Below are 72,089 nucleotides of genomic sequence, written 5' to 3' on the forward strand. Positions count from 1 at the left end.
GATGTGCACACCACTGGGTAATGTGTATCCCCTTCCCATGTTCAGACCCCAGGTTCACTCCCTCAGCTCTGCCCCCTTCCTGCTCCAATGCCACCGGATCTCGCTGGCCTCACCCATGAACTTGGCATATGGCGTGTAGAGAGCTTGGAGTCCAGCCGGATCCAGGACCACCCCAGGCCCCGGATGGACCCCACAGCCGGGAAAGCCCCGAATGAGTCTGTGCCGTCCGCCCTGCAGCTTCTCTCCCCTCCACCTTCCTCACGGTCCTCCACGCGGGACTGAGCTGCAGGACGGGACAGGTGCCCTCTCCAGGCTGTGGTGTCTGTGTGAGGAGGCGGTGAGGGACTGGGGAACTCGAACTCACCTCAGCCCGTCTCCTCAGCGGGGGCGCCGCCATTGCCCTCTGTGGGCTGAGCCGGGCGTGAGTAGAAGCCCCTGCTGGAATGGCAGTCCCTGGCCCGGCCCTGGCGTGGTTCCGGGTGGTGACTCTGAGCTTCAGTCGCACGTGGGAGCTGTGAGCACCACTGGAGGCTCCCACCATGGGCTGTGAGGCGGGGAGCACCACTCTCCGGCCTTCTCCACGGGAATGCGGACTTGGAAAAACCTCACCGCCTGAGACAAAAACCTGAGAAGGCAAAATCCCGCCACAAGGTCCACCGGTTCCGCCCTCAGAAGAGGCCAAATGGAAATGCCTTCTCTGTGCCTCCACTGGCTCAGCCTGATCCCATGCCTTGCATGGCCTTGTGGGTAATGTAGTTTCTGAGCTCCAAGGCCAGGATCCTGTATTACTCAGTGGACTTGGGGACTGGATTTAAGGGCAAATAGCCCAAGTATATGTTAATTGCTTATGACCACCTATACTCAGGGTCCTCTAGCGCCTTCAGTGGAGGTGATGTCTGGGGCAAGTTTGTTTCTCGTGCTCCTGGCCTGGCTACTTTTGCATATCTTTCTTAAAGGACCAGCTCTTTCTGAATTGCAGGCATTGTTTTCTTCATTCAGGACTTTTGGCTCCTGTCTCCTTCAGGCCAACTGCAGCTTGCAGAAGTTACTCAAGTCTCTCACTGCCTGTAACCTGCCTCCATTGAATCCATTACACAAAGTTAATGTCACAAAACAGACACTCATACTTAAGAGCATCTGCTGCTGATGCCATCCAAAGTGTCAGCTCTGCCTGGGCTGCACTGTGGATAAGATGGCCAAGAGACAAGTGAAAAAATCCTCAAAGTGACTGATCACCAGAGATCCGAATTAAAGCAAAAATTAGGTATCACCCCACCACTGATAGAATGGCTGTCATCAACAAATCAACAAATGACAAGTGCTTGGGAGGATGTGGAAAAAAGGGAACACTAGTACACAGATGGTGGGAACGCAAACTGGTACAGCCATTATGGAATCAGTGTGGAGTTCTTGCCAACAATTAAATATGGAACTGCCATTTAATTCAGTGATTCCACACCTGAAACAATCACATAGATAGTATGCACCCCTATGTTCACAGCAGCACAATTTATAAGAGCAAAGATCTGGAACTGCCCAAGTGCCCAACAATAGACAGGTGGATAGAAATCTATGGTATATTTATAGCATGGAATACTTTGTAGCAGTAAAAATTAAGACTCTCTTATCCTTTCACACAGCATGGAGGGACCTGTAGAGCATCATGCTAAGTGAAATAAGTCAGTCACAGAAAGAGAAGTATAACTCCATCTCACTCATATATGGAATCTAATTAATAAAAATACCCTGATGAATGGAATGAAGTCAGAGTGCAGAATCGCAGAAGCGAAGCCATGGGAAGGTAAAAAAAAAGAAAAAGAAAAAACAACCTTCAGTGAGGATTAAGCAAACACACACAAATAATAAAAACAAAGTCACCTGAAACTTGAGTATTTTCTTCTGTTCTCTGAAAGCAATGGGAAAGCACTAGCTTCCTGTGTTCCAAATATGCTCAAAATTTGTGTTTATAAATCTCTCTTCTGTCACTTGTGTCCCTGGAAATGCTGATGCCCCTCCATGTAACTTCCTCCTGCTTCACATGAATCTATTGCTTTTGTTGGTGTTGTAAGAAATGTCCAAACCCGTGGAGAATTGTTCTCAGTTTATTTGACCCAAGCTTAGGGCACTGCCAGGAAGCAAAATAACAACAGATTGAGTTGGGGGAATGGCAGTTTTACACCTTCTTTATACATTAGACTCAAAGGAGAAGACATAAGGGGTTTACATTAAATTCTCTGGTGATAATTTGGGGCGGGGGAGTTAAGAAGGGAAATCTCTGGGATTGGATTAAAAGTTAAAAAAAAAAAAAATAGCCCCAATCGGTTTTGCTCAGAGGATAGAGCGTCGGCCTTCGGACTAAAGGGTCCCAGGTTTGATTCTGGCTAAGATAAGGGCATGTATCTTAGTTGCAGGTACATCCCCAGTAGGGGGTGTGCAGGAGGCAGCTGAATCGATGTTTCTATCTCATGGATGTTTCTAACTCTCTATCCCTCTCCCTTCCTCTCTGTAAAAAAATCAATAAAATATATATATTCTTTTAAAGTAAAAAAAAAATAGACACAACTTCTTTTTAAATGTTATAGAATAATTAACACTTAATATTTAACACAACAAAAATAATAATTGGGGCTGTGTGGTCTTCTGTGTTGGGAGATTGTGTCGTTAGGAGTCTGTAAAATGAAAATTTTCCCGAAAATCCAATGGTATGTTATCCCATATGCAAAAAGACTATAGACAGGCTCAAAAAGATAAAAATTGACCTTTGCAAAACAGAACAAAGCAAAACAAAACCAAAGCCAAAAACAAGTCTGGGATATAATTATCCCCGTGACTCACTTTTACTTAGAAAGCTTTACATTCAAACTATCATATATGGTTACTTTTGGGTTCTGAGTTTGTAAGATTGGCCATGCCATGCAAGGCTCCCTGAGCTTGCTAAGTTTAGTATCTGCCATCATTTTCATCCATACTGGAGAGGTAGAACCTGTGGGTGGAGAAGAAAATTCAATGAGTGGTTTATTTCCTGCTGCACCCATTGTTCACATCCTCCTTAACAGAATGCTTTGTAGTGCTGGTGTCCCTTTATTTGGTCTCCTAGAAGAATTCACTCTTCAGGTGTCACTAAAGCCTTAGGTTCTAAATGTAGTGGAGATATTTGTAAGGACAAGAAAAAGGTTTCCTTTGCTGTGCTTTTCCACAATTTATGAGAAACACCTGCTAATTAAACCCCAAGATTGTTGGTTCCTCTACCTCAACAACTCCTCTGTTCAAACTGAGGAACAAGATCAGTTACTTTCAAGGCCACGTTCTTGCTACCTCTCCTCCCTGCTGTTGTTGCACCTAAGAGATAATTTGCACCAAGGAGTCTCTAGTTAGTAGAAAGTTTCTTTCCCTCCGCCCCTTCAAACAAGCCTCTTTTGAACTCTATATAACTTTGTCTCTAGTCATATTTTCTAAGCTTGGGAAAAGTACTGAGAAGTCACCTCCCTATACATCTGCCAGACTGTCTCCTGGAAAGCAAACAAACTTTAACTTTTAAAAACAGACCCTCATATCTAGTCAATTTAAGCGCAACCCAATGCCCCTCCATTCCTGGTCCCTTAACAACAGACACTGCTGAAAAGCAGAAGCCACCCTTTATCCCTGCCTTGTATTGGCTAGCCTTACTTGGCCATTTCTTCTCTTGGAAAGTAAAAGAAACTTTCGTCTTCATGTCTCTTTTAGCTCTGAGTTCTTTCAAAGCCTGCACCTTCAGCCAAACCTGAGCAATATTTCTTTACTCTGAGGCGTTCAGGAGGTCAAAATTAGGAAAACGATATTGTAGAGGCAACATAATTTTTCCTCCTTCTTTTCTACGCTCTTTGGTTGGCCTAGGAATTAAATTGATATAATATAGATTAACAGGGGGAAAATAACCAAAAGTTATTAACATGTATACCTCCACATACATGGGAATAACTCAGAAAAATGGAGTAATGCACCAAACTGGCAAATACCATCATCTGAAAAGGCACCTTCACTTATAGTCAGAAAATGTTGTGTGTGGAGAGTCAGTTAGGGTAGGTGTTCAGGAAAAGCACAGTAAAAACCTCAGTCGTGGCCCAGTGTGCTGTGCACTGGGCTTGTATTCAATAGAACTCTGTTCCATCCTAAAGAACCATGGTGCAGACACAGGAGAAAGGGAAGGAAGACTTGAGTCCAGAACATGACCTGGGCTGCAGGGAAACCATGGTGAGAGCCATGGTGTCATTTAGCCAGTAGGGAAATACAGGACAGAATCACATGGGCCTGTTGGTCCTATCCATGAATAAGAGATGAGCACCCGTCCAATGAGACCAGAATCATGTAGAAGTACAGCATCACTTCTGAAAGTTAGGTCCCAGAATTGGTGTCCAATTGCATCCACTCCTGCAAGGTGAATGTCACTGCCACATAGCAACATCATTTGAAGGTTCAAACTGAGGCATGAAATTCATCGCAGTAGATGTGATGACAGCAGGACACTCAAAATGTACATGAAGGTGAAGAGACCCAGCCCTAATTAATGGAGGTTCCCTGTGGGTCCAACTCTGTGCTGGGATCAAAGGGGAGGCAGACAAACAGCAGCTCACTCTGAAAGAAGTTTCCTCTGGAGAAACCACTGTAGCTAAGAAATGATGGCGATCCCCTGAACACAGGGAGGCCAAGGGGAAGTGCTCTGAGGTGTAAAAGGAATCGGAGGAAACGCATAACTGTAACTACGGGAACAGGAGCTGCAGCTGAGCCAATCTGGTCCTCAGACTGTAACTACTCCAATGAGGGCTGCACATCAGTGGGAGAGACTGTGTCTGACGCTGAGAAAATAATGGTTAAAATCCAGCGCCTTGAATCTGACACTTGTCTGTGCTGTAAACTTGGGGAGCTGACTTCATTTCTCAGATACTGAATTTTTTCAGCAATTTGATGTGTTTCCACTGACCCAGGTTACTGTGAGAATTACAAGAGGAAATGCTCAAAAATCTAACCCTGAGACCCTGGCAACAAGTACTCACCTTGTTACTTTTATTGATCTTGGAAGGCCAAAGTAAGCGCCATCAATCATCTGCATGTCACATTCAGCCAACTGAGATTCAGGGAGTTGTAGCGAGTCTGCTGGACATTCCCAGGTGGGGCCCACCACAATGAGACCTGACTGCCCACAGGACCTGCCTCCCTGCAGCAGAGTCAGTGGCTACTTATAGGTCCCATTTCTCACTAAAATGCACCCCCAAAAAAGGTGCTGTGGGCATCAGGGGAGTGAGAAGTGCCTGGCCTGGGAATATCCCTGTAGGGAGACGCTGGAGTTGCCTGGAGAGGGAGAGATAGAAACATCAATAATGGGAAAGAATCATTGACCAGGTGCCTCCTGCTTGCCCCACACTGGGAAAATACTTCCAGGCACAGGCATGTACCCTGACCAGGAATTGAACCGTGCCCTCCTGATTCATAGTTCCACCTGGAAGCACTGAGTCACGCAGGCTGGCCTCTCATCATTGATATTTCTATCTCTGTCTCCCTCTCCCTTGCATGATGAAATCAATAAAAAGGTTTTAAAAATCAATTAAGATATTTGTTAAAAATAAAAATATTAAAACATACTATTTTAATATGAAAAACACATTTATTTCCTAAAGTGCAAAAGACACAAAATGAGTAAAATTCCAACATTCATGTTTGCTGCTCCACTGTCTTTTTCTTAAAGAAAATTGCCAAAACTCATACCACATGAGGCAGAACATAAGATGTTTTAAGAAAGATAGACTCAACAAATGCACTTCTGAGGAAAGGGTCAACATACATTCCTACAGTGAGGTAGAACGACAAAATTACAAAATGTTTACATAAAGAATAAGTGACCAAACAAAATGTTCTCTAGAATGTGTAGAATGTGAATACCTCGCACAGTGGAGGAAAAATGGTAAAAGGTACAATCAGTTTACTTTTATTTTTAAAGAATAATTTAAACATTAAATGTTTAAATGATTTTTTAAATATATATTTATGGACTTCAGAAAGGAATGGAGAGAGAGAGAGAGAAGGTGAGAGAGAGAGAGAGAGAGAGAAGAGAGATGCACCAATGATGAGAGAGATTCATTGCCTGGCTGCCTCATGCACACCCCACACTGGCGTTTGAGCCGGCACCTGGGAAATGTGCCCTGTTCTGGATCAAACCATGACCATCTAATTCATAGGTCAAAGCTCAATGACTGAGCCATGCCAGAAAGGAAATTTTATTAATTTTTGGAGAGAGAAGAAGGGACAGGGAGAGAAACACAATGCAAGTGTGCAACATGGACAAGCCACCTCCTGCACACCCCATTCTGGGAAGGTAGCCCACAAACCAGACGCACGCCAAGCAATTCAACTGGTAACCCTTCAGTGCATGGGATCACACCCAACCAACTGAGCCACAACACCCATATTCAGTTTGGATCACAATTTGGTAATCCTTGTTAATTTAAACATTCAACTACTCAAAGACTAGGATTGTACACTGATTTTTTTTTTTTCTGCCAAGATTGAAATTCTGTCTTTTATTTTATTTATTTTTTATTTATTTTTATTTTTTTATTGCTTAAAGTATTACAAAAGGTATTACATATGTGTCCATTCCCCCCCCCCCGCCCTTGACAGTCCCCTAGCCTCCCCTATACCCCAGTGTCTTATGTCCGTTGGTTATGCTTATATGCATGCATACAAGTCCTTTGAATTTTTAACAAAGGTAAATAACACTTATATCCATATAAAGAATTATACAGAAATTAGAGGCCCAGTGCACAACATTGGTGTACAGGACGGGGGGGGGGGGGGTGTCCCTCAGCCCAGCCTGCACTCTCGCCAATCTGGAACCGCTCAGTGGGATCGAGCCTAACAGGCAGTCTGACATCCCTCTCACAATCCAGGACTGCTGGCTCCCAACAGCTCATCTGCCTGCCTGCCTGATTGCCCCTAAGCACTCCCCTGCCAGCCTGATTGATGCCTAACTGTTCCCCTGTTGGCCCAAATTCCCCTAACTGCTCCCCTGCTGGCCAAATTGCCCCTAATTGCCTCCCCTGACGTCCTGGTCACCCCCAACTGTCCTCCCTTGCCAGCCTGGTTGCCCCTAAGTGCCCTCCCCTGTCAGCTTGGTCTCCCCTAACTGCCCTCCCCTGCCAGCCTGGTCACCTCCTAAGTGCCGTCCCCTGCAGGCCTGATTGGCCCTTACTGCCCTCCTTTGCTGGCTTTGTTGGCCCTAACTGCCCTCCCCTGCCGGCCTGGTCCCCCCTCACTGCTCTCCCCTGCTGGCCTGGTCGCCCCCAAGTGCCCTCCCCTGGAGGCCTGGTCCCCCCTAACTGCTGCCCTCTGCAGGCCCGGTCACCCCCAACTGGCCTCCCGTGCTGGCCTGATTGCCCATAACTGCCCGCCCCTGACGGCTATCTTGTGGCAGCCATCTTATGTCCACATGGGGGTGAACATCTGTGTTGGAGTGATGGTCAATGTGCATATTACTCTTTTAGTAGATAGGCTGTTAGTACCCACTTTATTAGAAATGACCAAATATGAATAAAAATGGATAAGCTATTGGTGATATATTCAAAGTTATGAATATTTATCAGCAACAAAGATGAGTTACTAATATATCTGTAATAAACTACAAGGTATTTATGAAACACAAATTAAAGCAGAAAAATACTTCAAATATTCACTGTGATCTATTAAAATGGAATATAAATCATGGCTACTTGGAAAGTTATGAAGAACAGGAATGTTACGGCAAAATTTCCAAGCGGAGGGAAGACAAACACCATGCGCTGGGAAGATTTGGCAAATAACCTTTTATTGCAGGAGCACCATGGCTGTGACTCTGGGGATTTGTTTCCCAAAGCTGAGCACTGATCCCAGCGGGCACTAAGTTCTTGGTTCCCAGTTGCCTTGGTTTTTCAGCGGGCCTCGCAGCCACCCTCATGATGGTGGTAAGGGGGAGGTGAGACTACATCAAAGGGCCCCAGCTGATGCCCAGTCAGCCCTCTTATGGGAGCTGGGGGTGAATCTATGGCCCCTGTAAGACAGGCTTTCAGAGAAAATGGTTTTTCAAGGCTAGAGCAAAGCTGGAAGGGGGTTGGGGCTGCGAAACAGGTTTGTCAAGGCTATTCTTCAAGTTGGGAGGACGCTGGGGCTTATGAACATATGCCTTGGAAAGCAGGTTTGAGGCTTCTAACCTCAGTTACCTTCACAGGAACAGATTAAAAAAGATCGTGAAGCAAGTTCACAATGACAGATATGGTCAGTGTAATGAGTATATTGAAGGTTTCAGTTTCATGCACACGGCAAGATTCATGAAATACTATACTAAACACACGTGTTTTACCCATTACAGCTTTCAAAAATGATTCCAGATTTAAAGAGTGCGTATATGTTCAACTATATTGGAAAAATAGGTTTGGCAAATCTATATTTAATCCACTTTCATATGCTCTCTGGGCGAGAGTCTTGCCTCAGTAATAAATAATGCAACAAACAATGAAGAACTTTCACCCAAACCATCAAGAATGCTTGCTGTGCCCTGACCAGTTTGGCTCAGTGGCTGCAGCCGAGGGCAAACTATGGCCCGCGGGCCGGATCCGGCCCATTTGAAATGAATAAAACAAAGAAAATAAAAGTAATCATGTTTACTTTGAATTTATAGTAGTTCACACAAACACTCCATCCATGCTTTTGTTCCGTCCCTCCATTCCAGTTTAAGAACCCATTGTGGCTCTTGAGTCAAAAAGTTTGCCCACCCCTGGCCCAAATCTTTTTATAAACTACCCCACAGAATCAATAGAACACATTAAACAAGTCCTAGGAAAGAACCATTATTTTGCAAAGAAAGATCAGAGACTGGCAGTTCTCCTATTGATGACTTAGGCACGCAATAAAAAAACTCAACATTAGCATATAGGGAAAATGTGTCCCTCAAAATGGCATTTCTTCTGCAACATTATGTTTACTGGTGCCAAAACTAATCGGTCCTATGTGAAGACTCATAACAGGGAAACAAGGAAGACCTAAGGGCTCAGGTATTTTTAATTTTCTTCAACAAATTAGACGACAGAGTTAGCTTCCCTAGGCACATGAGGATGGTGATTGTGGCCATCTGTAGGGTCCTTATAGGTGAATCTGGGGCAATAGCTTCAGCAACAGAAATATGCAGTGACATAGATCTGGCAGGAAATCTCTGAATGTTAGAAAGTATATACTTCCAACATAAAAATGAACAAACAAAACAGCAGAAATAGTTGCAGAATGTTCCATAATGTAGGCGGTTAAATGTATGATATGTAATTTAGGCTAATGAGACTTCATTTATTTTTTTATACAATTGATCAATCCTTATTAAGAAAGTACATTTCTTACACATCTAAGAACCTTCTCATATCCGGACTTTGTTATGTAGAATTATTTACAAATTAGACTGAGAGATATCTCACATTAATTGCACTCATAACAGCTTTCCCCAGTGTGAGCTCTCTGATGATTTTGAAGACCATTGCTACTTGTAAAAGATTTCCCACATTCACTGCATTTATAACGCTGTTTTCCAGTGTGAACTCTCTGATGAATACGAAGGTTGGAGCTCCAGGTAAAAGATTTCCCACATTCACTGCATTTATAAGGCTTCTCTGCAGTGTGCACTCTCTGATGATTATGAAGGTTAGTACTATGGGTAAAACATTTCCCACATTCACTGCATTTATAAGGCTTTTCTCCAGAGTGAACTCTCTTATGATATCTGAGACGACTGCTACTTGTAAAAGACTTTCCACATTCACTGCATTTGTAAGGCTTTTCTCCTGTGTGAACTCTCTGATGACATTGGAGACCAGGGCGATTCGTAAAAGACTTTCCACATTCACTGCATTTATAAGGCTTTTCTCCTGTATGAACTCTCTGATGATGACGAAGGGAACTGTTCCAGGTAAAAGACTTTCCACATTCACTACATTTATAAGGCTTTTCTCCTGTATGAACCCTTTGGTGACTACGAAGTTGCGTGTTATTGTTAAAAGCTTTCTCACACACACTGCATTTATAAGGCTTTTCTCCAGTGTGAACTCTCTGATGATACTGGAGACCAACGGATCTAGTAAAAGACTTTCCACATTCCCTGCATTTATAAGGCTTTTCTCCTGTATGAACCCTTTGATGACTACGAAGGTGCGTGTTATTGATAAAAGCTTTCTCACACACACTGCATTTATAAGGCTTTTCTCCTGTGTGAACTCTCTGATGATATTGGAGACCAAGGCGACTGGTAAAAGTCTTTCCACATTCAGTGCATTTATAAGGATTTTTTCCTATGTGAACTTTCTGATGATATTGGAGACCAAGGGGTCTGGTAAAAGACTTTCCACATTCTCTGCATTTATAAGGCTTATCTCCTGTATGAACGCTCTGATGATGACGAAGGGAACTGTTCCAGGTAAAAGACTTTCCACATTCCTTGCATTTATAAGGCTTTTCTCCTGTATGAACCCTTTGATGACTACGAAGGTGCGTGTTATTGATAAAAGCTTTCTCACACACACTGCATTTATAAGGCTTTTCTCCTGCGTGAACTCTCTGATGATATTTGAGACCAAGGCGACTGGTAAAAGTCTTTCCACATTCAGTGCATTTATAAGGATTTTTTCCTATGTGAAGTTTATGATGAGAAAAGAGGGCAGCTCTAAAGATGAAAGATTTCCCAGATTGACTGCATTTGGAAGGATTTTCTACTGTATGAAGTATCTGATGACGATGAAGAGCCTTGTTCCAGGTAAAAGATTTCCCACATTCACTGCATTTATAAGGCTTTTCTCCTGTGTGAATTCTCTGATGATACTGGAGACCAAGGGGTCTGGTAAAAGACTTTCCACATTCCCTGCATTTATAAGGCTTTTCCCCTGTATGAACCCTTTGATGACTACGAAGGTGCGTGTTATTGATAAAAGCTTTCTCACACACACTGCATTTATAAGGCTTTTCTCCAGTGTGAACTCTCTGGTGATAAAGAAGGTGAGAGTTAGTTGTAAAAGATTTCCCACATTCAGAGCACACAAAACATCGATTTGTAACACCCTTTTTCTGAATAAACATGTCGGTGCAACTAATGTCTTTCTTACATTCTTTTCTGGTGTTACAAATTTCTCTCCTTTGAAACATCATCCCAGGTGTGGAAATAGCATTAGGACTGTCCCTGATCGGAGTAGCCTTTAGGTGGAGATATCCTGACCCAGTCTGGACACCCTGCCCAACCTCGACGCGGGTGGCACGATCCTCAGACACATTGAAACTGCAGCTGTTTGCAACTGAGATCCTCCTCACCCCTCTATTGAAAGTCTTCTCTCTCACATGCTGCTGGTGAAATTTTACAGTGAAATAAAATTGTTTTGCACATGCCCCACACCTCAACAGTATCTGTGGGTGTTGTGTTCCCTGCTGCTCCATCACGTGGAAAATATTTTCCAAGACTAGCCCACAACTCTCACAGGGGTGGCTCTTCTGGGAAGACAAGGCTACCTTGGGATTCCTTGCCTGTGACACTCTTACAGAAACCTTCTGTTTTGTCGGTGCCTCCACATTCTCTGCTTCACAACAGCAACCTGTATAAAAGGAAATACTGGTGAAGTACATGTTGATCTTATGAAAACAGAGTATCTTCACCATGAATGTTTATCTGTCATGACTAGGCATGATTCCATGGAAAGCTTTTCAAGGTGAGTGAGTTAGACACTGAGGAAATGCTGTTGTAAATAATGTGGCCCGAAAAGTGAGTTGATGATGGAAATCTCATCAAGAGAGGGACAGAAGTACAGGAGTACATACAAAGAAGAGAGGAAGGCTCTACTCACGGTTCTTGCACAAACGGCTTCCTCTAGGACAGTGGTTCTCAACCTTGGATGTACATTAGGATTACCTTGGAATCTTTGTAAAATCCTGATTTCTGGGCCTCATCCTCCGGAAATTCTGTTTGTTACTAATGTTGTGGACAAACCCCATCACAAAGAAACAGCATTTCTGGAGGATGAGGCTCCGAAATCAGGATGTTAAAAAGATTCCCAGGTGATTCTAATGTGCAGCCAAGGTTGAGAACCACTGCTCTAGGACCTTACATTTTGACCATGTGAGTCTGTGTGGAATAATTTCAAGCTGCTCAAAGCCATAAAAATTAATTGTATTAGAGCACAGGATATACAACATCAATATAATAACATGTGTGCTCTCCAAGGTGCTGCAGGCATGGACCAATGTTGGTTTGGAGTAAAGAGAGACCTGTGGACAGAACCTAGACACAGAACCTAGAGACAGAACCTAGCGAGAGAACCTGGCTGAAGAACCTAGACACAGAACTTGGCTACAGAACCCGGATAGAACATGGCAAGAGAACCTGACTAGAACCTGGTGACCGAACCTGGCTGGAGAACCTAGCGAGGGAACATGGCTACAGAACCTGGCTGGAGAACCTGGAGAACCTGGGTGGAGAACCTAGCAAGAGAACGTGGACACAGAACCTGGCTGCAGATCCTAACCAGAACTTGCCTAGAGATCCTGGCTAGGCTGCTGATCAACTGAACGCTGTCTCCGTGTCATTCCTTCTTCGCCGACTCCGTCCACACCTTGGGGGACCCCTGGACCTGCTGGGGTTGGACCCCAGCACCCAGGGAACTGGGCCGAGAGGTGCAGGCACCACTCTGCAGAGCCAATACAGCTCCGCCGAAACAGCGCTGCAGGAAAATACCCGTCGCTGCTTGTTCCAAACTCCACGGTCAAGCTCGCCATTCCTGGCAGGTCAGGAGGTGCTCAATGCAGGGGAGTTTAAAGACCTGGACCGTAAAGGCAGACAGAGGCCATGCCTACAAGGCTGGGGCAAGGACTCAGCTACATGTAAAAGATATGCACCATCTTTTGAGCATTTAGTACATGTCTCATGTAATATTTACAAGTTCCTAAGTCGGCTATTACTATCCCAATTTTACAGATGATCAATTTGACGCTTAAAGAGGCTAAGTCAGTTGCCTCATGTCAATCAGATCATTAGTGGAGAAGTAAAGATTAGAGTTGGAAGTCGGCGTAACTCCAAGATCATCCTCTTCATGGCCTTATTTCACCAAAGCCCCTAAAAGGCAACCATGGGCCGCACAGCTCACCTGCCTGCCAGAGCAGCCCTGTGGGGTAGTACTTTCGGCGACGCCTGGCATGTTTCCAAGCCGGGCTGTCCAGCAATAGCCACCAGCCACGTGAGGCCACCAAGCTCTGGAAGGTGGCTAACGTGACTATGATATTAAATTTATTCTTTTATTTCAAAAAAAAAAAAAAGAGAGAGAGAGACCTGTGAAAGAGGCAGAGGTACAAAGTCCAGAGAGGTTAATGTTATCTGTGAGCTGGGAATCTTAGTAGAAATAATTGAAATTAGAACTGAAGAGTTGGCAAAGTATCAACTATAAGCACAAACAAGCATAACTGGATGAGGACTGGGCAACTGAAACAAAACACTGGCTTTCTAGCTTTGAATGTAACAAAGGCCTGTCGTGAATTCCTCCCCAATGACACTTCCCCAGAGAAAAGACCACCAGGGGGTCCACTGTGTCATTCATAAAGTCATGTGCCGGGAGCCGGTCCATGCTTGCTGTTTCAAGGGAACTGGCATATATGGCATACTGTTCTTAATATGTTTGTTCACCTTCTTGGCACTATGTGTTTTAACCAAGGTCTCTGAGAAAGGTTGTTTCCCCAGGTAGGGATTTTCCCCTGAAGTTAGGGAGGGAATAAAACCTCTTAACTAAGTGCCAGGCGGGTAATTAATCACTTTAACTACGAACAATCATGCTTAAGCTACATAATCTTTACTCCCTGGAATGGAGATAAGAAACGCCCTAACCTTTGTAATAGAGATTGATAGGATTGAATCAACTGGTATAAATACAGATGTAACAACACAGCAAGAGACAGAACTTAGAAGAAGAGAGACAGAACTAAGAAGACAGAACTTAGAAGACAGAACCTACACAGAACCTAGAGACAGAAGAACTTCGCTGGAGAGAACATGGCAAAAGATCCTGGACTGAATCTGACTACAGAAATTGGCAAGAGAACCTGACTAGAACCTGGTGACTGAACCTGGCTGGAGAACCTGGACAAAACCTGGCTGGAGAACCTAGCGAGGGAACATGGCTACAGAACCTGGTTGGAGAACCTGGAGATCCTAGCAAGAGAACATGGACACAGAACCTGGCTGGAGATCCTAACCAGAACTTCGCTGGAGATCCAGAGCAGTACCTCTTGGAGATCTCCAGAACTTGGCTGGAGAACCTGGCTGGAGAACCTAGCAAGAGAACATGGACACAGAACTTCACTGGAGATCCAGACCAGAACTTGTCTGGAGATCCTGGCTAGGCTGCTGATCAACTGAACACTGTCTCCGTGTCCTTCCTTCTTCGCCGACTCCGTCCACACCTTTGGGGACCCCTGGACCTGCTGGGGTTGTACCCAGCAATCATGTTTCTTCTGTGATGCACAAATGATTCTTCCCCTTGAATCCCATTTGAACCATTGCATGAGATAAATGATGCAAATCTTCAAAAAAGAGAAAAGGTGGATGGACAACGCTGTGGTCAACAAAGGACAAATGAGATCACAGTCAAAAGACCTATGTGCCGAAACTGGTTTGGCTCAGTGGATAGAGCGTCGGTCTGTGGACTGAAAGGTCCCAGGTTCGATTCCGGTCAAGGGCGTGTACCTGGGTTGCGGGCACATCCACAGTAGGAGATGTGCAGGAGGCACCTGATCGATGTTTCTCTCTCATCGATGTTTCTAACTCTCTATCTCTCTCCCTTTCTCTCTGTAAAAAGATCAATAAAACATATTAAAAAAAAATAGAAAAGAAAAAGAAAAAAAGACCTATGTGAGTGACATCATTAAGTGGCAGGATCAAAGAGATGAGCTTCTTCCCCCTTCCCAGTGTAAGTAGACAGCTTTCCATGAACAAAAACCCATAGGAAATGGGAATAAGAGTACCATGAAGACAAACAGTAATACACACAGAAATAAAGGAGAACTGTACAGAAAGGATGACTGGAAAGACTGGGTGAACAAACATATCTGAAGATACCTACAGTCAAAAACAAGGGTCAGTGTTACCTCTAGCAGCCACTGTTCTTCTGCTATCATTGATCCTAGTGGCCTGTTCTACAAGAAAACCTGGAAATGTGTGTGTTTAAAAACCACAGAATGCCTTGGGAGTATGGCTCAATTGGTTGGAGCATCGTCCTGAGTACCAAAGGGTCGAGGATTCAATTCCCAGTCAAGGCACATAACAGTATGTGGGTTCCATTTCCAGTTAGCTTGGGTACAGAAGGCAGCCAATTGATGTTTCTCCCTGACTCTGATGTTTCTCTCTCTCTTTCTCCATCTCATCCTCTCTATCTGAAAGCAATAATAAATATATAAATAAGAATTTCAATTTTTTGGTGTGATGGTAAATGGGATTGCTTTTTCAGTCTCCCTTTCTGTAAGTTCACTATTGGTATATAGAGATGCCATAGATTCCTTGGCGTTAATTTTGTAACCTGCTACCTTGACAAATTCATTTCTTACATCTAATAGTTTTTTGATGGAGTCTTTAGGATTTTTTATCATGTACAATGTCATCTCATCTGCGCATAAGGACAGTTTTATTTCTTCTTTTCCAATTTGGATGCCTTTTATTTCTTCTTCTTGTCTAATCGCAATGGCTAATACTTCCAGTACTATGTCCTACAGGATTGGTGAGAGTGGGCATCATTGTCTCGTTCCTGTACTTAAGGGAAATGGTTTTAGTTTTTACCCATTGAGTATGATGTTGGCTGTGGGTTTGTCATATATGGCTTTTATTATGTTGAGGTATGATGCTTCTATTCCCACCTTGCTAAGAGTTTTTATTAAAAATGGGTGTTGGGATTTTTTTCTCAGGAGACTGAACCAAGATGGTGGCATAGGTTAACGCTGGAGATTGCTGCCTTGAACAACCAAATCAAAACACACCTAAAAGACGGAACGGACATCATCCAGAACCACAGGAAGGCTGGCTGAGTGGAAATTCTACAACTAGGAGGAAAGAGAATATCATACCCAGACTCAGAGGAGGCGCAGTGCTGAAGTGAAATACTCAGGTACGGAGTGCGCGCAGAGCGGGCTGGTGGCGGAGGGCGCGGTTGGTGCTTTCAATCAGGAGGGAGTCTCAGATTCTGAGCTCCAGATCTGGGCGAGTCTCTAGGGACCCAGACTCAAACGGGAGAAGCGGGACTCTCTGGCTTCAGTCGGAACTCGAAGGCAACTTTCTCTCCGAGGTTTGCAGCAGTTGCTGGGACTCTGTGAGGCAGAGCCCCTAGGGACGGAACAGAGAGTCGCCATAACTGCTCTCTCCGGCCCACCCTGTTGATCCCGAGCCCGAGAGACCCACCTGCCCTGCAGAAGCCCTGCACAGAGCCAGTTGCCAGATAGCCTCAGGCAAAGGCTAGATTAGCACCTCCCTAGAGGACAGAAGTTTTCCCACCGCAGACACAGCTGATTCTCACAGCCAGCTGGCCTGGAGGTCAAATCCCCCTAGTATTAACTACAACAATAAAGGCTTAACTACAACAAGACTGCGCACAAAGACCACTAGGGGGTGCACCAAGAAAGCATAAAAAAATGCGGAGACAAAGAAACAGGACAAAACTGTCAATGGAGGATATTCAGTTCAGAACCACACTTTTAAGGTCTCTCAAGAACTGTCTAGAAGTCGCAGATAAACTTAATGAGATCCTCAACAAATCTAATGAGACCCTCGATGTTATGATAAAGAACCAACTAGAAATTAAACATACACGGACTGAAATAACGAATATTATACAGACTCCCAACAGCAGACCAGAGGACCGCAAGAATCAAGGCAAAGATTTGAAATGCGAAGAAGCTAAAAACACCCAACTGGAAAAGCAAAATGAAAACACAATCCGAAAATACGAAGATAGTGTAAGGAGCCTCTGGGACAGCTTCAAACGTACCAACATCAGAATTATAGGGGTGCCAGAAGATGAGAGAGAGCAAGATATTGAAAACCTATTTGAAGAAATAATGACAGAAAACTTCCCCTACCTGGTGAAAGAAATAGACTTACAAGTCCAGGAAGCACAGAGAACCCCAAACAAAAGCAATCCAAAGAGGACCACACCAAGACACATCATCATTAAAATGCCAAGAGCAAAAGACAAAGAGAGACTCTTAAGAGCAGCAAGAGAAAGAAACTCAGTTACCTACAAGGGAGTACCCATACGACTGTCAGCTGATTTCTCAACAGAAACTTTGCAGGCCAGAAGGGAGTGGCAAGAAATATTCAAAGTGATGAATACCAAGAACCAACAACCAAGATTACTTTATCCAGCAAAGCTATCATTCAGAAGTGAAGGTCAGATAAAGAGCTTCACAGATAAGGAAAAGCTAAAGGAGTTCATCACCACCAAACCAGGATTATATGAAATGCTGAAAGGTATCCTTTAAGAAGAGGAAGAAGAAGAAAAAGGTAAAGATACAAATTATGAACAACAAACATGCATCTATCAACAAGTGAATCTAAGAATCAAGTGAATAAATAATCTGGTGATCATAATAGAATCAGGAACATAGAAAGGGAATGGACTGACTATTCTTGGGGGGGGGGGGGGAAGGGGTGTGGGAGATGCGGGAAGAGACTGGAAAAAAATCGTGCACCTCTGGATGAGGACAGTGGGTGGGGAGTGAGGGCAGAGGGTGGGGCGGGAACTGGGAGGAGGGGAGTTATGGGGGGAAAAAAGAGGAACAAATGTAATAATCTGAACAATAAAGATTTAATTAAGAAAAGAAAATTGAAAAAAAAATGGGTGTTGGATTTTATCAAATGCTTTTTCTGCATCAATTGATATGACTATGTGGTTTTTTCATCTCTCAATCTGTGTATGTGATGTATCCTGTTTATCAATCTGAGGATATTGTACCATCCTGCATTTCTGAGATAAATCCTATTAGTAACCGTGTATAAGGTACTGCTGGTTCCAATTTGCAAAGTCCAGGTCACTGGTGAGAGTGAGGGTCTTACCCAGGGAGGACAGAAGTTCAAAGTTCTCCAGCATCACATTCAGGTACAGCTGTCTCTGACCCTCATCAAGGAGACTCCATTCCTTCCTGGAGAAGTACAGGGCAATGTCCTCAAAGGTGACCCCAACCTGTCAAAATTGAGACAATGGAAACCAGAGCTGTTTCTCCGAGAACCAGTAATTCACTCCTTACACACCTTCCCCACCCCCCACCTCCTCCAGGGCCCCTGGTAGGTGTGGACACCAGGCCCTAATGCCAGTGCAGGCTGCTCTCTCATCACAGTCCCATTACTGACTGGGATGACCCTCAGCAGAAGTGCCTGATTGGGTGGGAATGATTAGGGGAGGGGAGGGTAGACAACAATGCCATTCAAGATCTGGGCCATGCCTGCAAGTGCCCCAACGTTCCCGCCACCAATACCACTGCATTCAAGGTCGTTCCACCAAGACAAAGCCAAGCGTCAGTTTATGCTTCACCTTTAAGTCCCCCCACCAGATCCAGGGAATCATCACCTCACACTTCCTCCAGATTTGCCACCACTGGGTAATGTTTATCCCCTTCCCATGTTCAGGCCCCAGGTTCACTCCCTCAGCTCTGCCCCCTTCCTGCTCCAATGCCACTGGAACTCGCTGGACTCACCCATGAACTTGGCATATGGCGTGTAGAGAGCTTGGAGTCCAGCCGGATCCAGGACCACCCCAGGCCCCTGATGGACCCACAGCCGGGAAAGCCCCGAATGAGCCTGTGCCGTCCTCCCCGCAGCCTCTGATCTTCCCGTCAATACTCACAGCCACATCCTCAGGGACCTTCAGATGCAAGTCACCCCCGTCCTCTCTGCCCTGCACTTGCTGTGTCCTCAGAAGACACCACACTCCTCTCTCCCCTCCGCCTTCCTCACGGTCCTCCGCGCGGGACTGAGCTGCAGGACGGGACAGGCGCCCGCACCCGGGCTGTGGTGTGTGTGTGAGGAGGCGGTGAGGGCCTGGGGGACTCGACTCACCTCAGCCCGTCTCCTCAGCGGGGACGCCGCCATTGCCCTCTGTGCGCTGAGCGGGGCGGGAGCGACGGGAGCAGAAGCCGCTGCAGGAATGGCGGTCCCTGGCCCGGCCTTGGCGTGGGTCCCGGCGGTGACTCCGAGCTTCAATCCCAAGTGTGAGCTGTGACCACCACTGGAGGCTCCGACCATGGGCTGTGGGGCGGGGAGCACCACTCTCCGGCCTTCTTCACGGGAATGCGGACTTGGAAAAACCTCACCGCCTGAGACAAAAACCTGAGAAGGCAAAATCCTGCCGCAAGTACCACCGGTTTCGCCCTACAGAAAAGGCCAAATGGAAATGCCTTCTCTGTGCCTCCATTGGCTCAGCCTGATCCCATGCCTTGCATGGCCTTGTGGGTAATGTAGTTTCTGAGCTCCAAGGCCAGGATCCTGTATTTCTCAGTGGACTTGGGGACTGGATTTAGGGGCAAATAGCCCAAGAATATGTTAATTGCTTATGACCAGCTATACTAAGGGTCCTTTAGCGCCTTCAGTGGAGGTGATGTCTGGGGCAAGTTTCTTTCTCGTGCACCTGCCCTGGCTGCTTTTGCATAACTTTCTTAAAGGACCAGCTCTTTCTGAATTGCAGGCATTGTTTCTTCATTCAGGACTTTTGGCTCCTGTCTCCTTCAGGCCAACTGTAGCTTGCAGAAGTTACTCAAGTCTCTCACTGCCTCTAACCTGCCTCCATTGAATCCATTACACAAAGTTAATGTCACAAAACAGACACTCATACTTAAGAGCATCTGCTGCTGATGCCATCCAAAGTGTCAGCTCTGCAGTGGGCTGCACTGTGGATAAGATGGCCATGAGACAAGTGAAAAAATCCTCAAAGTGACTGATCACCAGAGATCCAAATTAAAGCAAAAATTAGGTATCACTCCACCACTTTCAGAATGGTTGTCACGAACAAATCAACAAATGATAAGTGCTGGGGAGGATGTGGAAAAAAAGGGAACCCCAGTACATAGATGGTGGGAATGCTAACTGGCACAGCCATTATGGAATCAGTTTGAAGTTCATGCCCAAAATTAAATATGGAACTGCCATTTAATTCAATGATTCGACACCTGAAACAATCACATCGATAGTATGCACCCCTATGTTCACAGCAGCACAATTTATAAGAGCAAAGATCTGGAACTGCCCAAGTGCCCAACAATAGATGGGTGGATAGAAATCTATGGTATATTTATAGCATGGAATACTTTGTAGCAGTAACAATGAAGACTCTCTTATCCTTTCACACAGCATGGAGGGACCTGGAGAGCATCATGCTAAGTGAAATAAGTTAGTCACAGAAAGAGAAGTATCACTCCATCTCACTCATATATGGAATCTAATTAATAAAAATACCCTGATGAATGGAATGAAGTCAGAGTGCAGAATCGCAGAAGCGAAGCCATGGGAAGGTAAAAAAAAAAAAAAAGAAAAAAACATCCTTCAGTGAGGATTAGGCAAACACACAAATAATAAAAACAAAGTCACCTGAAACTTGAGTATTTTCTTCTGTTCTCTGAAAGCAATGGGAAAGCACTAGCTTGCTGTGTTCCAAATATGCTCAAAATTTGTGTTTATAAATCTCTCTTCTGTCAGTTGAGTCCCTGGAAATGCTGATACCCCTCCATGTAACTTCCTCATGCTTCACATGAATCTATTGCTTTTGGTGGTGTTGTAAGAAATGTCCAAACCCGTGGAGAATTTTTCTCAGTTTATTTGACCCAAGCTTAGGACACTGCCAGGATGCAAAATAACAACAGATTGAGTTGGGAGAAAGGCAGTTTTACACCATCTTTATACATTAGACTCAAAGGAGAAGACATACGGGGGTTACATTAAATTCTTTGGTGATAATTTGGGGGGTGGGGGAGAGTTAAGAAGGGAAATCCCTGGGATGGGATAAAAAGTAAAAAAAAATAGCCCTAAGGGGTTTGGCTCAGAGGATAGGGCGTGGGCCTGCAGACAAAAGGGTCCCAGGTTCGATTCTGGCCAAGGGCATGTATCTTGGTTGCGGGTACATCCCCAGTAGGGGGTGTGCAGGAGGCAGCTGAATCGATGTTTCTCTCTCATCGATGTTTCTAACTCTGTATCCCTCTGCCTTCCTCTCTGTAAAAAATCAATAAAATATATATTTTTTTAAAGTAAAAAAAATAGACACTTGTTTTTAAATGTTATAGAATAATTAACACTTGATATTTAACACAACAACAATAATAATTGGGGCTGTGTGGTGTTCTTTTTTGGGAGATTGTGTCGTTGGGAGTCCGTAAAATGAACATTTTCCTGAAAATCCAAGGTATGTTATCCCATATGCAAAAAGACTATAGACAGGCTCAAAAAGATAAAAATTGACCTTTGCAAAACAGAACAAAGCAAAACAAAACCAAAGCCAAAAACAAGTCTGGGATATAATTATCCCCGTGACCCACTTTTACTTAGAAAGCTTTACATTCAAACTATCATATATGGTTACTTTTGGCCTCTGAGTTTGTAAGATTGGCCATGCCATGCCAGGCTCCCTGAGCTTGCCAAGTTTAGTATGTGCCATCATTTTCATCCATACTGGAGAGGTAGAACCTGTGGGTTGAGAAGAAAATTCAATGAGTGGTTTATTTCCTGCTGCACCCATTGTTCACATCCTCCTTAACAGAATGCCCTTCAGTTCTGGTGTCCCTTTATTTGGTCTCCTAGAAGAATTCACTCTTCAGGTCACTAAAGCCTTAGGTTCTAAATGTAGTGGAGATATTTGTAAGGACAAGAAAAAGGTTGAGGCGAAATACCCTCAGCAAGAGTAAGACGCACTGACATACACCTGGCAAGCCATCTCTCTATTAGAAAGTGCAACACTTCGATATTAGCTTAGACTTCCCAGGGTTTTATGACAATTAAAAGAGAAAATGCTCAAGAAGCAAAGTTTGGAACTCTGGCAGAGGCAAGTACTAAGTTCAACACTTTTATTGACCCTAAGTCCTAGGTAAGTCCCGTCATCAGCTTCATGTCACATGTAGCCAACTGAGGTGCAGGGAGCTGCAGTGAATCTCCTGGAGATTCCAGTTGGAGACCCAACAGGGAGACCTTAGTGCCCACAGTACTGCCTCCCTGCAGGTGGGTCCGCGGGTTCAGAAAGGCCGCAGTTCTTTTCTTTTTCTTTTTTTTAATATATTTTATTGATTTTTTTTACAGAGAGGAAGGGAGATGGATAGAGAGTTAGAAACATCGATCAGCTGCCTCCTGCACGCCTCCCACTGGGGATGTCTCCGCAACCAAGGTAGAAGACCTTGACCGGAATCGAACCTGGGACCCTTCAGTACCCAGGCCGACCCTCTATCCACTGAGCCAAACCGGTTAGGGCCGGCCCCAGTTCTTTAAAAACAAAGGTGCTTGTAGGCATTAGGTAAGTGAAGGATTCCTGTCCTGAGAATATTTCTTAGGTTTGCTCTTCTGAAGGTGATGTGAATGTTAGTAGTGCGGGTTGTAATTAAAAGTGCTCACTGCATTGTGCATAGCATTTAAAAACTAAAAAATTCCCAGTGATTTTTTTTTTTTTGAAAGGTTACTAACATTTTTTTTTTTTTTAAAGAATGGCTTTTCTTTTTTTTTTCTTTCTTTTTTTATATTTTATTGATTTTTTACAGAGAGGAAGGGAGAGAGATAGAGAGTTAGAAACATCGATGAGAGAGAAACATCGATCAGCCGCCTCCTGCACATCTCCTACTGGGGATATGTCCGCAACCCAGGTACATGCCCTTGACCGGAATCGAACCTGGGACCTTTCAGTCCGCAGGCCGACGCTCTATCCACTGAGCCAAACCGGTTTCGGCCCAGTGATTTTTATTTATTTATTAAAATGGCTCAGTGGTTTAGCATCGACACAGCAGAAAAAGGTCCCTCATTCGATATTTGGTCATGGCACATGCCTGGGTTGAGGGCTCCATTCGCAGGAGCTGTGTGCAGGAGGTAGCCTATCAATGTCACTCTCTCGTCATTGATGCTTCTATCTCTCCTTCTCCCTTCCTCTCTGAAATCAATACAAAAATATTTTTAAAATCTCTCATCTCGCTGAAACCGGTTTGGCTCAGTGGCTAGAGCGTCGGCCTGAGGACTGAAGGGTCCCAGGTTCAATTCCGGTCAAGGGCATGTACCTGGGTTGCGGGCACATCTCCAGTGGGAAATGTGCAGGAGGCAGCTGATCGATGTTTCTCTCTCGTCGATGTTTCTAACTCTCTATCTCCCTCCCTTCTTCTCTGTAAAAAATCAATAAAATATAAACAAATAAAATAAAATAAAATCTCTCATCTCTTTTCTCTTCAAATCACATAAATCTTCCATCTTTTAAAAATACCTACAAATACTTATTTTTAAAGGTATAAAATATTTTAAAACATTATTCCAATCCAAAAAAATATTTATTCCCTAAACCAAAAAAGGCACAAAATCAGTGAAATTCCAACATCCATCTCTGTCATCCCATTGTTTGTTTGTTAAATTGCCAAAACTCATAGCACATTAGGTAGAACATAGGGTCAGAGCTTTTAACAAAGATACAGACACAGCAAATATACATCTCAGAAAGGACTCAATATAAACTTCTAGAAAGAATACAATCAAACAGTGAGGTAGCACAATAAACTAACCAAAAACAAAACCAAAAAATGTTTAAATAAACAATGATTGACCAAAATAATTATTCTCTAGGCTGTGGAGAATGTGAGTGAATCCTTCATACACTGCTGGAAAAAATACAAAAACAAAGTACAATTAGTTAAGCTTTACATTTTATTTTTAAAGGATACTTTAGTAATTTTGAGAGAGAAGGAAAAGGGAGAGAAACATTAATGGAAGAGTGGCATATCGGCCAGCCAGCCACTTCTCTGGATCTAGCCCACACCCCAGCACATATCCCCACCGGCAACCAAATCCACAATCCTGTGCTGCAGGAGATGATGCCGAAGCAATAAGCCACACCGGATCTGGTGGTACATTCAATTTACATCACTATTTGGTAATCTCAGTAAAATTAAACATTCATCTACCCAAAAACTCAGATTATGGCCTGAATTTTTAACAAAGGTAAATGACACTTATGCTATTAAATAAAAGCCTAATATGCTAAGTGTCCGGTTATCCAGTTGGCCATACAACCAATCAAAGTGTAATATGCTAATGATATGCTAAGGCAGTCCAACTGCTCACTATGGCGTGCACTGACCACCAGCAGGCGCACAGTTGGACAGTAGCTATTACATGCACTGACCACCAGAGGGCAGATACTTCAACAGGTAGGTTAGCTTGCTGCTGGGGTCTGGCCAATGGGCCAGACATGCCCTGGAGCCCTTCCGTGGTCCTTCTCTGGCTGGCTAAACTCCGGCGATCCTTTCTGGCCCCACGCAGGAGCTGCCCCTGCCCCCTCGTGGTCAGTGCACTTCAACTGGGGGAGCATCACTTAGCCAGAAGCCCGCCTCATGGCTGGCAGCTGCAGGCAGGTGGTAAGGAGAGAGGGGTCCCAGACTTCGAGAGCCCTGGACTGCAAGAGGGTTGTCTGACTGCCGGCTTAGGCTCGATTTCCAGAAGGATTGACTTAAGCTGGCAGGTGGACATTGCCCAAGGTGTCCTAAACTGGGAGAGGGAGCAGGCCAGGCTGAGGGAGCCTGCCCCCGCCCCCGCCACCCCAGTACACGATTTTCGTGCACCGAGCCTCTAGGAAACATATAAAGAATTATACAGTAATGTTGATACAAGCTTTATTAGAAATAACCAAATATTTACTAAAATGGGCATGATGGTGGTATATTCAAAGATAAGAATATCTACCAGGGCCCTAGCTGGTTTGGCTCTGGACAGAGCATAGGCCTGCAGACCAAAGCGTACCGGGTTCGATTCTGGTCAAAGGCACATACCTTGGTTGAAGACTCCTTCCAGGCCCAGGCCCTGGTCATGGCTGATGCAAGAGGCAAACGATCAATGTGTTTCCCTCATATCGATGTTTCTCTGTCTTTCCCTCTCTCTTCAATTCTCAAAAAAAAAAATTAATGGAAAAATTTCCTCCGGTGAGGATTAATGACAACAAAAAGAACATTTATCAAAATAAAAAAAGAAGAGCTACTAATATATCTTTAATAAATCTCCAAGAATTTATGAAATATCAATTACCCAGAAAATACTTTGAGAAAGCAAACTTCTCTATTAAAATGGAATGTAAATCCATGGTTACAAGGAAAGCTGTGAAAAATAGGGACAGATAAAACGAGGACATGAAGCAACTACACAGTGACAGATATGGTCAGTATTATGAGTATAATGATGGTTTCAGTTTCATATACATGTAAAGATTTATGAAACACTATACTTAATACATGTAATTTACTCATTATAGCTGTTAAAAAATGGTTCAAGAGAAAAGAAATGTATAATCACCTACTTTGGAACAATGGGTTTTTTAATTCTATATTCAATGCCCATTCTTCTGCCCTCTGGGCAAGTCTCATTTCAGTGACAGAAAATGTAACAAACAATGAAGAACTTTCACCCAAACCCATTGGAATGTTGACTGGGTCACAAAAGCCACATCTCTGGCCTAAGGACACCCTTTGGTATCCTCTTAGTTTTGCCGCCAGAGGACCAATGGCTCTGATGGGAACATCTGAGAAGCTACAGGAAGCCACAAAACCTCCTGATAATAATCAATGACAATGACTGCTGCACAGAAGATAAATAAGCCAGGAGTCCCTCAGATCTGTGTACACACGGCTCCTGTAGTCTTTTCCTCCAAAAAAAAGTTTCTGGGTGCAGGTTTAGATGAAGACCATTCCTTCTAATGGGTTGCAGTCTGGTCCAACAAGAATTAGGTCAGTGATTCCGCAGTGAAGGGGAACCCCTCGCTGCAATGGTCCTCCAACAAGTGCCCATCACCCATGCAATTGAAGGCATTAGGGCACATGGCCCTCTGCAACACCTGGGGAAAAGAATCCCTTCAAATGTCTTAGCATCCCTTGAAAACAAGAAAAAAAAAATGCACACTGCTCCCAGACATACTTGAGGTTGTCACAGCTACTCCCTCTTTGGTGAGATCTCTGTGTCTCAAAGCATCCAGCTTCAGATGAGAACTAGAGTCCACAGTATTTCCTGGGAAATTATGGGCAGCAATGTAAGTTTGGCAAAACTGCTGAGCTAATTTCTGCACCATAGTCTTCCCCCCAGGACAAAAATGTTTGAGACCCCATAAAAGTTTTTCACTTCATTGTGCTTAGAGAGCCCAGATCCGCCTTGGGCAAACTACAGCCCGCGGGCCGTATCCTCCCGTTTGAAATGAATAATACTAAAAAAAAAAAAAAAAAAAAAAAAAGACCGTGCCCTTTTATGTAATGATGTTTTGTAGTAGAGCTCAGGAAGTATGTCTCAGCACTGTGGCTGTTGCAATGGTGTGAGCACACTCCACCATGACATGCTTCCTCAGCACACCAGGAAGTAGCAATGCCCGCCTGAACTAACTCCTAGAGCCACATGCATAGTACCCCAGCCTTTCAGCCATTGGTCGCCTATAGCAACGTGTCTCCCTCTGATTGGTCACATATAGCAACGTGTCTCCCTCTGATTGGTCGCCTATAGCAACTGTCTCCCTCTGATTGGTCCCCTCATGCTATATATACCCCTGTAGTTCCTCAGTAAAACGGATCTGCATCAATGAACCTGGTCCCCGGAGTAGCGCATGCAGACACCCTAGCGCGTTGGGGCTCCATCGTCCTCACCCCCAAGAGACCCCCTGCTTCATCTGGCACCCGAACGTGGGGCCCCCCCGGAATGGCTGGACGGGTGAGCGACCCTCTACAGTAAAATGGGAAACTTTCCCCTTCGGCGAGAGCGCCACAAGCATGCGCGCTCCACGCCTTACTGCAGAGCAGGCGAGTTAAGGTCTCTGAAAAGGAACTCCAAACTCATTGGGAGTATCTATTACAGTCCAATCTGTGGTTAATCGAGGCCCCCATTTGGGACCCCTCCACTTGGGAGAAGGTCTTGAAAAGGATTCGACCCGCTGAGGTCCATGAGGAAAAACCGTTACCCCCTTCTCTGACATTCTGGCCCTGTCGCCCGGAAGCCGTGTCTCCATCCCTCCCTCCACCCTGGGCTCAGCTCCCAAACTGTCATGGTTTTGTTACTGTCAGTGGGATTCGCAAAAGGCACCACCAACTCCTCCATTCCACCGTCAACTGTCAACGGCTGCTGCAAAGGGCACCAGCTCCCGCATTCCACCTCCAACCGTCAACGGCTCCCTCAAAGGGCACCCAGTGCCTTCACTGACGTGGGGAAGCATTACTGTGCAGCAATAATAAAGTACCCTAAAACTTCCACCAACCCCACTTACCTTAGATACACTTATCAAGGCTCAGCACAAGTAGGAGAACTCAGAGCTATAATATACGCCCTTCTCTACTGTCAAAATAGTCCAGTCAATTTATTCTCAGATAGTGCTTACGCGGTGCATACGGCAAAAAATATAGGGTATTCCACCTTAAGAGTTAAAGATACCCCGCTAGATCAGAGCCTCCAACTCTTAAAGGACATCCTAGAGAACCGGAAACAGCCCTGGTATATCCAACACTTACGGTCTCATACTGGCCTACCAGGCCCACTTTCCCTAGGCAACGCAGAAGCAGACAAGCTAGTTCTTACCCTACAACCCATAGAAGAGGCCAGACTCCTACACACCAAATTTCATATGTCAGCCTCCTCTCTCCATAAGCTCTTCCCCCATCTGCCCCTAGCTCAGTGCAAGCACCTCATACGTGCTTGCCGATCCTGCGGCCCTCTACTACCCCTTGGGCCTTTACAACCCAGAGGGGCCAATCCCCGAGGACTACAGCCCAATGCCATATGGCAAGCGGATGTCACACATGTCCTAGCATTTGGCAAATTGAAATATGTCCACACAGTCATAGATACTTGCTCAGGAGCCACGTTCACCCAGGCCCAAACGGGGGAAAAAGTCAAACATAGCATTGCCACCTTCAAGGCTGCCTTTCTCATCCTTGGATTCCCGTGGGAGGTAAAAACTGACAATGGACCATGCTACACCAGCACTCTATTTCAAGACTTCTTAAAATCACATGACATCAAGCATACCATGGGCATCCCCTATAACTCCCAGGGACAGGCAATTATTGAAAGACTACACAGGGAACTCAAGGCCCAACTGATTAAAGAAAAAGGGGGAGTGATAGGGAGAAATCCTCATACACTGCTAACCCAAGCCTTAACTACCCTCAATTATTTTCATTTTGATGAGCATGGATTAACCCCTATGTATAAACACTGGGGAGGACTTCGGGACATACCAAAACCTCTTCCTTTGGTCTGGTGGAGAGACCCACTCACTGGAGCCTGGAAAGGCCCCGACCCGCTCTTAACCCAGGGGAGAGGGTTTGCTTGTATTTTTCCAGAAGGCGACAAAAGTCCCGCGTGGATCCCTGCTCGTGATGTCAAACCCTACACCACCAGCGATGAGCCGTAGATCGCCACCATCGCCCCCCGTGGAGGAAATGGAGGACCTGACCATAGAAGAGAACCAGCCCCGACGGCGGAGACGACCTAGACACCAACGAGCTCACCCCATCACCTGGGATGACATCAAGGCTCTACAAGACCAAGCCGCGTGCATGGCGCCAGAGGGGAACCCGTCGGCAGGAACGTTATTCTTATTGTGTGCTATCAACACAGCTAATAGCACGGGTGCACACAGATAAGGACTGTGGACTGTGATACCTCACCCTGGCGTTCTCATGCCAGTTGGTGTTCCCAGTTTCCAGTGGCACATGCCTCTGCTACTCCTTTTACCCGTCTATAAGGCCACCCTTCTATCTCCTTCTGAGTAGTGACAACTCTTTTGCTTTGGCGCTAATTAGAAAGGAAGGGGGAGATGTAGTAGAGCTCAGGAAGTATGTCTCAGCACTGTGGCTGTTGCAATGGTGTGAGCACACTCCACCATGACATGCTTCCTCGGCACACCAGGAAGTAGCAGTGCCCGCCTGAACTAACTCCTAGAGCCACGTGCACAGTACCCCAGCCTTTCAGCCATTGGTCGCCTATAGCAACGTGTCTCCCTCTGATTGGTCGCCTATAGCAACGTGTCTCCCTCTGATTGGTCCCCTCATGCTATATATACCCCTGTAGTTCCTCAGTAAAACGGATCTGCGTCAATGAACCTGGTCCCCGGAGTCGTGCATGCAGACGCCCTAGCGCGTTGGGGCTCCGTCGTCCTCACCCCCGAGGGATCCCCTGCTTCAATGTTTACTTTGAATTTATATTAGTTCACACAAACACTCCATCCATGCTTTTGTTCCGGCCCTCCGGTCCAGTTTAAGAACCCATTGTGGCCCTCGAGTCAAACAGTTTGCCCACCCCTGGCCCAGATCTTTTCATAAACTAACCCACAGGATCAATACAACACATTAAAGAAGTCCTAGGAAAGAACGATTATTTTGCAAAGAAAGATCTGAGACTGGCAGTTCTCCTATTGATGACTTAGGCACGCAATAATAAAACTCAACATTAGCATATAGGGAAAATGTGTCCCTCAAAATGGCATTTCTTCTGCAACATTATGTTTACTGGTGCCAAAAGTAATCGGTCCTATGTGGAGACTCATAACAGGGAAACAAGGAAGCGCTAAGGGCTCAGGTATTTTTAATATTCTTCAACAAATTAGATGACACAGTTAGCTTCCCTGGGCACATGAGGATGGTGATTGTGGCCATCTGTAGGGTCCTTACCGGTGAATCCGGGGAAATAGCTTCAGCAACAGAAATATGCAGGGACATAGATCTGGCAGGACATCTCTGTATGTTAGAAAGTGCAACATAGATACATATACTTCCAACATAAAAACAAACAAACAAAACAGCAGAAAAACCTTTTTAAGCTCCCCTGAGCCGGGGCTGCGCTCCTCTAATTGGGACTCCGAGCCCGAAGGCATCCGCATTTGCTACTAGCCGGAGTGGCGGCGGAGCCAGGCCGGTTCTCAGCGCCCAGCACCGTCGCTCTTCGCAGCTGGAGCGCGCACCACAGGCCGGTGGCCGAGCTCGCGCATCTCAGCCATCGCTGCTCCACCTGCTCCGTAGAGAAGGGAAGATGAGCAAGTCATGGAGTTCGAAGTCCAGCCAGCCCTTGGCCTCCAAGCAGGGAAAGGACGGCACTGAGAAGCGAGGGCGGGGCAGGCCGAGAAAGCAGCCTCCAAAGGAGCCCAGCAAGTGCCAACACCTAAGAGACCTCGGGGCAGACCAAAGGGGAGCCAAAACAAGGGCGCTGCCAAGACCCGGAAAACCACCACGACTCCAAGGAGGAAACCAAGGGGCAGACCCAAAAAACTGGAGAAGGAGGAAGAAGAGGGCATCTCGCAGGCGTCCTCCGAGGAGGAGCAGTGACCGGGCCACCTGCTTCCTCACTGAGGAGCCGTTTCCTTCTGGGACTGGACAGCTCCGCTCCCACTGCCCCTGCCCCCTCCCCCAGCCGCCACCACCCACCCGCGCCCACCTGCACCGCCACACTACACAGCACACCAGCCGGGCCCTGGTGGCCCGAGTGGGAAGCAGTTTTCCTTTGGACTCGGTCCCCAGCACCCCTCACCCCCATGTGCATCCCCCCGGCCTCCTGACAAAGCTGATGTCCCACTTAGCCGCACCCCATGCCTGCTGCGTCCCTGCTCCCTGGGTGGTGGGGGCATTGCTGACTGGGCTCCTGGTTTAGGGGGTCCCTTCCCCACTCTTACCTCTGGCTTCCCATTAGGGGGCCTGGGAGGGTTCCCCTGGCCTTAAAGGGGCCTGAGCCCCATCTCACTCCGACATGCCCGCTCCACTGTCCTGGCAGCAGCACCTGTGGCCATGGATAGGGTTGTTTGGCCCCAAGATGACCCAACAAACCTGTGTCTCACCAGGTGCGGCTCACACCCACTTTCCTTCCTTCCACAAGGTGCCTAGCCCTGCACTAGGTTGAACAGCGCCCCCCTGGGGCACAGGAGGGAAGGCAGGAGGGTGTGAGTCCCTGGCCCCATCTGCTTCCACTCTAGGCCTCCAGTTTCCTCCCCCTCACGCGGGGAACTAACACGGAGCTAGCCTTGCCCACTTCCACCCCCCCCAACCCCCCCTCCCCGCTCCTCCCCACCACGCAAGGTTCTGGTTCCATCTTTCCTCTGTTCACAAACTACCTCTGGACAGTTGTGTTGGTTTTTGTTCCATATTTCATTCTTAGACATCTGTCATTGCTGTTGCTACCAGCGCCAAATGTTCATCCTCACTGCCTCCTGTTCTGCCCACACTCCCCTCCAAGATGCTCTTGGGAAGGAGCCAGGGGCAAAGCAGGCTGGGAATTGACTGCCCCAGTCCCAGGGAAGTGGGGGCTCTGCCCCTAGGATGCTGCAGCTGAGTGAGCAGGGGCCTGTGTTGACAGCGGAGAGTGTAGGGCCACCTACTCACCGTTCTGCCGGGAGGAGGTAGCCATTATTTGTCCCAGCCTGGACCCCTCCCTCTGGTTTCCTACTTGCAGTTACTTGAATAAAAATATGTCCTTTTTAAACAAACAAACAAACAAACAAAAAACAGCAGAAAAAGTTGTGGAGATGTCCCATAATGTAGGCGATTAAATGTATGAGATGTAATTCAGACTAATGAGACTTCATTTATTTTCTTATACAACTGATAAATCCTTACTAAGAAACTACATTTCCTACACATCTAAGAACCTTATCATAACCGGACTTTGTTATGTAGAATTATTTACAAATTAGACTGAGAGATATCTCACATTAATTGCACTCATAACAGCTTTCTCCAGTGTGAGCTCTCTGATGATTTTGAAGACCATTGCTACTTGTAAAAGATTTCCCACATTCACTGCATTTATAAGGCTGTTTTCCAGTGTGAACTCTCTGATGAGTACGAAGGTTGGTGCTCCAGGTAAAAGATTTCCCACATTCACTGCATTTATAAGGCTTCTCTGCTGTGTGCACTCTCTGATGAGTATGAAGGTTAGTACTACAGGTAAAACATTTCCCACATTCACTGCATTTATAAGGCCTTTCTCCAGTGTGAACTCTCTGATGATATTTGAGACGAGTGCTACTTGTAAAAGACTTTCCACATTCACTGCATTTATAAGGATTTTCTCCTGTATGAACTATCTGATGACGACGAAGATCACTGTTCCAGGTAAAAGATTTCCCACAGTGACTGCATTGATAAGGCTTTTCTCCTGTATGAACTCTCTGATGACTACGAAGGTTGGTGTTAGTGGTAAAAGATTTCTCACATTCTCTGCATTTATAAGGCTTTTCTCCAGTGTGAACTCTCTGATGATGACAAAGTTTAGTGGTAGTGATAAAAGATTTCTCACATTCACTGCAGTGATAAAGCCTGTCTCCATTGTGCACTCTCTGATGACGACAAAGTTTAGTGCTACTGGTGTAAGCTTTTCCACATTCAGTACATTTATAAGGCTTTTCTCCAAGATGAATTCTCTGATGATGACAAAGGTCAGTGAATGTGGTAAAAGATTTCCCACAGTCACTGCATTTATAAGCCTTTTCTCCTGTGTGTACTCGCTGATGTCTATGAAGGTGGGTCTTAGTGATAAAGGATTTCCCGCATTCACTGCACTGATAAGGCTTCTCTCCAGTGTGAACTCTCTGATGATATTGGAGACCACTGGGACCTGTAAAAGTTTTCCCACATTCACTGCACTGATAAGGCTTTTCTCCTGTGTGAACTCTCTGATGATATTGGAGACCAGTGCTCCTTGTAAAAGACTTTCCACATTCACTGCATTTATAACGATTTCCTCCTGTATGCACTCTCTGATGACTAGGAAAGTGGGTCTTAGTGGTAAAGAATTTCCCACCGTCACTGAAATGATAAGGCCTTTCTCCAGTGTGTACTCTCTGATGACGACAAAGTTTAGTGCAACTGCAGTAAGCTTTCCCACAGTCACTACATTTATAAGGCTTTTCTCCAGTGTGAACTCTCTGATGACAATGAAGGTTACTGCTACTGGTAAAAGGTTTCCCACACTCACTGTACTCATAAGGCCTTTCTTCTGTGTGAACTCCCTGATCATCATGGGGGGCACTGCTTCTGGTAAAAGCTTTTCCACATTCACTGCTCTCATAAGGCCTTTCTCCAGTGTGCAAAGCTTGGTGGTCATCTAGGCAGTTACTACTGCTAAAAGATTTCCCATATTCACTGCACTGATAAGGCCTTTCTTCAGTGTGACCTCTCTGTTGATAATGAAAGTAAGAAAATTTGGTAAAATATTTTCCCATCCAGAGCACATAAAACATTGACTTCCAACATGGACATCCTTTTCCTGAATAAACGTGTGGGGGCAACTAATGTCTTTCTTACATTCTTTTCTGGTGTAATAATTTCTTTGCCTTTGAAACGTCAACGCAGGCGTTGAAATAGCATTAGCACTGTCCCTGGTCTGAGTAGCATTTAGAAGGAGAAGTCCTGATTCGTTAAGGACACCCTGCCCAACCTCTCCGCATGTGAAATGATTCTGGGACATATTGAAATTGCAGCTGTTTGCAAGTGAGATCCTGTCCACCCCTCTAATGAAAGTCTTCTCTCTCACATGCTGCTGGTGAAATTTCAGACTGAAATAAAACCATTTTGCACATGCCCCACATCTCAACAGTATCTGTGCGTGTTGGGTTCCCTGGCCCTCCATCACGTGGCAAATGTTTCCAAAGACAAGCTCACAACTCTCACAGGGGTGGCTCTTCTGGGAAGACAAGGCTAACTTGTGATTCCTTACCTGTAACACCCCTACAGAAATGTTCTTCCCAGTCGGTGCCTCCACATTCGCTGCTCTACAGCAGCAACCTGAACAAAAGGAAAAGCTGGTGAAATACATGTTGATCTTGTAAAAACAGAATATCTTTACCACAAATGTTTATCTGTCATGACTTGGCCTGATGCCATAGAAAGATTTTCAAGACAAGTGAAGTAAACTCTGAGGAAATGGTTGTTAATACATAACGTGGCTCCAAAAGTCAGTCGATGATGAAAATCTCACCAAGAGAGGGACAGAAGCACAGGATGGGATACAAAGAAGAGAGGAAGGCTCTACTCATTGTTCCTGCACAAACGGCTTCCTTTAGGAGCTTATATCCTGGCCATGTGAGTCTGTGTAAAAATTTAAAGCTGCTCAAAGCCACAAAAATTAATTGTATTAGAGCACATAAAGTTCAACGTCTATATAATCATACAAGTGCTCTCCAAGGTGCAGCAGGCATGGACCAAAGTTGGAGTGCAGTAAAGGGAGACCTGTGAAATAGGCAGAGGTGCAAATTACAGAAGTTAAGGTTTTCCTTGCACTGGGAATCTGAGTAGAAATGATCACTATGAGAACTGAGGAATTGGCAAAGTATCAACAATAAGCACAAACAAGCATAACTGGGTGAGGAACGGGCAACTGTAACCAAACACTGGGTTTCTAGCTATGAATGCAACAAAGGCCAGGTGTGAATTCCTCCCCAATGACCCTTCACCAAGGCAAGACCGCCTGGGGGTCCACTGTGTCATTCATAAAGTTGTGTTTCTTCTGTGATGCAGAAATGATTCTTTCCCTTCAATCCCATTGGAGCCATTGCATGGGATAAATGATGCAAATCTTAACAACAAAAAAACCCCGGAAAAGATGGATGGTCAATACCGTGGTAGAACAACAAAGGACAAATGAAATCACAGACAAAAGACCTATGTGAGTGACATCAGCAAGATGGCAGGATCAGAGATATAAGCATCTTCCCCCATCCCAGTGTAAGTAGACAGCTATCCATGAACAAAAACCCAATAGGAAATGGGAATAAGAGTGCCATGAAGGCAAACAGTATTACAGACACAAATAATGAAGAACTGTACGGAAAGAATGACTGGAAAACGCTGGGTGAATAAACATATTTGAAGATACCTAGAGTCAAAAACGAGGGTCGGCGTTACCTCCAGCAGCCACTGTACTTCCGCTATCCTTGTCTATAGTGGCCTGTTTTTTAAAAAATACTGGAAATTTTTGTGTTTAAAAACCACAGAATGCCTTGGCCAGTATGGCTCAGTTCGTTGGAGCATCGTCCTGTGTACCAAACGGTCAAGGATTCAATCCCAGTCACGGCAGGTATCAGTATGCGGGTTCCATTTCCAGTTAGCTTGTGTGCAGAAGGCAGCCGATTGATGTTTCTCCCTCACAATTATGTTTCTCCTTCTCTCCTTGTCTCTCTCTCTCTCTCCATCTCTCCTCCTCCCTTTCTGAAACCAATAATACATAAATAAGAATATCAATGTAGCCAAACACAAAACAGAACTCAAAAAAGTCTAGACACACAGTAAATAAAAAGACAATCTATCAAAAATTATGTATAAAATTCAGAAAATGTAATTCTAAGAAGAAATTTTATAGGGATAAATGCCTCCATTATGAAAAAAGATCGAAAAAAACCTAACCTGCCATCTCTGAAATCTAGAGACAAAACAAGAAAGTAAACCCAAAGGTTTAAAGGAAAGGAACAATAAATATTTGAACAAGCATTAATAAAAGTGAGACAAGCCGAGACCCGTTTGGCTCAGTGGATAGAGCGTCGGCCTGTGGACTGAGAGGTCCCGGGTTTGATTTCGGTCAAGGGCATGTACCTGGGTTGCAGGCACATCCCCGGTGGGGGATGTGCAGGAGGCAGCTGGTCGATGTTTCTCTCTCATCGATGTTTCTAACTCTCTCTCCCTTCCTATCTGTGAAAAATCAATAAAATATATTAAAAAAAAAAAAAAAAGTGAGACAAGAAAAAATAAAAGAATACCTAACAGGTACTTTTCTAAAAAATAAAAAAATTGGCAAACCCTGAGCCAGCCTAAATAAAATAACAAAACCAACCAACCAAACAAACAAAGAACCTCAAAGAAATGAAAATAGAAATGAAAGGTAAGACATTACACCTGATACTATGAACCACAAAGCATCATAAGAAATGTTGATGTTAGGAGACGACATGACACTCCACAAAGAAATTTTTAAACTTACCATATGAGCTTCTGAAATTAATAAACAAATTCAGAGCCCTGAACAGGTAGCTCTCCTATTGAGTGTGTGGTCCCCTGCATCGTGGTTGTGGGTTTGATCCCCCATCAGGGCACATGTAGGGGACAGCCAATAAACGCTAAGATGGGGAGAATAGCAGATCAATGTTTCCCTCTCTTTCTCTGTCTCCCTTCCTGTCTCTAAAATCAAAAAATAAAGGCTGCCCAGTACGCCTCAGTAAATAAGCATCAACCCATGACCTAGGAGATCACAATTCCATTCCTTGTCAGGGGACATGCACAGATTGCCGGCCAGATCTCCAATGGGGGGTGTGCAGGAAGCAGCTGGTCAATGACTTTCTCTCATTATTCATGTTTCTATCTCTCACTCCTCTTCCTCAATGAAATCATAAAATATGTGTAAAAATAAATAAATAAATGAATAAATTAAAGAATAAATAAATAGCTCAGGCCTGTGTCAATCACCACTGAGAGTACCTGCCTGTACGTTGTAAAGTCATGGGTCCGTTTCCCAGTAAGGGGCACATATGTGGGTTTCAGGTTCACATGTGGGAGGCAACCAACTGATGTTTCTCTCTCTCTCTCTCTGCCTCGCCCTTTCTCTCTCTGGAAAAAAAAAATCAATGGAAAAAATATTCTCACCGAAACCGGTTTGGCTCGGTGGATAGAGCGTCAGCCTGCGGACTGAGAGGTCCCGGGTTCGATTCCAGTCAAGGGCATGTACCTGGGTTGTGGGTACATCCCCGGTGGGGGATGTGCAGGAGGCAGCTGATCGATGTTTCTCTCTCATTGATGTTTCTAACTCTCTCTATCTCTCTCCCTTCCTCTCTGTGAAAAATCAATAAAATATATTTGAAAAAAAATATTCTCACTACTCAGGTGAACATAAAAGTAGAATAAAGAATTGAATTCAGAAAAGTTACAGGAGGAGATCCCAGATGGTGGTGTAGGCAAAAGGCTATACTCGCTGCCTCCCACAACCACATCAAAATTACAAGTAAAATACAGAACAACCATCAGCCAGAACTGCTAAAAAGCTGGCTGAATGTAAGTCTTATGACTACAGAAGTAAAGTAGAAAACTCACTGAGAATGGTAGGAGGTGCAGAGGCATGGAAAGTGCTGCTCCTATACCCATGAGGGCCAATTTTTTAATTGGGAGGGAGATTGTCTCTGCAGAAGTCACCTGGAGGAATAAGAGGTCCAAGTCCCAGACCAGACACCCATCTCAGGGTTCCAGAGCTGGGGAAAGAAGTCCCTACTGGCAGCAAGAACTACAGGCTGTAAAAACCAGTGCAGATTGGGGCTCAGTGACACAGAGGCTACAGGATACCCAGCTGCTCCTCATATAATACCAGCACCACCAACTGAACTTACAAGCTACTGCTTCCTGGGATATCCAGTGCCAGGCTCGGCTCGGTGGGGTCCCAGACACATATGAGGAGAAACTGGATTGACTGGAATCAGGGCAGGAACTCAAGGGCAGCTTTCTCCCAGATGGAGGTGCTCTCAGGGATCATTGTTCGTATGCTGAAACCTCCCCAGTCATAGGGCTGACTGGCAGCCATTTCTGTTTGCTCCACCCTAGTAATTCCCTGACACCTCATCCCATCCAATATACAACCCCACCCAAGCTCTGTGCAGCAGCTTTTGTATATGCATGGCCTGTCCTTACTCAGGCTAAAACCTGTCAAACAAGTTGCAGTTGGGTCAGGGAACCACAAACCTATCAATAAAAGGACTAAGACATGGTACCAGCACTAGCCTTCCTTGCTTCACAGCTGGGCCTCATGGGGGCACTTCCAAACCCTATACAAAGAGGAGAATCTGCAGATCTCTCTGTAGATCCTGTTGGGTGGCCCCAGGCAGTGGCTGACTTTACGCCTCCCTGGAGACCCAAGAGCCAGTATATCCAGTGGTCAGTGTCATACCATACCTGCTTACAACACTTCATATCCATAAGCGACACATTCAAGGGGCAGACTCACTGAGCACCAAAGCTCCACTGAAGCCATGCCTGTTCCAAAGGGGTGTCTCCTACACATAGCTCTCCCACTGAAGTCAGAATGGCCCCGATAGATGCTAAAATCCTCAGTAAAATTCTGGCAGATCAATTCCAGCATTATATTAGAAAGATTATACACCATGACCATGTGGGATTTATTCTGGGGATGCAAGGATGGTACAATATCCGCAAATCAATAAACATGATACATCACATAAACAAATTGAGAGACAAAAATCACATAGTCATAGCAATTAATGCAGAAAAAGCATTTGACAAAATCCAGCACCTTTGTTGATAAAAACTCTCAGCAAAGTGGGAGCACAGGGGTCATACCTCAACATAATAAAAGCCTTATATGACAAACCGATAGCCAACATCATACTCAGTAGGAAAACAGTAAAACCATTTTCCCTAAGAACAGGAACAAGACAGGGATGTCCTCTTTCACCACTCCTGTTCGACATAGTACAGGAAGTGCTAGCCATACTGATCAGACAAGAAGAAATGAAAGGCAACCAGATTGGAAAAGAAGTAAAACTGTCTTTATTCACAGATGACATGACATTGTACAAAGAAAACCGTAAAGGCTGCATCAAAAAACTACTAAATATAATAAATGCATTCAGCAATGTAGCAGGATACAAAATTTATACCCAGAAATCTATGGCTTTTTTATACACCAATACTGAACTCACAGGAAGAGAAACAAACAAATAACAACAACAAAAAACCACAATCTTATCTACCATTGCAACAACAAAAATTAGGAGACCTAGGAATAAACTTAACTAAGGAGGTAACTGACCTGTACTCCAAAAGCTACAGAAAGTTGAAAAAAGAGATAGAAGAAGACGTAAACAAATGGAAGAATATAACATGTTCACAATGTGGCAGAATCAACATCAATAAAATGTCCACACTACCCAAAGCAATCTACAGATTCAATTCAATTCCCATTAAGATACCAAGGACATATTTCACAGACCTCGAACAAACTCTCCAAAAATTCATATGGAATAATAATTTAAAAAAACACGAAAAGTGCACCAATATTGAGAAAGAAGAACAAAGTTGGAGGGATCACAATACCACATACCAAGCTATATTACAAAAATGCCTGGTACAGGCACAACAACAGACATGTACAAAAATTCAATAGAACAGAGAACCCAGAAATCGACCTAAGCCATTATGCTCAATATTTGACAAAAAAGGAAACAGCATACAATGGAGTCAAGATAATCTCTTCAATAAATCGTGTTGGGAAAATTGCACGGAAACATGCAAAAAAAACAACAACAACAAAAAATAAAACTAGACCACCAACTTATACCATACACAAAAATAAGCTCAAAATGGATAAAGGACTTAAACGTAAGATGGGAAACCATACAAATCTTAAAAGAATCCACAGGCAGCAAAATATCAGACATATATCCTAGCAATGTCTTTACCGATACAGCATATAGAGCAATGCAAACTAAGGAAAAAATAAACAAATGGCACTTACATCAATATAAAAAACTTCTGCACAGCCAAAGAAACCATCAACAAAACAACAAGAAAGCCCACTGCATGGGAGAACATATTTGCCAATGTTAAATCTGATAAGTGTTTACTCTCCAAAATTTACAGGGAAATCAGACCTCTTAACAAAAAGATAAACAATCCAACCAAAACATAGGCAAAGGACTAAAATAGACACTTTGTGAAAGAGGACATACGGAAGGCCAAGAGACATATGAAAACATGCTCAAAGTCACTAATCATCTGAGAGATGCAAATCAAAACAACAATGAGATACCATCTCACACATATCAGAATGGCTATCATCAACAAATCAACAAATGACAAGTGCTGGAGAGGATGTGGAGAAAAAGGAACCCTCCTGTACTGCTGGTGGGAATGCAGACTGGTGCAGCCACTGTAAAAAATAGTATGGAGTTTCCTCAAAAAATTAAAAATGGACCTCCCATTTGACCCAGTAATCCCAATTCTAGGAAAATATCCCAAGAAATCAGAAACACCAATCAGAAGGGACATATGCACCCCTATGTTCATAGCAGCACAATTTATGATAGCTAATATTTTGGAAACAATCTAAGTGACCATCAGCAGATGAGTGCATTAAAAAACTGTGTTAAACCTACACAATAGAATACTACGCTGCTGTAAAAGAGAAAGATCTCTGATCATTTCCAACAGCATGGATGGACATAGAGAGCATTATACTAAGCTAAATAAGCCAGCCGGAGAAAGATAAATATCACATGATCTCACTCATTTGTGGTCAATGAGGGAAAGAGGAGACATATGTAATACAATATGTAATACTTTAAACAATAAAGAATTTTTAAAAAGAAATGTGTTGCAAATATCCATAGTACACAATGCAATCTACAGATTAAATGCAATCCTGAGGATAATTCCTATGGTATTTTACAAAGAAATGAAAAGAGTTATGTTGAAATGTATGAAATTAAAAAACTCGAACAGCAAAAGAAATCTTGTACAAAAACAAAGCTGGTGGTATCACACTTTCTGACTTCAATTTGCTTGCAAAGAGAATGCAAGCAAATGGTGTGTTGAAGGACCAACACAAACACATACCTGATAGATCAACAGAACAGAACAGAAAACACAGAAATAAACCCAGGCTCATACTTTCAAGTAATCTTTGTCAAAGCTACAAGACACAAAAGGAAGGAAAGATAGTTTCTTCAATGAATGGTGCTGCTAAAAATCCATATTCACATGTAAAAAGAACAATCCTGGACGCCGCTGATAAAATTTAACTCAACATGTGTGACAAAATTGAACGTCAGTGCTAAAACTTAAAACTCAGCACAACCTAGAGAAAAAGTTCTGGAGATTTGTTTTGGACAGGAGTTTCTGGGTGTGACACCAACCACCAAACAAAATAGAAAAAACAGCCCCAATGGATTTGGCTCAGTGTATAGAGCATCGGCCTGTGGAGTAAAGTTTTCCAGGTTAGAATCCAGTCAAAAGCATATACCTTGGTTGCAGGCACATCCCCAGTAGGAGGTGCGCAGGCAGGCAACAGCTGATCAATGTTTCTCTCTCATGGATGTTTCTTCTTCTTTTAAATATATTTTACTGATTTTTTTACACAGAGGAAGGGAGAGGAATAGAGAGTTAGAAACATCGATGAGAGAGAAACATCAATCAGCTGCCTCCTGCACACCCCCTACTGGGGATGTGCCCGCAACCAAGGTACATGCCTTTGACCGGAATCGAAACTGGGACCCTTCAGTCCGCAGGCTGATGCTCAATCCACTAAGCCAAACCGGTTGGGGCTATCATGGATGTTTCTAACTCTCTATCCCACTCCCTTTCTCCCTGTAAAAAATCAATAAAAACCGAAAAACCAAGCAGTCCAGATTGCAACAAATAAAGAAAAAAAAAAATCTTCTTTACAGCACAACAGCAATAAACAAAATGAAAGGAAAGGCAATCTAGAAAATGGGTGAAAATACTCGCAAATAATATGAAAAAACTGCTTGGAGAGATTGTGTATTCCGTTCTGATCAGCACAATAAAGCAAATATTGGGATGAAGACAGAAATTCACACAAATAGTTGGAGTTCCAGGGAATAATAAAGTATGTTAATATTATACTGCAGGCTAATAACAATGCATGATTCTGTCTCAAAAGCGAATGCTATATAACTTCATCAATAATACTTTATAGCTAAGCACTAGTAACAAACATCTGAGCTTGCTAGAAACATGGTGGCCCTAGACCTGCTGAATGCAGGGTTGCCTAAAAACATGGATTTTGTAGAAAAACGGGTGTGGGGGAGCAATATCTGCATCTGCAAAGCACAATTAAGCACATGCAAAAATATGTGCTCCTGTATGTCATAAGCAATTGATATATAAAATATCCGAGGTAGTCAAAAGAATGTCTAACCAAAAAGTAGTTATTAACCAGGATAAGGATATATAAACAATTCTTCAAAAACAATGTACAAACTACAAACAGGAATGTAATAAATGCTTTCCTCACTGATCAAGGTGGAATCCCTCAGGCTTCCAACCACACTATCAACCACAAGTCCTTCCCTGTGAATTTAGTGGAGTGGGGAGTATTGGGACTTCAGGAATAGAAGGGAGCAGCAGAAACAGACGAACCCTCCCCAGGACAGCAACTACCCAGGAAATTGGAAAATCAATCAGTACCACAGTCTACCTGGGAGGAGAGAGCACACCCTGGGGGATGGGGTCTGGGAAATAGAAAACCCAAGTCCAGCTCAATGGTGAGAGTGAGGGTCTTACCCAGGGAGGACAGAAGTTCAAAGTTCTCCAGCATCACATTCAGGTACAGCTGTCTCTGACCCTCATCAAGGAGGCTCCATTCCTCCCTGGAGAAGTACAGGGCAATGTCCTCAAAGGTCACGCCAACCTGTCAGAATTGAGACAACTGAAACCAGAGCTGTCTCTGTGAGAACCTGTCATTGTACTCCTTACACATCTTCCCCACCTCAACCTCCTCCAGGGCACCCCAGTTTAGTGTGGACACCAGGCCCTAATGCCAGTGCAGGCTGCTCTCTCATCACAGTCCCATTACTCACTGCATGGCCCTCAGCAGAGCAGCTGGGTTGGGTGGGAAGGATTGGGGGAGGGGAGGGTAGAGGGCAATGCTATATAAGGTCTGGGCGATGCCTGCCGGCCCCAGCCTTCCTGCCAGGCAACACCACTGCAGTCTCCTAGATCCTGCCTCCAAGACAAAGCCAAGCGTCGGTTTATGCTTCACCTTTAAGTCCCCACACCAGGTCCCGGGACCATCAGCTCACACTTCCTCCAGATGTGCTCACCACTGGGTAATGTTCATCCCCTTCCCATGTTCAGACCCCAGGTTCACTCCCTCAGCTCTGCCCCCTTCCTGCTCCAACGCCACCGGATCTCGCTGGACTCACCCATGAACTTGGCAGATGGCGTGTAGAGAGCTTGTAGTCCAGCGGCCGGATCCACGACCACCCCAGGCCCCGATGGACCCACAGCCGGGAAAGCCCCGAATGAGGCTGTGCCGTCCTCCCTGCAGCCTCTGCTCTTTCCGTCAATACTCACAGCCACACCCTCAGGGACCTTCAGATGCAAGTCACCCCCGTCCTCTCTGCCCTGCACTTGCTGTGTCCTCAGAAGCCACAACACTCCTCTCTCCCCTCCACCTTCCTCACGGTCCTCCACGCGGGACTGAGCTGCAGGACGGGACAGGCGCCCTCCTCAGGCTGTGGTGTGTGTGTGAGGAGGCGGTGAGCGCCTGGGGGACTCAACTCACCTCAGCCCGTCTCCTCAGCGGGGGCGCCGCCATTGCCCTCTGTGGGCTGAGCCGGGCGGGAGTAGAAGCCGCTGCAGGAATGGCGGTCCCTGTCCTGGTCCTGGCGTGGGTCCGGGCGGTGACTCCGAACTTCAACCCCAAGTGTGAGCTGTGAGCACCACTGGAGGCTCCGACCATTAGCTGTGAGGCTGGGAGCACCACTCTCCCGCCTTCTCCACGGAAATGCGGACACGGAAAACCTCACCGCCTGAGACAAAACCTAAGAAGGCAAAATCTCGTCAAAAGGACTACGGGTCCCGCCCTACCGAAGCGGCCAAACGCAAATGCCTTCTCTGACCTTTCATTGGCTCAGCCTGATGACATGCCATGCGTGGCCTTCTGGGTAATGTAGTTTCTCCGCTTCCTGTCCAGAATCCCTTATTTCCTCAGCTGACTACAGGACTGCATTTAGGGGCAAATATCCCAAGATCACACCAAGTATACTCAGGCCCCTCAAGCGCCTTCAAGGGACGTGATTTCGAGGGCAAGTTTCTTTCTCATGTACCCGCGTGGCTGGTTTTGTATACCTTTATTACAGGACCAGCTCTTTCTGAATGGCAGGCATTGTTTCTTCATTCAGGACATTTGGCATGTGTCTCCTTCAGGTCAAATGTAGTTTGCAGAAGTTGCTCAAGTCTCTAACTGCCTCTAACCTGCGTCCACTGAATCCATTATTCAAAGTTAATGTCACAAAACAGACACTCATACTTAACAGCATCTGCTGTGATGCCATCCAAAGTGTCAGCTCTGCCTGGGCTGCAGTGTGGATAAGATGGTCAGGAGACAAGTGAAAAAATGCTCAATGTGACTGATCACCAGAGAGATGCAAATTAAAGCAACAATGAGGTATCACCCCACCACTGTTAGAATGGCTGCCATTAGCAAATCAACAAATGACAAGTGCTGGGGAGGATGTGGAAAAATGGGAACGCTAGTACATCCCTGGTACACGGATTATGGAAATCAGTTTGGAGTTTTTGCAAAAATTTTAATATGGAGCCGAAACCGGTTTGGCTCAGTGGATAGAGCATTGGCCTGCAGACTGAAAGGTCCCAGGTTCGATTCCGGTCAAGGGCATGTACCTGCGTTGCGGGCACATCCCCAGTGGGAGATGTGCAGGAGGCAGCTGATCGATGTTTCTCTCTCATCGATGTTTCTAACTCTCTCTCTCTCCCTTCCTCTCTGTAAAAAATCAATAAAATATATTTTTTAAAAAATTTTAATATGGAACTGCCATTTAATTTAGTGATTCTACTCCTAGGAATATATCCTAAGACACCTGAAACAATCACATAGATAGTATGTATGTAGCTGGTCAAGTGGAATGAAGTTAACTAGAAGAGCACGTTCTACCAAGAAAAGGCGGGAGCCTGCAAGCAGGCCACGTCAGAACAAAGTCTTGCAAGAAAGACTTATTGTTTAGAGACAGAACTTTCCATGAGGTGATAAATAGCCCATGAGGGCATGGAAAGTTCAAGGGAGGGTGCACTGCTGCAGGTGGAAAGAGTCTTTGTATAACATAGGAAATTAATAGTTTAATGTATAACTTAGCTCAGATGATCTCATAAGCATGCTTGTTAATCATTGTCACTTGCTGGACTCCATTGTTAGTTGCTGTTCTCCCCAAATAAAAGCCATAAGAGCTTTGGGGGCTTTGCTACTCGCCTCACTGAGCGGTAGCCCTTTGCTTGTCTAAACTCATCCTGCACGCCGAGCTCACCTCAGCATCACCGTTCACAAACAGAACATCAATAATGTACAACTATGTTCATAGCAGCACAATTTACAATAGCAAAGATCTGGAAACTGCCCAAGTACCCATCAGTACATGATTGGATAAAAAACAATGGTACATTTATACCATGGAATTCTATGCAGCAGTAAAAATGAAGACTCTCTTCTCCTTTCATACAGCATGTAGGGACCTGGAGAGCGTCCTTCTAAGTGAAATAAGTCAGTCAGAGAATGAGAAGTATCACTTCATCTCACTCATACATGTAATCTAATTATCAAAAAAAAAAATCCTGTTGAATGGAGTGAATTCAGGGACATGGAAGCATGGAATGGAATGCAGAATCTCAGAAGGGAAGGTGTGGAAAGGTAAAAGAAAGAAAGAAAGAAAGAAAGAAAGAAAGAAAGAAAGAAAGAAAGAAAGAAAGAGAGAAAGTCCTGCCCTGTGGATTATGCACACACACACAAACAATAAAATGAAAGTCACCTGAGATTTGAGCATTTTTGTTGTTGTTCTTGTTCTCTGAAAGCAATGGGAAAGCTGTAGCTTGCTGGGTTCTGTATCTGCTCTAAATTTGTGTTTGTAAACCTGTCTTCTGTCAGTGGTTTCCCTGGAAATGCTGAAATCCCTCCATGTAACTTCCTCCTGCATCACATAAATCTATTGCTTTTAGTGTTGTTGTAAGAAATGTCCAAACCTGTGGAGAATTTTTCTCAGTTTATTTGACCCATGCCTGGGCCATTGCCAGGAAGCAAAACAAACAAACAAACAAACAAACAAACAAAATCAAAACACACACAGGCATTGAGGTGGGAGAATGGCAGTTTTGCACCTTTTTTATACATTAGACTCAAAGGAGAAGACATAAGGGGGTTACATTAAATTCACTGGTGATAAATTAGGGGGGAGAGTTAAGGAGGGAAATCTCTGGGATTGGATAAAAAGTAAAAATAAGCCCTGATCGGTTTGGCTCAGTGGATAGAGCGTCGGCCTGCGAACCGAAGGGTCCCAGGTTCGATTCCAGTCAAGGGCATGTACCTTGGTTGCGGGCATATCCCCAGTGGAGGGTGTGCAGGAGGCAGCTGAGATGGTCCTCTCTCATTGATGTGTCTAACTCTCTATCCCTCTCCGTTCCTCGCTATATATATTTTATTGCGTTCCTCGCAATAAAATATATATATTTTAAAACAATAGACACAAACTTCTTTTTAAATGTTATAGAATAATTAACACTTAATATTTAACACAATGACAATAATAATTGGGGCTGTGTGGTCTCCTGTGCTGGCAGACTATGCCCTAAGGAGTCTGTAACACGGAAATTTCCCCGAAAATCCAAGTATATGTTATCCGAGATGCAAAAATACAATAGACAGGTAGGCGCTTGATACATCAGTACATGACGGGAAGGGTGTCTGCGGGTGGGGACGAGGGGCCCTGGGTCCGCCCGGCCCTCAAGGGACCTCCCTCGGGCACAGCGGGCGTGGCCGGGCGGGCGGGGGCGGGCTGCTCGTCACGTCGGGCCGGTGCGCTGGGCACGAGGGGCGGGGGCCCGAGCCGGGACCTGGCGGGGAGCGCCCAGTGGGCGCCATGGAGGGGCTTGGGCGGGGCCTGTCGCGCTGGAAGCGCTACCACATCAAAGTGCACCTGGCGGACGAGGCGCTGCTGCTGCTGCCGCTCACCGGGCGGCTGGACGACCCCCAGACGGTGCGCGACGTGCGCCCGCAGGACGGCTCCGAGCTGCTGCTCGTCAGCGACCCCAGGTGGTCTGGGTTGGAGGAGGTGGAGCCCTGACCGAGGGGAGCGAAGATGCTGGCTGAAGGTGCAGGCTGGGTGGGGGGACACCTTCGGGAGGTTCTGGGTTCCTAGGGTGGACAGTGAAACACTGGCCTGACCAGCTGATGCCCACTGCCATGGGCAGTCCTGAGAGCCCTACTCCCTGACACTGAACTAGGTAGGACATCGTCGCCCCAACCCAGCCAATCAGGTTGTACTGTGTGACCCTGAGGCCCTGCCGCAGGAACCACTGTGCCAGACAGAGGGCAGAGGAGAGGAAATCAGGCAGCACCTCTCCTACCTTATACATTCTCTTGGCCCAAGCTGTGCCCGTGCCAAAGGCACCTTCCCAACCCCTCTCTGCGGCTCCAACCCACTGGAATCCCAGCCTCCTCCAGGAAGTCTTTGCGGATGCCCTCCTGCCCAGCCAGTGAGCACCGCATCCTCTTGTGGGTCCCCATAAACCCCTCTACTGTGAACAGCCTTGGCTGTGGGGTATAGCCAAGTCGCTCAGGAAATCTCATATGACTGAAGGTGGACACTGGGGGACGCAGCCCTCTCGAGTTCTCCAGCGGTGTTCGGTGTTTTACACCCCCCCCCCAATACCTCCTCTCATCGCATCTGTGCCCGCCCCCTTGGAGTGCCCTTCCTTAATGCCTTGACCCCTGCCTCCTGCATGGTGTTTCCTGGTTGCTTCAGAAGGCCTCTGGTCGAGTAGGCAAAGATCTGGGGGCCCCTGTGCCTGGTAGAGCTCTGAGGCTTGGGTGGTAATCTTTTCTTTTTCTTTTTCCCCGTCTTACTCATTTTTATTGTGACAATAAAGCACGTTTTTGCACGGTCACAAAAACACACACACAAAAAAAACAAACAAAAAAAAATATACAGGCTCAATAAGGTAAAAATTGACCTTTGCAAAAATAAACAAAAAATGAAACAAAACAAAAACAACAAAAGCCAAAAACAAGGCTAGGATATAACTACCCCTGTGACTTATTTTTACTTAGAAAGTTTTAACTTCAAACTATCTTATATGGTTACTTTTGGCCTCTGAGTTTATAAGATTTACCATGCCATGCCAGGCTCCCTGAGCATGCTAGGTTTAGTATATGCCATCATTTTTGTCCCTACTTCGGAGTTAGAACCTGTGGGTTGAAGAGGAAACTCAATGAGTGGTTTATCCTGCCTACTGGATTGTCCACATCCTCCATAACAGAATGCCCCCATATTGCTGGTGTCCCTTTATTTGGTTTCCTAGAAGTGTTCACTCTTCAGGTCACTAAAGCCTTAGGTTCTAATTATGGTGGAGGTATTTTTAAGGACAAGAAAAAGGTCTTCCTTTTTCTTTGCTTTAGCCTTCCACAATTTATGAGAAGCACCTGCTAATTAAACCCCAAGATTGTTGGCTCCTCTACTTCAACAACTCCTCTATTTAAACTGGTGAACATGATGTTACTTTCAAGGCTACATTCTTGCTATCCCTCCTCCCTGCTGTTGTCACACCTCAGAGATAATTCGCACCAAGGAGTCTCTAGTTATTAGAAAGTTTCCTTCCCTCCGCCCCTTCAAACAAGCTTCTTTTGAACTCTTCATAAGTTTTTCTCTAGTCATATTTTTTTAAAATATATTTTATTGATTTTTTTTTACAGAGAGGAAGAGAGATAGTCAGAAACATCGATGAGAGAGAAACATCGATCAGCTGCCTCCTGCACATCTCCTACTGGGGATGTGCCCGCAACCCAGGTACGTGCCCTTGACCGGAACCGAACCCGGGACCCCTCAGTCCACAGGCCGACACTCAATCCACTGAGCCAAACCGGTTTCGGCAGTTTTTCTCTAGTCATATTTTTAAAAAAAATTTTTTTAAAAATATATTTTATTGATTTTTCACAGAGAGGAAGGGAGAGGGATAGAGAGTTAGAAACATCGATGAGAAAGAAACATTGATTAGCCCCCTCCTGCATGCCTCCCACTGGGGATGTGCCAGCAACCAAGGTACATGCCCTTGACCGGAATCGAACCCAGGACCCCTTAGTCCGCAGACTGATGCTCTAGCCACTGAGCCAAACCGGTTAGGGCTCCCTAGTCATATTTTATAGGCTTGGGAAAAATACTCATTAAGACACCTCCCTATACATCTGCCAGACTGCCTCCAGGAATGGAAACAAACTGTAACTTTTAAAGACAGCCCCTCATATCTACTCAACATCAGTGCAGCCCCAGGCCCCTCCATTCCTTGTCCCTTAACAATAGGCACTGCTGAAAAGCAGAAGCCACCCTTTGTCCCTGCCCTGTATTGACTAGCAATACCTGGCCCATTCTTCTCTTGGAAAGTAAAGGAAACTTCTTCTATTCATGTCTTCTTTTAGCTCTGAATTCTTTCACAGCCTGCATCACTGGCCAAAGCTGAACAGTATTTCTTTATTCTGAGGAGTTTAGTAGGTCAAAATGAGGAAAACAGTATTGTAGAGGCAACATAATTTTTCCTTCTACTTTTCTAGGCTCTTTGGATGGCATAGTAATTAAATTGATATAGATTAAGAGGGGAAATACAACCAAAAAATTATTAACATGTGTACCTCCACATCCATGGAAATGACTCAGAAAAACACAGTAACTGCTCAAAATGGCAAACACAATCATCTGAAAAGCCACCTTCCCCAACAGTCAGAAAATGTTGTGTGGACAGTTAGGGTAGATTGTCAGAAAAACCACAGTAAGGACCTCAGTTGTGGCCCAGTGTGCTGTGCACTGCGATGAGGGCTTGTACTCAAAAGGACTCTGTTCCATCCCAAAGATCCAGGTGAAGACACAGGAGACTGGGAAGGAGGACTTCAGTCCAGAACATGATGCGGGCTGCAGGGAAAACATGGTGAGAGCCATTGTCTCATTCAGCCAGTAGGAATATTGAGGACAGAGTCACATGGGCAGTGGATCTTATGCATGAATAGCAGGTGAGCACCCGTCCAATGAGACCAAGTTCATGTAGGACTGCAGCACCACTTCCAAATTCATTTTAGGTCCTAAAATTCATGTCCAATTGTATCCACTCCTGCAGGGTAAATGTCAGTGCCACATAGGAGCATCTTTGAACGGTCAAACTGAGGCAAGAAATTCATCGCAGTGGATGGGGTCACAGCATGACACCCAACATGTGGGTGAAGGTACAGAGACCAGCCCAAATTACCCCGATCTCATGTGGGTCAAACTCTGTGCTGGGATCAAAGGGGAGGCAGACAAACAGCAGCTCACTTTGAAAGCAGGTTCCCCTGGAGAAACCACTGCAGCTGAGAAATGATGGCGTTCCCCTGAACACCGGGAGGCCAAGGGTAAGTGCTCTGAGATGTAAAGGGAATGGGAGGAAACGGATTAATTGCAACCATGGAAACAGGAGCTGCAGCTGAGCCACCCTGGACCTCAGACTGTACCTGCTCCAGTGAGGGCTGCACATCAGTGGTAGACAGTGTGTCTGATGCTGGAGAAAATAATGGTTAAAAATCCAGCCCCGTGAAAATAACACTTATCTGTGGTGTAAACTTTGGGAGCTAACTTCATTTCTCAAATACTGATGTTTCTCAGCAATTTGATATGAGTTCTTACTTGTCCAGGGTTGTTGTGAGAATTACAAGAGAAAATGCTCAAAAATCTAACCCTGGAACCCTGGTAACAAGTACTCACCTTGTTACGTTATTGATCTGGGAAGGCCAGAGTAGGGGCCATCAATCATCTGCATGTCACATTCGGCCACCTGAGACTCAGGGAGCTCTAGGGAGTCTGCTGGATATTCCCAGGTGGGCCCACCACAATGAGACCTGAGTGCCCACAGGACCTGCTGCCCTGCAGCAGAGTCAGTGGCTTTTTGTAGGTCCCATTTCTTACTAAAATGCACCCAAAGACAAGGTGCTTGTGGGCATCAGGGGAGTGAGAAGTGCCTGCCTGGAGATGTGTCTGCAGGGAGAGGGTGGAGTTGCAAAGAGACCAAGACTGAGAAAAATCAATGCCGAGAGAGAATCATTGATCAGCTGCCTCCTGCGTGCCCCACACTGGGGATGAAGCCAGGGCACAGGCATCCTCCCTGACTGTGAATGGAACCATGACCTCCTCATTCATGGGTCCATATGGAACCACTGAGCCATGACAGCTGTGTTCTCAACAATCATGTTCCTATCTCTCGCTCCCTCCCCCTTGTTCTATGAAATCAATGAAAATATTTTTTAAATCAATTAAAATATTTATTTAAAAATATTGCCGAAACTGGTTTGGCTCAGTGGATAGAGCGTCGGCCTGTGGACTGAAGGGTCCCAGGTTCAATTCCGGTCAAGGGCATGTACCTGGGTTGCGGGCACATCCCCGGTGGGGGATGTGCAGGAGGCGGCTGGTCGATGTTTCTCTCTCATCGATGTTTCTGACTCTCTATCTCTCTCTCTTCCTCTCTGTAAAAAATCAATAAAATATATTTAAAAAAAAATAAAAAAAATAAAAATAAAAATATTTAACACGTATTATTCTAATACAAAAAAACAGCACTTAAGACTTTTGAGAAAAGGCTCACCATAAATTCTTACAAAAAATACAATTAAAGAACAGTGAGGTAGAAACACAAAATTACAGAATATCTTTAAACTACAGGCCTGGTCCACGACATTCCTGCACACAGGGGGCATCCTTCAGCCCAGACTGTGCCCTTTTGCACCACAAAGCCCTGGGAAGATGTCTGACTGACAAACGTAAATAACACTTAGCCTATCTAATAATAGACAAACATGGTAATTGACCGTACCTTCGCTACGCCTCCCATGGGCTGATCAGCACAATATGCAAATTAACCGCCAACAAAGATGGCAGCCAATTTGCATACTGCAGGCAGGACGGGACAGCATGAGCCGCCAGCTCTTCACTTTGAGGCTTAAGCCCAAGGTGGGAGGCGCCATTTTCTGTATGGAAAGGCACGGGGAGTGGCTAAGCGCAAGGCGCTCAGAGCCTGGCGGCGCTACATCCGGACAGACCAGTGCTGAGGCGGGTGTTCGCCTCAGGATGTGGGCTGCGGGAGAGGAACGCGAGGTAGAGGAATTGAGGCTTCAGGCAAGTGAAGGAAAAGGGCAGGTCGCCCAGCCACGACGCTGTTCCAAGCTTCTCGGCCCAGTTTTCAAATGTAAATAGTACTTCAGATGTAGCTGCACGTAGTTTATTCCCTTCCCCTCATCTTGGCTGTTAAAGTCATGTCCACCCCCTGGGCAGCCAGGCCTCACGTTCATGGCACAGACGAGGTTTAGTTCTGGGGTCACCCCTTAGATTTTAAGCGGCGGCTACTCTTGGTCTATAGGAAGAGTGAGCCTTTAGCCCTGAAAAGACGGAAGGCTTGGGGCAGATGGTTCCCTCGAGGGCTCAGCCCGCTTTCGGGCTGTAGGCACAGGGAACATCCAGGGCAGCCCCCGGAGCAGGCATCCGTCTGAGCTCAGACGAGGCTGTTTTGCAGTGTCCCTTTCCTCCGTCCCAGTTGGTGGGGGCCGTGACTGCCTCGAGGCTGCTCCCTGGAAGCCATTCTCCCCTCAGCCTGTAGCTGAAGAGAATCTTTATTTGTGTCTCATGTTAAAAAAAAAAAAAGTGCGTGACTCCTCACTGTTCATTTGTAAAAGAAAAAGAAAAAATGCTCTTAAGACCCTGGGTGGTGAGGCAGCCTGTCCCCAGAACACCCAGAAGCACTCTGAAAGTCAGTGGCATAAATGCACCAATTAAAAGACAGATTATGAGGGTGAATCAAAAACAAAACCCACTTTAAATATAAAGACACATATAGATTAAAAGTAAATGAATTAAGCTGCAGCCTGTTTTTCTCAGTTAAGAGAGCACTAGCCCATGGACTGAAGGGTCCCAGGTTCGATTCCAGTTAAGGGCATGTACCTCAGTTGCTGGCTTGATCCTCAGTCCCTATCAAAGCATGTGCAGGAGGCAACCAATCAATGTGTCTCTCCCTTTCCCTTCACTCTTTCTATAATACAATGGAAAAATATACTTGGGTGAAGATTAACAAAAACGGATTAAATAACATTAAAGAAATTATAAGAAAAATATATTCCAATTTTTGGTAGTTGTATAATGGTTATGTTTAAATCATTAACACTTAGGAAATTGGGTGAAGGGTACATATAATATGCTGTAGTATTTTATAGTTTTTTTACACGTATGAGATTATTTCAACTTAAAATATTAAAAATCAATAAAATATTATTTGAAATGTGTATGCATTACATGAAAAAATCTCCGAATTGCTTCTAGCATAATTTATTAAAGTGTGCTAAAATTTACAAGGGTTCAATTAAAAAATATCTTAATTCTAAATGATATAATAGAAAATATGTAATAGTGCAGTTATAAGCACTTATCTGAAAATAAAAATTTAAAGAAGTGAATTTAAAGAAGGGATTAGCCAAAGAAAATATATGCACAACCCATGGACACACAACAGTATGGTGAAGGCCAGAGAGAAGTGGGGGGCAAGAGCTGGGTAGAGAGGACAAAAGGGGGGGGAAAGGAACATCCTATATAATAATAATAAAACACTAATATGCACATTGACTGAACGACAGAATGACCGGTTGCTATGATGCTCACTGGCCACCCAGGGGCAGATGCTCAATGCAGGAGCTGCCCCCTGGTGGTCAGTGCACTTCCATACGGGGAGTGCCACTTAGCAGAAGCTGGCTCATAGCTGGCCAGCACAGTGGTGGTGGCAGGAGCCTCTCCCACCTCCGTGGCAGCACTAAAAATGTCCAACTAACAGTTTAGACCTGATCCCTTGGGGGATGAATCCTTTAGTTGGACATCCCCCGAGGACTCCTGGCTGCCAGAAGGATGTCTGACTGCAAGCTTAGGCAGGATCCCCCGGGGAGTGGGCCTAAGTCGACAGGTGGACACCCCCCAAGGGGTCCTGGACTGTGAATGGGCGCAGGCCAGGCTGAGGGACCACACTCTTCCCCCCCCCCCAGTGCACAAATTTTTGTGCACTGGGCCTCTACTATTCATGAAAAGAATTATATAAAAATGTTTGTACCAGCTTTATTAGAAATAACCAAATATTTATTAAAATGGACACATGATGGTGATATATTCAAAGACAAGAAAATCTACCAGAACACTTGTCGGTTTATCTCTCGAAGGAGCATAGGCCTTCAGACCAAAGGGTCCAGATTGGATTCCAGTCAAAGGCAGGTACCTTGGTTCAAGACTCCTTCCCAGCCCAGTCCCTGGTCAAGGCTCATGCAGGAGGCAACCAATCAATGTGTTTCTCTCACATTGATGTTTCTCTCGACTTTCCCTCTCTCTTCCACTCTCCAAAAAAAACAATGCAGAAATATCCTCGGGTGAAGATTAACAACAACAACAAAAAGAATATCAAAAAAATAAAAAAGATGAATTACTAATATATCTTTAATAAATGTCCAAGAATTTATGAAATATAAATTAAAGCAGAAAAATACTTAGAAAAAGCTAAGATCGCTATTAAAATGAAATATAAATTCCTGGTTACTAGAAAAGCTGTGAAGAACAGGGACAGATTAAACGAGGTCATGAAGCAACTACACAGTCATAGATATGATCAGTATTATGAGTAGAATGATGGTTTCAGTTTCATGCACACGTCAAGATTTATAAAACAGTATATTTAACACATAAGATTTACTCATTACAGCTGTTATAAAATGGCTCAAGATAAAAGAAATGTCCATTCACCTATTTTGTAGCAACAGGTTTTTCAACTCTATATTCAATCCACATCCTTATGCCCTCTGGGCAAGTCTCATTTCACTGACAGAAAATGTAACAAACAATGAAGTACTTTCACACAAACCAGTGGTCGGCAAACTCATTAGTCAACAGAGCCAAATATCAACAGTACTTCTTCAAAATAGACTCGCCCAGGCCGAAAACCGACTTCAGCGCATGCGCCACGAAGTTTCAATCGCACTGTACGTGCACGCCTGCACGTGGTATTTTATAGAAGAGCCACACTCAAGGGGCCAAAGCGCCGAATGTGGCTGCGAGCCGCAGTTTGCTGACCACGGACCCAAACAAACAAGAATGCTGGCTGGGTCACAAAAGTCACATCCCTGGATTCAAGACACCCTTTGTTTTCCTCTTAGTTTTGCTTCCAGAGCACCAATGGCTTTGATGGGAATATCTGAGAAGCTACAGGAAGACACAAAACTTCTTGATTATAATCCAGGACAATGACTGCTCCACAGAAGATAACCATACCCAGATGTCCCTCAGATCTGTGTACACATGGTTCCTGTAGTCTTTTCCTCAAAAAAATTTCTTGGTGCAGGTTGAGATGAAGACCATTCCATCTACTGGGCTGCAATCTGGTCCAACAGGAATTAAATCAGTGTTTCTGCAGTGAAACAGTTTCCCCTTACTGCAATGGTCCTAAAACCAGTGTCTATCACCCATGCAATAGTAGGCATTATGGCACTTGGACCTCTGCAAGACCTGGACAGGAGGTTCCCTTCAAATGTCTCAGCATTCCTTGAAAACAAGAAAAAAATTCAAGCTGCTAGAAAACATACTTGAGGTTGTCACAGCTACACCTTCTTTGGAGTGGTCTCTGTGTCACAATGCATCCCTGTTCACATGAGGACAAGAGACTCTACAGTGTTTCCTGGGAAATTATGGGCAGCGATGTAAATTTGGCAAAAACTGCTGAGCCAATTTCTGCACCATAGTCTTCCCCCAAGGGCAAAAATGTTTGAGACCTCATATAAGTTTTTCACATCATCATGCTTGGAGAGCACATATCTCCTTATAAACTAAGCCACAGAGTCAATCGAACACCCAACATTAAAGAAGTCTTATGGAAAAGGCTTCATTATTTTGCAAGGAAAGAGCCGTGACACTGGGAGTTTTTTCACTGGTCACTTAGACACTCAATAAATTCATCAATGGCATCTAGGGAAAGCTTGTCCCTGAAAATGGCAGGCCCTCTGCAAGATTATGTTGACTGGGGTCAATAGTAATCAGTTCTACATGGCAACTCACGACAGAGACACAAGTAACACTGAGGGCCCAGGTATTCCTAATTTCTTCAACAAATTAGACAACAGAGTTAGCTTCCCTGGGCCCATAAGGATGGTGATTGAGGCCATCTGTAGGGGTCTTATAAGTGGTTCAGGTGAAATACCATCAGCAACAGAAATATGCAGTGACATAGACCTGGCAAGACAGCTCTGTATGTTAAAAAGTCCAACAGAGATACATACAGTTACAACATACAAACAAGAAAACAACAGTAAAAATAGTTGCGGGTACGTTACATAATGTAGGTGATTAAAATATGAGGTAAAATTCAACGTAATGAGACTTCATATATTTTCTTATACAATTGTTAAGACCTAACTAAGAAACTACATTTTCAACACATCTAAGAAATTTTTCATATTCAGACTCTTTTCTGCAGAGCGAATTTACGAATTAGGCAGAGATATCTCACATTAATTACACTAATAACGACTTTCTCCTGTGTGAACTCCCTGATGACGATGAAGGTGAGAGTTAGTTGTAAAAGAATTTCAACGTTAAATGCATTTATAAGCATTTTCTCCTGTATGAACTCTCTGATGAAGGCGAAGGTTGGTGTTACTGGTATAAAATTTCCCACAGTCACTGCATTTATAAGGCTTTTCTCCTGTATGAACTCTTAGATGATATTGCAGACCATTACGACATGCAAACGATTTTCCACATTCATGGCATTTATAAAGCTTTTCTTCTGTATGAACTGTCTGATGATTTTGGAGAGAATCAGTATGTATGAAACTTTTCCCACATTCACTGCTTTGATAAGTCTTTTCTCCTGTGTGAACACTTTGATGACGATGAAGGTCAATGCTCCAGGTAAAACATTTCCCACATTCACTGCATTTATAAGGCTTTTCTCCAGTGTGAACTCTCTGATGATTGTGAAGGTGGAATTTAGTGGTAAAAGATTTCCCACATACACTGCATTTATAGGGCTTTTCTCCAGTGTGAACTCTCTGATGACTGTGAAGGTGGAACTTAGTGGTAAAAGACTTAGCACATTCACTGCATTCATATGGCTTTTCTCCTGTGTGAACTCTCTGATGAATACGAAGATTGGTCTTGGTGGTAAAAGATTTGCCACATTCACTGCATTTAAAAGGCTTTTCTCCTGTATGAACTCTCTGGTGAGTACGAAGGTTGGTATTAGTGGTAAAAGATTTCCCACATTCACTACATTTATACGGCTTTTCTCCTGTGTGAACTCTCTGATGACTGTGAAGGTGGAACTTACTGGTAAAAGGTTTCCCACATTCACTGCATTTATACGGCTTTTCTCCTGTGTGAACTCTCTGATGACTGTGAAGGTGGAACTTAGTGGTAAAAGACTTAGCACATTCACTACATTTATACGGCTTTTCTCCTGTGTGAACTCTCTGATGAATTCCAAGAATCGTCTTGGTGGTAAAAGATTTCCCACATTCAGTGCATTTAAAAGGCTTTTCCCCTGTATGAACTCTCTGATGACAGCGAAGGTTGGTCTTGGTGGTAAAAGATTTCCCACATTCACTGCATTTATAAGGCTTTTCTCCTGTGTGAACTCTCTGATGACTGTGAAGGTGGAACTTAGTGGTAAAAGATTTCCCACATTCACTGCATTTATACGGCTTTTCTCCTGTGTGAACTCTATGATGAATATGAAGATTGGTCTTGGTGGTAAAAGATTTCTCACATTCAGTGCATTTAAAAGGCTTTTCCCCTGTATGAACTCTCTGATGAGTACGAAGGTTGGTATTAGTGGTAAAAGATTTCCCACATTCACTACATTTATACGGCTTTTCTCCTGTGTGAACTCTCTGATGACTGTGAAGGTGGAACTTAGTGGTAAAAGATTTCCCACATTTACTGCATTTATTAGGCTTTTCTCCTGTATGAACTCTGTGATGATGATAAAGTTTATTGCTAGTGGTAAAAGATTTCCCACATTCACTGCAGTGATAAGGCCTTTCTCCAGTGTGCACTGTCTGATGATGACAAAGTTTAGTGCTACAGGTATAAGGTTTCCCCAGTTCACTACATAAATAAGGCTTTTCTCCAGTGTGAATGCTCTGAAGACAATGAAAGTTACTGCTACTGGTAAAAGATTTCCCACACTCATTGTACTCATAAGGCCTTTCTCCTGTGAGCACTCTCTGATCATAATAGAGGGCAGTGCTATTGGTAAAGAATTTTCCACATTCACTGCGCTCATAAGGCCTTTCTTCAGTGTGCAAAGCTTCATATTCACCTAGGCTGTTAATACTGCTAAAACCTTTCCCATATTCACTGCACTCATAAGGCCTTTCTCCAGTGTGATCTAGCTGTAGATAACGAAAGCTAGAAAATTTGGTAAAATATTTCCCACATTCAGAGCACACAAAACATTGATTTCCAACACTGACATCCTTTTCCTGAATAAACGTGTGGGTGCAAATAATGTCTTTCTTACATTCTTTTCTGGTGTAATCATTGTTTGTCCTTTGAAATGTCATCCCACGTGTGGAAATAGCATTTGGACTGTCAATGGTCTGAGTAGCCTTTAGGTGGAGATGTCCTGACCTGGTAAGGTAACCCTGCCCAACCTCCTCACATGTGAAACGATTCTGGGACACATTGAAATTGCAGGTGTTTGCAAGGGAGATTCTATCCAAACCTCTAATGAAAGTCTTCTCTCTCACATGGTGTTGGTGAAATTTTATAGTTAAGTAAAACTGTTTTGCACATGCCCCACACCTCAACAGTATATGTCCCTGTTGTGTTCCCGGCCCCTCCATCACGTGAAAAATATTTCCCAAGACTAGCCCACAACTCTCACAGGGGTGGCTCTTCTGGGAAGACGAGGCCAACTTGGGATTCCTTGCCTGTGACACTCTTAAAAAAATGTTCTGTTCAGTCGCTGCCTCCACATTCTCTGCTCCACAGCAGCAACCTGAACAAAAGGAAACACTGGTGAAGTACACATTGATCCTATGAAAACAGAGTATCTTCATCACAAATATTTATCTTTCATGACTAGACCTGATGTCATAGAAAGATTTTAAGAAGGTGTGAGGTAAACTCTGAGGAAATTGCTGTTATATATATCGTGGTCCCAAAAGCCAGTCAATGATGAAAAGCAAACCAAGAGAGGGACAGAAGCGCAGGATGGGACACAAAGAAGACAGGAAGACTCTCCTCATTGTTCCTGCACATATGGCATCCTTTAGGACAGCTGTGGGCAAACTACGGCCCGCAGGCCGGATCCAGCCCGTTCGGCTGGTCTATCCGGCCCACGGAGCCGAAAGAGCGGAGGGTTCTCTTGCTCTCCCCTCCACTCCTTCACCAGCAGCAGTGTTAACATGGCAACGAAGGGAAACAGGGCCGCAGCTCCTTCTTCTGAGTGGGCGGATTTATATCCGCACATTCAGTAGAAGGAACAACCTCTCAATCTTCCAGAGGCTCCTTGTAATGCCCACAGACGCGTCTCCTGACATCACCCTGGGGATGTGTAGACACGTTATTGTGGTGATGTAGGAAGACACGCCCCTGGGGAACACAGTATCAGAGCCTTTCTGAGGTAAGATTAAGAGCTCTACTCAAACACAATTTTTTCCTGTTCCCACATTCTGTATATCACAATGACTTGTTAATAAAACAACAAAGACTTTCAGCTGTAAAAATGCGTGCTACAGGGCATTTGTGTTAACATGCACCACTGCACATTAGCATCAACGCAAACATGATGGAAACCTACATACCCTGCATTAACCCTAGCTGCGCTGCATTGCAGGACTGCACCACACTGCAATGGCAGCACGGCTAGTGTGAACGAACCCTAATTCAGTGGGTTGAACAAAAAGATTGTATAGAAATGTGATGAACTAAAGATTTTATTACAAAACGTGATGAAATACAGCAAATCACTGGATGACCTGCATGCAGAATTCTATCGTCGGTTTTCTGATGTTGAAAAAATTGACCAGTCACTTCAACTGGTGGCCTGTCCTTTGTCACAAAACCCTGAAACAGCACCAGAAGAGGTGCAACTGGAACTCATCGATCTTCGGTCTGACTTTGTCCTAAAGGAGAAATTCAGCTCGCTTGAACTAAGAGACTTTTATGCTTCACTTAATGAAGCCACTTTTCCAAACATCCAGAGGATGGCACAGAAGATACTGGTGCTGTTTGGGTCAACCTATGTTTGTGAACAGACATTTAGCGTCATGAACATCAACAAAGCCTCTCACATCCAGCTTCACTGACGAACACCTCAGATCTATCCTGAGAATAGCCACAACAAAACTAACTCCAGACTTTGATGCATTAGCTAAAAAAGGAGACCAACAACACTGTTCCCAATGAAGTTGATGTTTTAAAGACCAAAAACCTTTCAACCCAGTCTACATTGCCATCTACATCTACGTCCCGGGCATAATTTGGAAGTTGCACTAAAGAAAATGTTTAATTTACTGTTTACACATTTTGTTCTTTTCTATTTGTTTTAGTTTTAAATTATTTTATTATATTTAAGTTTAATTTGAAAGGCTTTTGTACCTTTCCTTTGTTAGGCAATTTTATTTTGCCTTTGCCATCTTCAATACAAGGTATGTTATTGTGCTAAGATTCCTCCATTTTTTGAAGTTTCAAATTATAATAATTAGTGTTTACATTCATCTTGTTAAAATGTTTGAAATGAATAAAACTATTGAAATAAAAAAAAAAAAGACCGTACCCTTTTATGTAATGATGTTTACTTTGAATTTATATTAGTTCACACAAACACTCCATCCATGCTTTTGTTCCGGCCCTCCGGTCCAGTTTAAGAACCCATTGTGGCCCTCGAGTCAAAAAGTTTGCCCACCCCTGCTTTAGGACCTTACATGCTGGTCATGTGAGTCTGGGTAGAATAATTTAAAGCGGCTGAAAGTCATAAAAATTAATTGTATTAGTGCACATGATGTTCAACGTCAATATCATAATGTGTGCACTCCAACGTGCTGCAGCCATGGATCAAAGTTGGAGTGCAGTAAAGAGAGACGTGTGAAAGAGGCAGAGGTACAAAATCAGAGAGGTTAAGATTATCCATGCGCTGGGAATCCGAGTAGAAATGATCACTATTAGGACTGAGTAGTTGGCAAAATATCAACAATAACCACAAAACAGGCATAAATGGGTGAGGCATGGGCAACTTTGAAAAAGCAGTGGGTTGCCCTGACCAGTGTGGCTCAGTAGGTAGAGCGTCGGCCTTCGGACTGAAGGTTCCGGGTTCAATTCTGGTCAAGGGCATGTGCCTTGGTTGCGGGCAGGACCCCAGTGGGAGGTGTGCAGGAGGCAGCTGATCAATGTTTCTCTCTCATCGATGCTTCTAGCTCTCTGTCCGTCTCCCTTCCTCTCTGTAAAATATCAATAAAATATATTAAAAAAAAAAAAAGAAAACACTGGGTTTCTAGCAATGAATGTAACAAAGGTCAGCCGAGAATTCCTCCCCAATGACCCTTCTGCAAGGCAAGTTCGCCAGTGGGTCCACTGTGTTATTAATAAAGTCCTGTTTCACCCTAACCAGTTTGGCTCAGTGACAGAGCGTCAGCCTGCGGAGTGAAGGGTCCCAGGTTTGATTCTGGTCAAGGGCATGTACCTTAGTTTTGGGTTCACTCCCAGAAGGGCGTATACAGCAGGCAGCTGATCGATGTTTCTCCCTACTCGATGTTTCTAACTCCCTATCCTTCTCCCTTCCTCTCTATAAAAAATCAATAAAATACATTAAAAAAAAATAAAGTCATGTTTCTTCTGTGATGCACAAATGATTCTTCCTCTTAAATCCCACTTGAGCCATTCCATGGGATAAATGATGCAAATCTTCAAAGAAAAACAAAAAAGTTGATGATCAACACTGTGGTAGAACAACAAAAAACAAATGAGATCACAGACAAACGACCTATGTAAGCACTTGCTGGCTTGGCTCAGTGGATAGAGCATTTGCCTGTGGACTGAAGGGTCCTAGGTTCACTTGCGGCCAGGGGCATGTGCCTGTGTTGCAGGCTTCATCCCCAGTAGGTGGCGTGCAGGAGGCAGCCGATCAATGATTCTCTCTCATCATTGATGTTTCCACTCTCCCTTCCTCTCTGCAATCAATACAAATACATTTAAAAGAAAAAAAAGACCTACATGAGTGACTTCCGAAAGAATGCAGAATTAGAGATATGAGCATCTCCCCTGACCCCAGTGTAAGCAGACAGCTACTCAGAAACAAAAACCGCATAAAAAATGGGAGTAAGAGTACCATGAAGACAAACAATATAACAGACACAAATAAAGAAGTGTACAGAAAGAATGCCTAGAAAAGACTGGGTGAACAAACATATTTGAAAATACGTACGGTAAAAAAGAAGGGTCAGAATTACCTCCAGCAGCCCCTGTGCTTGTGCTATCACTGACCAAAGTGGCCTGTTCTTAAAAAACACTAGAAATTTTTGTTTAAAAACCACAGAATGCCTTGGCCACTATGGCTCAGTTGGTTGGAGCATCATGCTGTGTACCAAAGGGTCGAGTATTCAATACCCAGTCAAGGCACATATCAGTATATGGGTTCCATTTCCAGTTACCTTGTGTGCAGAAGTCAGCCGATGGATGTTTCTCCCTGACTCTGATGTTTCTCTCTCTCTCCGTCTCCCCATCTCTCTTCCTCAAATATTTGAACAAGTATCAGTAAAAGGGAGATAAGACAAAAATAAAACAATACAAATATTGGCTACCCTTGAGTTAGACTAAAGCAAAGAACAAAAACCAATAAACAAACAATAACAAGCGTCAGGGGGGTAGGGGAGGCTGGGGAAAGGTCAATTGGGGGCAAAAAAAAACACCAAGCTTCAAAGAAATGAAAGGTAAGACTTTACACCTGACACTAGGAACCACAAAGAAATAGTAAGAGATGTTGAGCCCTAACCGGTTTGACTCAGTGGATAGAGCCTCGGCCTGCAGACTGAAGGGTCCCAGGTTCGATTCCGGTCAAGGGCATGTACCTTAGTTGCGGGCACATCCCCAGTAGGAGATGTGCAGGAGGCAGCTGATCAATGTTTCCCTCATTGATGTTTCTAACTCTCTATCCCTCTCCTTTCATCTCTGCAAAAAATCACTAAAATGTATTTTTTAAAAAAGAGAGATGTTGATGTTAAGAGACAACATGACCCTCCATAGAGAAATCTGTCAAGATCCCATATGAGCTTCTGAAATTAATGAACAAATTCAGAGCCCTGGCCATGTAGCTCTCCTGTTGAGTGTGTGGTCCCGATGCACCACGACTGTGGGTTTGTAGGGCACATGTAGGGGACAGCCAATAAATGCTGAGATGGGTAGAACAGCAGATCAATGTTTCCCTCTCTTTCTCTGTTTCCCTTCCTGTGTCTAAAATCAATAAACAAAGGCTGCCCAGTATGGCTCAGTGACTGAGCATAAACCCATGACCTAGAACCGTGGTCAGCAAACTGTGGCTCTTTGGCCCCTTGCGTGTGGCTCTTCCACAAAATACCACGTGCGGGCGCGCGTATAGTGTTGAAACTTCGTGGCCCATTCGCAGAAGTTGGTTTTCGGCCTACGGGTGTCTATTTTGAAGAAGTACTGTTGATATTTGGCTCTGTTAACTAAGGAGTTTGCCAACCACTGAGACCTTGGAGATCACAATTCCAGTCCTTGTCAGAAGATACTTGCAGGTTGCCGGCCCTATCTCCATTGGGGTGCGTGCAGAGAGCAGCTGATCAATGACTCTCTCTCATTATTCATGTTTCTATCTTTCTCTCCATATTTTCCTCTCTGAAATCAATAAAATATAGTTTAAAAATAAATAATTTAAGGAATAAATAAATAGCCCTGGCCCATGTGGTTCAGTGCTAAGAGTGACTGCTTGCACACTGTTAGGTCATGGATTTGATTCTCGGTAAGAAGCAGGTATGTGGGTTTCAGGTTCAATCCCCCTCCTACTGGGGGCACATGTGTGAGGCAATCAATAGATGTTTCTCTCTCTCTCTCTCTCTCCCTTTCTCTCTCTCTCTTAGAAAAAAAAATCAATGGAAAAATATTCTCACTATTCAGGTGAAGATAAAAGAAGAAAGAATTGAATTCAGAAAAGTTACTGGAGAGGAGATCCAAGATGGCGGTGTAGGCAAAGGCCTATACTCGCTTCGTCCCACAATCACATCAAAATTACAACTAAAATACACAACAACCATCAGCCAGAAAGCCTGGAAAGCTGGCTGAATGGAAGTCTTAGGACAGTGGTTCTCAACCTTGGCTGTACATGAGAATCACCTGGGAATCTTTTTAAAATCTTGATTTCTGGGCCTCATCCTCCGGAAATTCTGTTTCTTTGTTACTAATGATGAGGCCCAGATATCAGGATTTTAAAAAGATTCCCAGATGATTCTAATGTGCAGCCAAGGTTGAGATCCACTGTCTTAGGACTAGAGAGGTAAAGTAGAAGGCACACTGAGACTGGTAGGAGGTACAGAGGCTTGGAAGGTCCAGGTCGTGTACCCACGTGGGACACTTCTTTAATTGGGAGGGAGATCGTTTTTGCAGAGGTCACCTGGAAGAGCAAGAGGTCCCAGTACCACACCAGTCACACAGCACAGGGTCCCAGACTGGGGGGAAAAAAGCCCTAATGGGAGTAAGAATTATGAGCTGTAAAAACCAGTGCGGACTAGGGCTCAGTGACACTAAGGCTGCAGGAGACCCAGCTGCTCCTCTTACAATGCCAGTATCACTAACGGAACTTACAACCTCCCGCTTCTTCTGACCTCCAAGGCCTGGGGAGTCTGGGGGTGGAGGGGCGGATCAAGACACATACGAGGGGAAACTGGACTAACTGGCATCGGGGCAGGAATTCGGGGGCAGCTTTCTCCCAGACAAAGGTGGTTGCAGTGGTCATTATACCTAGGTTGGGACAACCCAGGTCACAGTTCTGAGTGGCAACCATTTCTGTGTGATCCGACCTGGTGATTCCCTGAGACCTCACCCCATCCAATTTACAACTCCACCCAAGCTGTGTGCAGCAGCTTAGTATATGAATCGCCCGTCCTTACACAGAATAAAACCTGTCAAACAAGTTGCAGTTCGTCAGGGAGCCCCAAACCTATCAATAAAAGGCCTATACCTGGCACAAGCACTAGCCTTCCTTGCTTCACAGCTGGGCCTCATCAGGGCACTTCCAAACTCCAAACAAAGAGATTCTGCAGATCTCTCTGTAGATGCTGCTGGGTGGCTCCAGGGAGAGGCTGACTTTACACCGTCCTGGAGACCCAAGAGCCAGTGTATCCAGTGGTCAGCGTCATACCATAGCAGCTTACAACTCTGCAGATCCATAAGCGACACACTCAAGGGGCAGACTCACTGACCACCAAAGCCCCACTGATGCAGGTCATGCTCCCTAGGGGTGTCTCCTGCACAGCAGCTCTCCCACTGTAGTCTTAGTGACACCCATCAGTGCTAAAATCCTCAAGAAAAATCTGGCAAATCGGATACAGCAATACGTTAGAAAGATCATACACTATGACCAAGTGGAATTTATTCCAGGGATGAAAGATTGGTACAATATCTAAATCAATAAATATGATACAACATATAAACAAACTGAAATACAAAAACCATATAATAGTATCAATTGATGCAGAAAAGCATTTGACATAATCTGACACCCTTTATTGATAAAAACTCTCAGCAAAGTGGGAGCCCAAGGATCACACCTCAACATAATAAGAGCCTTATCTGACAAACCCACAGCCAACATCATACTAAATCAGCAACCATTTTCCCTAAGAACAGGAACAAGACAGGGATGCCCACTTCCACCACTCCTGTTTGATATAAAACTGTAAGTGCCAGCCACAGTAATGAGACAAGAAGAAGAAATTAAAGGCATCATAACTGGAAAAGAAGAAAACCGTCATTATTCAAAGATGACATGATATTGTACATAGAAAACCCTAAAGATACCATCAAAAAACTACTCAATTTAATAAATGCATTCAGCAATGTTGCAGGTTACAAAATTAACAACCAGAAATCGATGGCTTTTTTATACACCGATAATGAACTCACAGAAAGAGAAACAAACAAACAAAAAATCCTATCTACCATTACAACAAAAAAATTAGGATACCTAGGAATAAACTTAACAAGGTAAAAGACCTGTATTCCGAGAACTACAGGAAGTTGAGAAAAAGAGATAGAAGAAGATATAAAAAAAATGAAAAAATATACTGTGTTCATGGATTGGTAGAATCAACATAATGAAAATGTCCATGCTACCCAAAGCAATCTGCAGATTCAATGCAATCCCCATTAAGATACCAACCGCATATTTCACAGACCTATAATAAGCTCTCCAAAAATAAATATGGAAAAATAATAATAATAAATAGCCGCAGCAATCTTGAGAAAGAACAAAGTTGGAGGGATGACAATACCAGGTACCAAGGTATATTGCAAACATGCCTGGTACTGGCACAACAAAAGACATATAGAACAATGCTACAGAACAGAGGATCCAGATATCAACCCAAGCCATTAGGCTCAATATTTGTCAAAGGAGGCAACAGCATACAATGAATTCAAGACAGTCTCTTCAATAAATGGTGTTGGGAAAATTGGACTGATACATGCAAAATATTGAAACTAGACCACCAACTTATACCATACACAAAATAAACTAAGTATAAAGTCCGTAAACGTAACATGGGAAACCATAAAAATCTTAGAAGAATTCACAGCAGCAAAATATCAGACATATATCCTAGCAATGTCTTTATGGATACAGCTCCTAGGGCAGTGATGGCAAGACTTTTGAGCTTGGTGTGTCAGCATTTTGAAAAACCCTAACTTAACTCTGGTGCCGTGTCACATATAGAAAGTTTTTGATATTTGCAACCATAGTAAAACAAAGATTTATATTTTTGATATTTTTTTTATATATTTAAATGGCATTTAACAAAGAAAAATCAACCAAAAAAATGAGTTTGCGTGTTATAGGTTCACTATCACTATCCTAGGGTAATGGAAACTAAGGAAAAAATGAATAAATGGAACTATGTCAAGATAAAAAGCTTCTGCACAGCAATAGAAACCATCAACAAAACAACAAGAAAGCCCACGGCATGGGAGAACATATTTGCTAATGTTGAATCTGATAAGGGTTTACTCTCCAAAATTTACAGGGAACTCAAACATCTTAACAAAAAGAAGATAAATGATCCAATCAAAAAACGGACAAAGGACCTAAATACACACTTTTCGAAAGCAGACATACAGAAAGACAAGAGACATATAAAAACTTCCTCAAAGCCACTTATCCGAGAGACGCAAATCAAAACGACACTGAGATATCATCTCACACTTGTCAGGATGGCTATCATCAACTAATCCACAAACGACAAGTGCTGACAAGGATGCAGAGAAAAAGGAACCCTTGTGCGTCGCTGGTGGGAATGCATATTGGTATAGACACTGTGGAATATAGTATAGAGTTTCCAAAAAATTAAAAATGGAACTCCCAATTGACCCATCTAGGAAAATATCCCAAGAAATCAGAAACAGCACTAGCCGGTTTGGCTCAGTGGATAGAGAGTCGGCCTGCAGACTTAAGGGTCCCAGGTTCGATGATGGTCAAGGCAACATGCTGGGTTGTGGGCTCGATTCCCATCGTGCATAACGAAGCGATCAATATTCTCTCTTATCACTGATGTTACTATCTCTCCCTCCCTCTCCTTTCCTCACTCTGAAATCAATAATGAAATATTAAAAAAGAAAAGAAAAGAAATCAGAAACACCAATCAGAAAGGACATATGCACTCCTATGTTCATAGCAGTACAATTTACAGTGGCTAAGATTTGGAAATAGCCTAAGTGCCCATCAGTAGATCAGTAGATTGAAAAAACAGTGGTATATTTACACAATGGAATACTATGCTGCTGTTAAAAAGGAGGAACTCTTACTATTTGCAACAGCATGGATGGAACTGGAGAGCATTATGCTACGCAAAGTAAGCCAGGTGGAGAAAGATAAATATCACGGGCCCTAATCAGTTTGGGTCAGTGGATGGAGCGTCAGCCTGCGGACTGAGGGGTCCCGGGTTCGATTCCAGTCAGGGGCATGTGCCTTGGTTGCGGACACATCCCTGGTGGAAGTTGTGCAGGAGGCGGCTGATCGGTGTTTCTCTCTCATCAATGTTTCTAGCTCTCTATCCCTCTCCCTTCCTCTCTGTAAAAAATCAATAAAATATTTTTATTAGAAAAAGATAAATATCACAGGATCTCACTCATTTGTGGTCAATGGGGGAAAGAAGAGACATATGTAATACAATATATATTACTTTAAACAATAAAGAATTTAAAAAAAGAAATATTGTGAAAATATCCATACTACACAATGCAATCTACAGATTAAATGGAACCCTGAGGATAATTCTTATGGTATTTTACAAAGATATGAAAAGAAAACCTTGAAATGTATAGAACTAAAAAATGTGAATTGCAAAAACAATCGTGAGTGAGAAGCAAGCTGGTGGCATCACACTTCCTGACTTTAATTTAGAACAAAGAGAAGGCAAGCAAACAATGTGTTGCTGGAGAAACACACATACATCAACAGAGCAGAACAGAAAACACAGAAATAAACCCAGCACATACTTTCAAGTACTCTTTGTCAAAACTGCAAGACAGACGTGGCAACAAACAACAATGAAAACACAACAATCCAAAACCTATGGGACACAGCAAAAGCAGTCTTGAGAGGGAAGTTCATAGCTCTACAAGCCTACTGCAAAAAACAAGAAACAATGATAATAAATTACCTAACCCTACAACTCAAAGAGTTAGAAAGAGAGCAACAAGAAAGCCCAGTGTGAGCAGAAGGAAGAAAATAATAAAGATCAGAGTGGAGATAAACGACATAGAGACCGAAAAAACAATACAAAAGATCAACAAAACCAAGAGCTGATTCTTTGAAAGGATCAACAAGATTGATGGACCTCTAGCCAGGCTCACCAAGAAGCAAAGAGAAAGGACCCAAATAAACAAAATCAGAAATGAAAGAGGAGAAATAACAACAGACACCACAGAAATACAAAGGATTGTTAAAAAAATACGATGAACAACTCTACTCCAACAAACTAGACAACCTGGAGGAAACGGACATAGTCCTAGAAAAATACAACCTTCTAAAAATCAATCAGGAAGAAACTACAAATCTCAATAGGCCAATAACTATGGAAGAAATTGAAGCAATAATCAAAAAGCTTCCAGCAGACAAAAGACCGGGGCCAGATGGCTTCACAGGGGAGTTTTACCAACCATTGAAGGAAGAACTAAAACCTAGCCTCCTCAGACTATTACAAAAAATTCAAGAGGAAGGAACACATCCAAGCTCATTCTATGAAGCCAGGATCACCCTAATACCAAAACCAGATAAAGATAACACAATGAAAGAGATTTACAGGCCAATATCCTTCATGAACATAGATGTCAAAATCCTCAACAAAATCCAAGCAAATCGGATCCACCAGTACATCAGAAAGATCATACACCATGACCAAGTAGGATTTATCCCAGGGATGCAAGGATGGTACAATATCTGCAAATTGATAAATGTGATACATCACATAAACAAATTGAGAGATAAAAACCACATACTCATATCAATTGATGCAGAAAAAGCATTTGACAAAATCCAACACCCATTTTTGATAAAAACTCTCAGCAAACTTGGAATAGAAGGATCATACCTCAACATAATAAAAGCCATATATGACAAACCCACAACCAACATCATACTCAAGGGACAAAAACTAAAACCATTTCCCCTAAGAACAGGAACAAGACAGGAATGTCCACTCTTACCACTCCTGTTCGACATAGTACTGGAAGTATTAGCCATTGCGATTAGACAAGAAGAAGAAATAAAACGCATCCAAATTAGAAATGAAGAGGTAAAACTGTTCTTATTCGTAGATGACATGATATTGTATATAAAAAGCCCTAAAGACTCCATGAAAAAAACTATTAGACTTGATAAATGAACTTGGCAATGTAGAAGGATACAAAATTAACGCCAAGAAATCTATGGAATTTCTATACACCAATAATGAAATTACAGAGAGACTAAAAAAGTAGTCCCATTTACCATCACACCAAAAAAATTATGATTCCTAGGAATAAAATTAACTAAAGAGATAAAAGACCTCTACTCAGAAAACTACAGGATGTTGAAAAAAGAGATAGAGGAAGACATAAACAAATGCAAGAACATACCATGTTCATGGACTGGTAGAATCAACATCATTAAAATGTCCATACTACCCAAAGCAATCTATAAATCCAACACACTCCCCATTAAAATACTAACAGCATATTTCACAGACCTAGAACGAACTCTCCAAAAATTCATCTGGAATAAAAAAAGATCCCAAATAGCTGCAGCGATACTGAGAAAGAAGAACAAAGCAGGTAGGATCTCAATACCAGATAATAAGCTGTATTACAAAACCACTGTTTTCAAAACTGCCTGGTACTGACACAAGAACAGAGATATAGATCAATGGAATACAATAGAGAACCCAGAAATCGACCCAAACCAATATGCTCAATTAATATTTGACAAAGGAGGCAAGAACATGCAATGGAGTCAAGACAGTCTCTTCAATAAATGGTGCTGGGAAAATTGGACAGATACATGCAAAAAAAATGAAACTAGACCACCAACTTACACCATACACAAAAATAAACTCAAAATGGATAAAGGACTTAAATGTAAGACGAGAAACCATAAAAATACTAGAGGAATACAAAGGCAACAAAATCTCAGACATATGCCGAAGCAATTTCTTCACCGATACATCGCCTAGGACATTGGGAACTAAAGAGAAAATAAACAAATGGGACTACATCAAAATAAAAAGCTTCTGCACAGCAAAAGAAACCAATAACAAAACAACAAGAAAGCCCACTGCATGGGAGATCATATTTGCCAATGTTATCACCGATAAGGGTTTAATCTCCAACATTTATAGGGAACTCATACAACTTAACAAAAGGAAGATAAACAATCCAATGAACAAATGGGCAAAGGACCTAAACAGACACTTTTCAAAAGAGGACATTCAGAAAGCCAAGAGACATATGAAAACATGCTCCAAGTCACTAATCATCCGAGAGATGCAAATCAAAACACCAATGAGGTATCATCTCACACCTGTCAGAATGGCTATTACCAACAAATCAACAAACGACAAGTGCTGGAGAGGATGCGGAGAAAAGGGAACACTCGGGCACTGCTAGTGGGAATGCAGACTGGTACAGCGACTATGGAAGACAGTATGGAGTTTCCTCAAAAAGTTAAAAATGGAACTCCCATTTGACCCAGTGATCCCACTTCTAGGACTATATCCCAAGAAACCAGAAACATCAATCAGAAAGGATATATGCATCCCTATGTTCATAGAAGCACAATTTACTATTGCGAAGAACTGGAAACAGCCTAAGTGCCCATCAGCAGATGAATGGATTAGAAAACTTTGGTACATCTACATAATGGAATACTATGCTGCTGTAAAAAAGAAGGAACTCTTACTATTTGCAACAGAATGGATGGAACTGGAGAGCAGTATGCTAAGTGAAATAAGCCAGTCAATGAAAGAAAAATACCACATGATCTCACTCATTTATGGATAATAAAGACCATTATAAACTGATGAACAAAAATAGATACAGAGGCAGAGCAGCATCGAACAGACTGTCAAACTACAGCGGGAAGGCTGGGGAGGGTTGGGGGGTGGGAGGGGGTTAAGAAATCAATTGAAGGACTTGTATGCATGTATATAAGCATAACCAATGGAAACAAGACACTGGGGGGGTAGGGGAGGCTGGAGGAAAGTCAAGGGGGGAAAAAAGGAGACATATATAATACTTTGTGTAATACTTTAAGGAATAAAACAAAATTTTAAAAAA

The 72,089-nt window shown here is 44.0% G+C and overlaps 2 protein-coding genes and 1 pseudogene across 3 annotated transcripts; 2 read left to right on the forward strand and 1 right to left on the reverse strand.

Annotated features, from left to right (window-relative positions):
* Positions 1-7,629: 7,629 nt before the first annotated feature.
* On the reverse strand, positions 7,630-21,230 carry LOC308531085 (uncharacterized protein). Its single transcript, XM_081107936.1, has 3 exons — positions 19,109-21,230; positions 18,110-18,236; positions 7,630-11,621 (listed from the first exon to the last, which is right to left on the reverse strand). Exons 1-3 carry the CDS (start codon positions 19,292-19,294, stop codon positions 9,469-9,471), a joined length of 2,466 nt encoding a protein of 821 aa, XP_080964062.1. The 5' UTR covers positions 19,295-21,230; the 3' UTR covers positions 7,630-9,468.
* Positions 21,231-30,265: 9,035 nt separating this feature from the next.
* Positions 30,266-30,626, forward strand: LOC308531086 (high mobility group protein HMG-I/HMG-Y-like; annotated as a pseudogene). The gene has a single exon. The product of its transcript is annotated as a high mobility group protein HMG-I/HMG-Y-like (transcript).
* Positions 30,627-46,883: 16,257 nt separating this feature from the next.
* On the forward strand, positions 46,884-47,087 carry LOC308530682 (ubiquitin domain-containing protein TINCR-like; the record flags this gene model as incomplete). Its single annotated transcript, XM_081107376.1, has 1 exon — positions 46,884-47,087. The coding sequence occupies one exon, from the start codon at positions 46,884-46,886 to the stop codon at positions 47,085-47,087; it is 204 nt and encodes a 67-aa protein (XP_080963502.1).
* Positions 47,088-72,089: the final 25,002 nt, after the last annotated feature.

This window comes from Myotis nattereri, assembly GCF_964212035.1.
Source record: "Myotis nattereri genome assembly, chromosome: 15".
Classification (NCBI taxonomy): Eukaryota; Metazoa; Chordata; class Mammalia; order Chiroptera; family Vespertilionidae; genus Myotis; species Myotis nattereri.

What these genes read in the sequence shown, in the direction of transcription:
- LOC308531085 (XM_081107936.1), bottom strand. Translation starts at nt 19,294, where the DNA reads ATGGTCGGAGCCTCCAGTGGTGGTCACAGCTCACACTTGGGATTGAAG. An exon ending in CGCTGAGGAGACGGGCTGAG is followed by an intron (nt 18,237 to 19,108) that starts GTGAGTCGAGTC and finishes CAATTTTGACAG; the next exon opens with GTTGGGGTCACCTTTGAGGA. An exon ending in TGAACTTCTGTCCTCCCTGG is followed by an intron (nt 11,622 to 18,109) that starts GTAAGACCCTCA and finishes CCTTTTATACAG; the next exon opens with GTTGCTGTTGTGAAGCAGAG.